Source organism: Scyliorhinus canicula, chromosome 18 (assembly GCF_902713615.1).
Source record: "Scyliorhinus canicula chromosome 18, sScyCan1.1, whole genome shotgun sequence".
Classification (NCBI taxonomy): Eukaryota; Metazoa; Chordata; class Chondrichthyes; order Carcharhiniformes; family Scyliorhinidae; genus Scyliorhinus; species Scyliorhinus canicula.
The window spans coordinates 19,534,762-19,606,850 of record NC_052163.1 but is presented as its reverse complement, the minus strand read 5'-3'; the positions used below and the strand labels follow the sequence as shown (position 1 = coordinate 19,606,850).

Sequence of the window (72,089 nt, the reverse complement as noted above, 5' to 3'; positions counted from 1 at the left end):
TGAGGTGCGAAATCCACACTTTCCTCCTTGAGAAATTGTCCTCTTTGGCTGACTCGTTTGCTGCTGAAACTTATATGCTAACTATGGCTTACCTTGCAGACATCTTTTAATTCTAAATGAACTGAACCTCAAATTGCAAGGGAAGGATGATGATTGCTTTCGGCACTGTGAAGAAATTGAAGCTTTCCAAAAGTCATTGAAAGTTTGGCAATTGCGAGTGCAAAGCCAAAATTACTACAAGTTCCCCACACTGCTACGACACATCGAAGAAAACAGCATTAATAAGGAAACTGTAAATGGACTGGCAAGCCTTATTCAGTTGCATCTTGCTGTGCTGATGAACAATTTTGGTCGCTGCTTTCCAGAGGAGAAATTTAAGATATTGAGACAGAGAGGTGGGTGAAAAACCCCTTTGCGTTTGAGACCCCAGAAAAAGTTGTTAACTTGCAGCTGACTCCAAATGAAGAAACTGAACATCTGCACCTCAGCTGTGACAGCACGTTAAAAGCACGACACAAGTCATTGATGCTGTCAGCATTCTGGAGTAGTGTCTCCGAGGAGTATCCAGAACTGAGTAAAACAAGCATTTTGTTGCTTTTGCCCTTCACAATGACCGACATGGGCAAGGTTGGATTTTCTGTCCTCACAAAGATAAAGACAGCACAAAGGAACTGGCTTAATCCTGCACCCAATATGCGCATTGCCCTCTCCTCCTGTGAACCTGATTGGAGTGAGATCGTGAGGACCAAGCAGGCTCATCTCTTGCATTAAAGGTAAGAGAAAATGGTGGGTTGCGAATGCCGGCCACGTGAGTCACAAAGGCCGGCCGGTGTGTGTCGCAAATGTCGGCCGGCGAGGGTCACAAAGGTCGGCCGGCATTGAACCCGAAGGTTGGCCGGTTGGTAAAACAGGGCTCCCGGAAAGAAAGTTTGAAAAACATTGCCCCGGAATTTATGTGCTATGGCTTAATAAAACATTGGGTCCCTGTGGGCCATGAATGACATCCAATTTCACTTCTCAGAGGATTTGAAAAGGAAATCAACATGAGGAGAGCTGCACACACACAAGACTGTTCTCCCCTTTAAGGAACTATTTGGATTATTATCTTTCTCCACATATGCTGCCTGAGCTGCTGAGTATTTCCAGCATTTTCTGTTTGTGTTTTCAATTAATATGGAGTCTTTTCACCCAGTAAAATGTCTCAATGTGCTTTACTGCAACCTGTTCCTGCAATCCTATCATTCGCCGTTCCCTCAAGCTAAATTTGATCTCTCGGCTCTTGTGAACACTTTTGTAGACAATCATGAGTGTGGTGAATAGGAGCCCATATCGAGCCTCCACTGTATTGGCACAGGAGACCCCCATCTTCAATTACTTTTATTTTTAACAGGAGGACCACAGGGGATGGGCTTGCTCAGGGGGCTGGGCATCACAGGTTGCGGGTCGTTCCTTTGCTGGGGGTGGGTGAGGGGCATAGCGTCTGGGGGGCCGACAAGCCATCTCCCAATATTGTGTGTGCCTATGAGAGGAGAAACTACTGCTGCTGTCCATCTGTCCTGTCAAACACTTCCAGGACAGAGCCCTGTTTGTTGTTATATGCTGAAGGTCACTTTAACTCCTTCTGACTGTGAGCAGCCTCTGGCTGCACACCTGAAGGCTGTTGCTAATAAGGAATTGGCCTTGTGCGCTATGTGAGCACTTCACAACTCTGAAGTGCGTTCTCGTGGGTACATATGCCATGTCTCAGATGAGCGTTATTGCCGAGCGTTCCAATCAAACTGTGAGGCCTAGACACTTTACCTGAACCCTTGAGTCATCAGCACCACAGAGGTAGCAGTCAACAATCAAACATTCTATGGTTGGGCTTCTGCACTAGGGATACCCCCTTGACTAGATGGCGAGTATGTGGATTAGGGGAAGGCACCGGAGTACGGTCTCCACAATGTTTCCGGCAGGGGTCTTGGATCAAGGGGCTCCTGTTGTGGCCAGAGTTGGGGGAGTGAGGGGGGGGGGGGGGGTTGAGTGTGCAGAGCAGGGTTCTCCGGAACATCTGACTTGGTGGATGGTACTCTGAGAGAAGGTGGGAGATGTAAGGATGGGGGAAACATGGGGGAATTTGAGGGTCCCGGGGTCGAAGCCCGAAATGATTGTCGGTCTCTCCTTCACCAATTCCTTACAGAGACCAGAGACAGTAGCAGCCCAGTTCATTCCCGGGCTCGAGTAGGACTTGTGCGGAATATCCCAACCAACCAACCAACAGCCAACAAATGCATCCGTGAATTCACAGATGGCCTGTATGCTTGGGCATCTGACTATATCAACTTTGAGCTGGACCAAGCCCATCAAGATATCCGGGCAGAAGAATTCTGGGATACCCCATGTCCGGGGATAATAGATGACACGCATGTTGCCTTGCCCACACCGGCACATCAGGAAATGCCCTTCATTAACAGGAAGGGGTTCCACTCACTGAATGTGGGACCACCACTTCTGGATCATGCATGTGGTTGCACGCTTCCCAGGGAGCATGCATGACAGCTACATCCTGGGCCACTCGGAGATTACCGGCGTCTTCGAGGACCACCCCAGGATGATGGGTTAGCTCTTTGGGGATAAAGGTCCTGACTAATGATGCCAGTGCAGAGGGCGGAGGTTGATGGAAGACCCGATATAATGAGCCCCATGCTGCCACCCTTTCTGCCATTGAGCGGTGCATCCGGCAACTCAAACTGCTCAAATTCCAATGCCTGCATTGCTCTGGTAGTGCACTGTAGTACACCCCCCAGAGGGACTCCCGCTTTGGGGTGGTCTGTTGTATCCTCCTCAACCTGGCGCAGCAATGTGGCGACATGCTGGAGGAGGGGAGGAGGAGGAAGAGGAGGAGGAGGGACATGCGACATAGTCTGAGGAGGATGGAGAGGGGCTGGACCAGGAAGGGCTGAGGGTGAGCCCAGGGAGGACCCATGGGAGCAGCCGGAGGATGGAGGACAGGCGGCGAGGGTCCGGCATGCCCGGAGGGCAAGGGAGGCTCCCACCCTCACCTACTCCTCGCAGCACAAGGCTTTGTCTGTTAGCTCTCCCCTACTCCCCCATTCACCCCCTCCGCCCATTAACTACCTCCACTGTTGCCCCCATCCCCACCCCCGGACAACCCTGTTCCACCCCCCCCCCCCAGGGTCTGTGTAACATCACTCCAGGGTGATGGGCTTGGGTCGGTACTGTCAGCGGATCAATATACAAAGCAGGAGAGTGATGGTAACCCACTGTGTGGTAAACTCTGGTGCTCCTTAGACCATGCTGTCTTTCTGCTGGCAGTACATGCACACCCATAACTTCAACAGGGTCTACATTGTGGCTCCTGATCTAGGCCACTGTGCCTGGGGGCAGGGGGTGGGGGAACTGGATGACAGAGTCTACGCATGTATCAGGTGTGACATATTTAATGCTGAACATTTGAAACATCCATTGCCCCAGATGCTGACAGTGCCCACAACCCCTGCAGTGCCCGCTAAGTGATCCTCAATTTTCTTAACCTTCTGTGCTCTGCTGATATGTCTAGATGTGTCCCCAGGATGCACATCAGAGGTGGAGGCAGCCTACTGCTTTTCACGCCCTCTAGCCTTTGATGGCTTAGGCGCACGAACTCTGGAGGACCTGGAGTCAGAGGGCTCTGGCTGACTTACTGGTGTCTCTGGCATCAGCTTGCCAACCTGTTCTGCTCGCTGATCTTGAGACGTGCCGGTGTCAGGTGTGGTGGATTTGGGCGAGGTGGAGTCCACCGTTGTCTCTCTGGTGGCAGGCAACGGGTCGGCCTTCAGCGCCCCGTCCCCCCTGGGGGTCTTCATTGGACGGAGGGGCAACAGGAATGAGCTCCAGAGGCCTCTGCATTATCCGGCTCTGCCACTCCTGGTGCCTCCCCATAGTGTCGATACCCTTGGCGATGCTCCTCAGTGACTGAGCCACGCTCTGGTGTGCCTAGGCCACGTCCAACCTATGTCTGCAGTGCCTCGGCAATGTCCACGTGTATCCGGAACACATCCCTCAGCGACTGGGATGGGATGTCGAGGCCTTCAGCCATGGTCATCGCATGGACACCACCACTTATGTCACTGACGTCGTGCTCCAGGCTTTCCACTGCGGTCACCACCCTAGCAATGTTGGCCTCAGCACCAGGTAGTGCTGGCGCCATCTCCTGCGCACATAGCCTTTGGGGCTCCTCTAATTGGCTGTGCAGCCGCTGTAGTGTCGCTGACATGTCCACCTGAATCTCCTGACCATCCCCTAGTGTCTGCATCAGCTCTGGGATAACCTTGTCCAGAGGCTCGGCATCCGACTGGGACTCAGCTGAGTTATGGTATTCAGCAGATCCCCGACTGCTGACTCCCTTCAATATTCCTGCCTCCACCTGATGTGTATCAGCAACTGTGTGGTGCTCACCAGATTGTGCCCTAGAAGCCTGCCCATTAATGTGGGCCATCGAGGTGTATGTCGCTGCGCTGATGGAAGGTGAGGGTGATAGCTGTGATGTTTCGATGGTAATCCCCTCGAAGCTCACGTCCGAGGTATTCTCTTGCATTGTTGGGGCAACCCACACCATTTGGGGGTGAGTCCGGATGGCCATGCCCTATCAGGTGGAGATTCTGCGGGAGAAGGGGTATGTGGTCAGTGAGAGAGAAGGATCATTTGGCTGACATGAACAACTCACCTCAGACAAGTCACCAAGTCACAGCAGAATTCTGTAATTAATTAATGAACCTTTAATTATCTGTCCAATGAGGTTGATCCATTATTGTCAGATTGTCTTTGACATATATTTGAACATAACTACGTAAGAAATAGGATAGCAGAAATAGACCATTCGGCCCCTCGAACCTGGTTCTCATGCAGTACAATCTTGACTGAACTTTTCCCTCAATCAGTTTCTTGCCTTGACTCACTGAGAGATCTAAAGGGTGGGATTCTCCGTTGCCCGACACCGTTATCGGCGATCGGGCAGAAAATCCCTTTTGACGCCGAAATCGGGGGGCCGCGTCCGTTTTCGGATGCTCCGCCCCCCCCCCAAAACGGCAGAGTATGCTGCACGCTATTAGGACCGCCTCAGGACGTCACCTGAAAGCCCTCCCCCGATGCTCTTCCACTGATGGACCAAATTCCTGACGGTGCGGGACACATGTGCTCTGAGTTTTCGTCAACCTCGTCCAGCACCGCCACAGTCGGGTGGGGGGGGGGGGGGGGGGGGGGGGGCCGTTCTGATGGCCGGGGGTCTTCGGCGGGGGGGGCATACAGAGGGAGGGGGTACTATCTGGCAGGTCGGGTACGCATGCAGCCAGCGCTATGTTGTACGGCGCGACAGCTGCAGGTCATTGCCGTGCGCATGCACGACCACGGACCTGGCCATTCTCCGGACGTTTATGTCGCAGGGGCAGGAGGTTTACCTGGCTCCGCTGTTAACTCATCACCACTCCCGGAATTGGTGAGAATTCGGCGCCGATTCTGGCGTCATAAGATGCCACTGTTTCAGCGCCGGCATCGGCACTTAGCTGCAAAATCGGAGAATCCAGCCATTAATCTTTCAATATCAATCATAAAAATACTCAGCAATGCAATATCCACAGTTCCCTGGGTAGAGAATTCCAAAGATTCACAACCCTCTGAGTGACAAAGAGCTGGATTCTCTGACTTTGAGGCTATGTGCGGAGGAAGTGTCTAGTTTTACGATGAAAACGTCGGCGCCACCCCCACACCGATGCTCCACCCGGTCGGGAGCTAGCAGCCGCGTCACGTAAAACCCCGGCGTTACTAACATAAGCGGCCAGAGAATTGCAGGGTCCAAGGCCATAATACCATTAGTTCATGATCTGCACATTTAAAGAAGATACCAATAGTTACACAGGCCTAGGTAGTTAAGCCCCCCGTCCACTTTAAATGACCCTTGTCAGGTTTCTGCGAAGCAGTGGGTTAGGACAAGGGAGTTAAAATTGAGCCCATGAACTTCTCTTGTGAGAAGAATTGAGCAAATCGAGATTTTTCTTTTTTAAAGCTTGATTGGGCTCAGTATGGAGTTCATCTGTGCGTTCCTCAGACCGTCTTCAGTGGAAGTAATACAAAGAACAATCTTGGTATTGATCTTGGCAGCCCTTAGTTATTCCTGAATGACTAAAATAAAGAGTAAAATATAAAATTGCGGGTAAAGGGCATTAGCAGCTGTTACAGTACTGTTGTACCCATGCCTGTGTTGTTGAATTAACCTAAGACCTTCAGGTTTCAAGTGAAGTAACCGAGAGGTAAAATTGGAGTGAAAGAAAGAAGTTTTGGGATCCACTGAGACGCATTTAGTTATGATCTGGCTCCAATTCAACAATTTGTTTTTCATTCTTGGGCCTTCGGGAAGAGTTATAAGCACCAACTGACAATATGATGGGGTCATACAGTTTGTACAATTCGCAACTTCAGAGTACTTAGTTCTCAGAAGTCCGTCCTTGCTTTGGCCGTGACTTGCTGACATACAGTAAACATTTGTTTAGTGAGCTTGGATTCGAGCAGGAAACGGAGCAGACGACAGCGGGATGGATTTGTCAGCTTTGGCCTTGTGACCCGGGACCTAGGAACTTTAAACTCTCATCACGTGTGGGACAGCACCCCCCAAAATCAAAATAAGTCACTTCCTCCCACCTCCCAAATGTTTCCTTGCCGCCCATGACCGGCTGGTTGGCTAACATTATTGGGATCATTAGGGTGCGATAAGCACAGCACAGCTGACCTGTGACTTCAACCGCAGGACACTGGCTTGAAAGCTGGGATGCTTGTCAGTGACCTCCATCTTTCTCAGGTCACCATGCTGGCGAGTGTATTTAGCAAGTTCGTCACCGGTTTTTCGGAAGTGCCGTTAGCCTTCTTGCATTCTTGCTGGGAGAGACATTGCAATAATAATCAGACATCTGTGTTTTCCCTTGGGCCACGCAATATAGTTAGGCCCTGCTATTGCAAAGCATTTGAAACGTTCCATGAACAAGGGCAATAAAAAAAAGTCATCTAGTTGGCTGCTAGGAACATTATTAAAACCCCATTCCTTTGTGTGGTTTTATTCCAGTGTTAAAAATTAACAGTTGGTGGACATTTTAGACATGATTCAGCTAAGCAGTAGACATAGTCTGCGGGTGAATGTTTAACATACTCCACTTTCATGCATCTTTGTGGACAGGTTAGTCTGTTTTAACATTTGAGGAAAAGTGTGAATGAACTGTTCGATTCTCAGTTGCTTTCAGACTAAAGATTAGCCAAGTCACTTGCTTGGTGTTTATTTTTATAGCACCATTTTCCCATTGTCAACCTTTGGCTACATGTAGCTATCTTGAGAATCTCCCTGGTATCTCCCTGGCAAGTTATTTTATTGTTGAGACTACTGATTATTTTTCTTTCTTTTGCAGTTCAAAAGTAGATCCATTTGAACTTAATGCAACTTTTCTCTGAGGTGGGAGTGTCGCTTCAAATTCCACCATGGCCTCGCCCCTCCCTATTTCTGCAGCCTCACAATGTGCTGAGATATCAGTGTTCCTCCATTTCTAGGGTCTTGAGCGTCTCCGACTTTAATTGCTCTATCGTTGGCAGCTGTGCCTTGTACTGCAAGGGTCCTAAGCTCTGGAACTCCATCTCAAAACCACCGGATACCTAAACCTACCTCTTTGGTTAAACGTTTGGTCATTCGCCCCAATATCCTCTTTTATGGATCTGTGTCATATTTTGCTTTACAAAGTCTCTCTGCCATGCTTGGGATGTTTTATTAAGGTGAAGGCAGAATATAAACTGAAGTTTTTATTGTGAAACGGTTATCAAATACCAGAACAAAGAACAAAGAAAATTACAGCACAGGAACAGGCCCTTTGGCCCTCCCAGCCTGCGCCGATCCAGATCCTTTATCTAAACCTGTTGCCTATTTTCCAAGGATCTACTTCCCTCTGTTCCCCGCCGTTCATAGATCTGTCTAGATGATGCATCTTAAATGATGCTATCGTGCCCGCCTCTACCACCTCTGCTGGCAAAGCGTTCCAGGCACCCACCGCCCTCTGCATAAAAAAACTTTCCACGCACATCTCCCTTAAACTTCCCCTGAAAGGGCTGGTTTAGCTCACCAGGCTAAATCGCTGGCTTTTAAAGCAGACCAAGCAGGCCAGCAGCACGGTTCGATTCCCGTACCAGCCTCCCCGGACAGGCGCCGGAATGTGGCGACTAGGGGCTTTTCACAGTAACTTCATTGAAGCCTACTCGTGACAATAAGCGATTTTCATTTTTTTCCCTTTCACCTTGAAATCGTGACCCCTTGTAATTGACACCCCCACTCTTGGAAAAAGCTTGTTGCTATCCACCCTGTCCATACCTCTCATAATTTTGTAGACCTCCTTCAGGTCCCCCCCTCAACCTCCATCTTTCCAATGAAAACAATCCTAATCTACTCAACCTTTCTTCATAGCTAGCACCCTCCATACCAGGCAACATCATGGTGAACCTCCTCTGCACCTTCTCTAAAGCATCCACATCCTTCTGGTAATGTGACGACCAGAACTGCATGCCGTATTCCAAATGTGGTCTAACCAAAGTCCTATACAACTGTAACATGACCTGCTGACTCTTGTACTCAATACCCCGTCTGATGAAGGCAAGCATGCTGTATGCCTTCTTGACCACTCTATCGACCTGCGTTGCCACCTTCAGGGTACAATGAACCTGAACTCCCAGATGTTCCTGTACATCAATTTTCTCCAGGACCATTGACCGTATAGTCCGCTCTTGAATAGGATCTTCCAAAATGCATCACCTCGCATTTGCCTGGATTGAACTCCATCTGCCATTTCTCTGCCCAACGCTCCAATTATCTATATTTTGCTGTATTCTCTGACAATCCCCCTCGCTATCTGCAACTCCACCAATCTTAGTATCATCTGCAAACTTGCTAATCAGACCACCTATACCTTCGCCCAGATCATTTATGTATATCACAAACAACAGTGGTCTGAGCCCAGATCCCTGTGGAACACCACTAGTCACCTTTCTCCATTTTGAGACACTCGCTTCCACCACTACTCCCTGCCTCCTGTTGCCCAGCCAGTTCTTTATCCATCTAGCTAGTACACCCTGAACCCCATGCGACTTCACTTTTTCTATCAACCTGCCATGGGAAACTTTGTCAAACGCCTTACTGAAGTCCATGCATATGACATCTACAGCCCTTTCCTCATCAATTAACTTTGTCACTTCCTCAAAGAATTCTATTAGGTTTGTAAGACATGACCTTCCCTGCACATAACCATGCTGCCTATCACTGATAAGTCTATTTTCTTCCAAATGTGAATAGATCCTATCTCTCAGAACCTTCTCCAACAGTTTGCTTACCACTGACATCAAGCTGACAGGTCTATAATTCCCTGGATTATCCTTGCTCCCTTTCTTAAACAAAGGGACAACATTAGCAATTCTCCAGTCCTCCGGGACCTCACCCATGTTCAAGGATGCTGCAAAGATATCTGTTAAGGCCCCAACTATTTCGTCCCTCGCTTCCATCAGTAACCTGGGAGAGATCCCATCCGGTCCTGGGGACTTGTCCACCTTAATGCCTTTTAGAATACCCAAAACGTCCCCCTTCCTTATGCTGACTTGACCTAGCGTATTTAAACATCCATCACTAACCTCAACATTGGTCATGCAAAGTACTCATTAAGAATCTCACCATTTCCTCTGACTCCATGCATAAATTCCCTCTTTTGTCTTTGAATGGGCCAATCCTTTCTCTAGGTACCCTCTTGCTCCTTATATATGAATAAAAGACTTTGAGATTTTCCTGAACCCTGTTAGCCAAAGAATTCCATGACCCCTTTTAGCCCTCTTTTTTGTGAGTTTGAGATTTGTCCTACTTTCCCGATATTCCTCCAAAGCTTCATCAGTTTTAAGTCGCCTCGATCTTATGTATGCTTCCTTTCTCATCTTGGCTAGTCTCACAATTCCACCCGTCATCCATGATTCCCTAATCTTGCCATTTCTATCCCTCATTTTCACAGGGATATGTCTGTCCTGCACTCTAATCAACCTTTCCTGAAAAGACTACCACATTTCAAATGTGGATTCACCCTTAAACAGCTGTTCCCAATCCACATTCCCTAGCTCCTACCGAGTTTTGTTATATTTGGCCTTTCCCCAATTTAGCACTCTTCCTTTAGGACCACTCTCGTCTTTGTCCATGAGTATTCTAAAACTTACAGAATTGTGATCGCTATTCCAAAAGTACTCACCGACTGAAACTTCAAACCACCTGTCTGGGATCATTCCCCAATACCAGGTCCGGTATGGCCCCTTCCCGAGTTGGACTCTTTACATACTGCTCTAAAAAACTCTCCTGGATGCTCTTAACATATTCTGCCCCATCTACACCTCCAACACTACATGAGTCCCATTCAATGTTGGGGAAGTTAAAATCTCCCATCACGACCACCCTATTGCTCCTACATTTTTCTATAATCTGTCTACATATTTGTACCTCTACTTCACGCTCGCTATTGGGAGGCCTGTAGCAAAGTCCCAAAAATGTTATTGCACCCTTCCTATTTCTTAGGTCTACCCATATTGCCTCAGTACTCAAATCGTCCATAGTGCCCTCCTTAATCACAGCTGTGATATCATCTTTGACCAGTAATGTAACACCTCTACCCTTTTTACCTCACTCTCTATCCCTCCTGAAGCATCTATACCCTGGGATGTTTAGTTGCCAATCTTGACCTTCCCTCAACCAAGTCTCAGTAATACCAATAACATTATATTCCCAGGTACTAATCCAAGCCCTAAATTCATCTGCCTTACCTGCTACACTTCTCGTATTAAAACAAATGCACCTCAGACCACCTGTCCCTCTGCGTTCATCATCTCTTCCCTGTCTACTCTTCCCCTTAGTCACAATGAGTTTATTATCTCGTACCTTACTGGCTTTAGTTGCTGCCTCTTTACTGACCTCTAACTTCCTAATCTGGTTCCCATCCCCCTGCCACATTAGTTTAAAACCTCCCCAACAGTGTTAGCAAAAGCACCCCCTCAGACATTGGTTCCAGTCCTGCCCAGGTGTAGACTATCCGATTTGTAATGGTCCCACCACCCCCAGAACCGGTTCCAATGTCCCAAAAATCTGAACCCCTCCCTCCTGCACCATCTCTCAAGCCATGTATTCATTCTGACTATTCTTGAATTTCTACTCTGGCTATCACATGGCCCTGGTAGCAATCCTGAGATTACTACCTTTGAGATCCTACTTTTTAACTTATCTCCTAACTCCCTAAATTTTGATTGTAGGACCTCATCCCGTTTTTTACCGATATTGTTGGTGCGTATATGCACCACGACAACTGGCTGTTCACCCTCCTCCTTCAGTATGTCCTGCAGCCGATCTGAGACATCCCTGACCTGTGCACCCGGGAGGCAACATACCATTCGGGAGTCTCGTTTTCGACCACAGAAATGCCTGAATACTCCTCTTACGATCGAATCCCCTATGACTATAGCCCTGCCAGTCTTTTTCCCGCCCTTCTGTGCAGCAGAGCCAGCCACGGTGCCATGAGCCTGGCTACTACTGCCTTCCCCTGGTGAGTCATCTCCCCCAACAGTATCCAAAACGGTATACCTGTTTTGGAGGGAGATGACTGCAGGGGACACCTGCACTGCCTTCCTGCTCTTTCTCTGACTTTTGGTCACCCATTCCCTGTCTCCCTCACCAATCCTAATTTGCAGTGTGACTAACTCACTGAACGTGCTATCCACGACCTCCTCAGCATCGCGGCTGCTCCAAAGTGAGTCCATCTGCAGCTCCAGAGCCGTCATGCGGTCTAACAGGAGCCGCACCTGGACACACTTCCCGCACATGAAGGAGTCAGGGGCATCGGACGCGTCCCTGAACTCCCACATTGAGCACGAGGAGCATAACACGGGTCTGTGATCTCCTGCCATTTTTACACTTTACCTTAACTGATTACAAATATAATATCAAGTAATGAATAAATGAAAGGAATAAAGATTTTCCTTACCAATCACAATACTTACCAACACACGAAGAGTTAAATTTCTCCCGGCAACTGCTAATTGGAGCACATTCCTTACCAGCCAATCAGGTCACTGCTTTGCTGTGATACCACTGTTCAAATTTATCCCCAAAGACCCTGTGGCCGCTGTTTAAGCAGCTAGTTTAAATACTCACCGCTCGACTCTGTAGCTCCGCCCACTCCACCAGCTCGATTCCTGCCGAAAAGACTCGAATCCGCGAAGCAGCTAGTTTAAATACTCACCGCTCGACTTTTAGCTCCGCCCACTCCAACAGCTGAATTCTCACCGAAAAGAATACCACCTTCATTTTCCATTTCTGAAAATCACTGTGGAGGTAACTAAAATTGAAGAATGTGTACAGATGGTAGTGGATGTATGGGGGGTATGATAATAATATCATCTGCTCAACATCATCAGGCTTTTAATGTACCTGATATCCTGTCATGTTGGCAGAAGCAGGATTCAACATCCTAAGATCGCAAGAAAAATGTGACCCATTTGTAAAATATTGGCCCACTCTTTTAGCTTCTTCATGACTTATATCATTCTCCATTCATGGAAAAGGGTCAGCACTCTACCATTGCACGGCAGCATAGTGGTTCGCAAAGTTGCTTCACAGCTCCAGGGTCCCAAGTTCGATTCCTGGTTTGGGTCACAGTCTGTGCGGAGTCTGCACGTTCTCCCCGTGTCTGCGTGGGTTTCCTCCGGGTGCTCCGGTTTACTCCCACATCCAAAGATGTGCAGGGTTAGGTGGATGGGCCATGCTAAATTGCCCTTAGATTAGGTGGGGTTGCTGGGTTGCGGGGATAGGGTGGAGGTGTGGGCTTAAGTGGGGTGCTCTTTCCAAGGGCCGGTGCAGACTCAATGGGCCGAATGGCCTCCTTCTGCATTATAACTTCTATGATCTGTGATTGCTAGTTTCTGCCATTGACATTTTCTTTCAGGTCCGTGCATGAGCAGGACTGGCAATGGGCTTCAAATCCTCTTTATTTTTATACCCTCCACCTGATGTGCTGCATGGCAGACCACAGATAATGGGGAGCGCTAAAATGGTGGCTCAGCAATTGTGAGCATGATGGTCGCCATTGTGAAAGGGTATACGGTCTTCCCATGCAGCCAACTGGAACACATTTCCTCATGGATTGATGATACTCTGTGCAAAGGTGGGATTGTTTTTTTTGCCAAGGAAAATGGTGTCGTGCAGCGGGTGCAGTGATGGTAATTCTCAAGGGCAACACAGCGGAAGAATGTTATTTTAAAAATCATCATACTTGCTCAGCAATAGACATAATACTGTGCGTGTTGGTCGTGGGTGAATATTTAACATGCTCGGTGACCCCACTACATCTACCTTTGAAGAGCGATTAGCTTGTTTTAACAGGCTGGAGATGGGAATTCCAGGAAAAGTTAGCCATGGTATTTCAGCATCTTAGCAGGTCTGGCAGTACAGTAATAGATTTGAGTAAATACTGGATATTGTTTTCGTGCAGAAAAAAACCAGGCACTGTCAATCATTATTAAGCATAAAATTGTTAGGCCCAAAGGTAGAAGAGAATATATTGAAATGCAGTAAAGTGATACTACAGGATTTATTGATCTTCCCTTACTGAAATAATACATTGCCCAAGTTATCCATTCCAAGATCCTGTAAGATCTCCACCACATAGATGTTTGGAACAAGAAGTCACCTTCAGAGAACTTAAATGCTTAATAGTGTTGGCTCGGAACATGCCATGTACATTTCTGCCCAGAATATACCAGACATTTTTGTATGAAATTTCTTTAAAAGAAAACAAGTTCTTTTTTTTAATGTTCTGCTTTATTTGGGATTCCACTTTATATTCAGGAGAGCTGTGAAGGTATTTATTTTTCACTGAACTGAACAGCTCATACTAACTACAATAATGCAAGATTGTTCATGGCTGTCATAAAATATTGTAGTGTAGCTGTGTATTCCCTCAAGTGTGGATGATATTTAAGAGTGTTTTACAGTGTTGTACTGAAGGATTTTTGTTGTGCCTCTTTGGATGTGCTCAGTTAGTTGCTTTACAAAAGAGCCTAAAGGGTTTTACCTGATTTCACATTTTAAACTTTCAAAATGCCATTTTATTTTAATTTACCTTGGTTCTATCCAACACTAGAATTTGATACAGCCAATATTGTAATTTATTTTTGAGACAATAGTTAGTAATGTCTTGCATATGGCTAGGCTTACAAAATTAGTCCTGTGTCTCAATGGCATTCTCCATCAGGATTTGTAAAGTGTTAATATTATCCCAACTGATTGATATTGTGACAATTAATTCCTCTATCAACTCATGTAGTTCATGGTTGGCAGAACCAGTACATCTGATTGAATAGATTATACACTCCTGATATATGATAGCCTTAATAAGGAAAAGGGGGAGTCCACACCATGTAACATGAAGAAACATAGGGGTCGATTCTCCAATATGGAGCCCAAGTATTTGCGCCGTCGTGAATGCCATCGAGTTTCACGATGGAGCGAACCGTGCCCGGGTACGACTGATTCTGGCCCCCACAGGAGAACACGCCGCTCCAGCCTCCATTCCCAGCGCCAAATGTCGCCGCGACAACCCGAGCATGCGCAATGGGGCTGCGCCAACCTGCGCATGCGCGGGTGCATTCTTTAGTGCGCCGGCCCCGCTAAACATGGCGTCGGTGTTCAGGGCCCGGCCGTGCCAGAAAGTAGGCCCGGGGAGGGGGAGAGGCCGGCCCGCCGATCGGTGGGCTCCGATCGCGGGCCAGACCCCATCGGAGGCCCCCCGCCGATGAAGGAGCCCCCTCTCAACCCCCCCACAGGCCGCCCCTCCGACCGTCGTGCAGAGTTCCCGCCGGCAGCCACCAGGGGTGAACGGCACCGGCGGGACTCTGTCGGATCCGCGTGGTCGCTTGGTCAATCCGGGCCGGAGAATCGGCAGCCCCGCCGATTCCAGCGGCCCGTGGCCGCCACCGCGCCAAACGCGCCGGCGCAAATAGTGCTGATTCTCCGCACCTCAGAGAATCGCTTGCCGGTGTCGGGGCGTCGTGGCACGGTTGCGGCAAATCTCCGGCCCGGCGTGGGGCGCAGAGAATAGCCCCCATAGTTTTAATTACAACGCGATATGACCCGACTGGGTTCCTGTTCTGGTCGGTGACTTACTGGCTGATTTTTTAAAGAAAGGTTAGTAGAGATCCCCTGCCCTTAGTGGGGCAGCTCATACTGTGCAAAGACCACGGGGAAGATGATCATTCCCACTCCGTCGGTCCCGTACGGGCTATTACAGTAGCAATACCAATACCTACATTCGAATGGGACTCCCAAGTCTCGCCTGATGCAGGCTCAACAGTAACAAATTGCTGCCAAGCAATAAGCCTTTGATTTGCTGATTTATCCTGAAATTTTGCAAAATGATTGCAAAGATCATCCGAAAAGATCTCGAGATTTGGATGACTGTGTTGCTTATTGCCAGTTGCACCCTGAAAAAGGGTATCATGAGAGAGAGAGAGGGACAAAGCAGCAGCAAATGTTAGAGCAGGAACAAGTAACAGTGAAAGAACCAAGGGATTAAAGAAATAAAATTAGTTCTGCAACACAATGAGAGATCAAAACCAAGAATGAAGGAAATAGATGGAAAAAAAAACAAAGATAAAAGAGAAAATTACTTGGGGCGGGATTCTCCCCTAACCGGCGTGAACCACTCCGGCGTCAGGCCGCCCGAAAGGTGCGGAATCCTCCGCACCTTCAGGGGCTAGGCCGGCGCCAGCGGGGTTGGCGCTGTGCCAGCCAGTGCCAAAGGGCTTGGCGCCGTGCCAACCGGCGCCGAAGGTCCTCCACTGGCGCGAGTTGGCGCATGCGCGGGAGCGCCAGCGTGTGCTCGCGTCATCCCAGCAAATGCGCAGGGGGGTTCTTCTCTGTGCCGGCTATGGCGACCGTTACACCGGCCGGCGCGGAGGGAAAGAGTACTCCCACGGCACAGGCCCGCCTGCGGATCGGTGGGCCCCGATCGTGGGCCAGGCCACCGTGGGGGCCCCCCTCCTCGGAGCCAGATCCCACCGTGACCCCCCCGAGGACTCCGCAGGCTGCCCGCAGAGCCAGGTCCCGCTGGTACGGACCTGATGTATTTTACACCAGCAGGACCTCCACCAAAAAAACGGTGCTGGAGAATCTGTCGGGGCAGCATTCACCCCCCACCCCCCCCCCCCCCCCCCCCCCCGCCCCCCGGGCAATTCTCCGGCCCGGAGAAATCAATCTTTTTCGTTGGGCTGAATTCTCCGCCTCACGACGCCGGAATGTGAATTATGATCGGGTGGAGAATCGCGTGAAATCGAAACATCAAGGTCTGGATTCACCGATTTTGTGGCTAAGTGCTGTCGTCGGCGAGGAAATTGTGGTGTTTTGCGATGCCAAAATTGGTGCCGAACCCTCACCGATTCCGGGTCCAGTGAGGGGTAAGCAGCGACGCCAAGTAAAACTCCAGGCTCCCGTGTCAAAAATGGCTGAGGAATGGCCAGGTCCGTGGCCCCGCATGCGCACCCAACCTGCCAGATAGTGTTGGCTGAACCTCCCCACGCCACACCTGCACCGGCCCCCACCAGTCCCCCAGCCCTCGTTGAAGCCCCCAGGCCAGCGGCACGCCCCCCCCCCCCCCCCAATGTGGTAGCTGGACACAGTCCGTAGCCGCCACGTGAGGTCCAGAAAAACTAAGAGCACAAGTGAACTGCTCCGTCGGGATGTCGGTCCCGGGGGCGGAGCATCGGGGGAGGGCCTTTAGGTAGTGTCCTGAAGTCGTCCCACCGGCTCCCTCAAGGGAACAGGGCACCCCGTCTCTCATCAATGCCGTTGTGAAGCCTGGCGAGGCCAGTGTCGCCAAAGCGAAGAGCAAGTGTGTGCGCTGCCATACCTGTGTGTTGAGTGGGAGTGAGTGGCGAGGAAGCATTTAAAAGCATCTCCCCCTTATCTGTGGGAGACGCTAAGTCTGGGAAATCAGACAGCGAGACAGTCAAGAATGGCGGGAAGCTCGTGGGGACTCATTTCCGGCAACTAAGTGCCGTTAAATATGGGCTGCGGTCTCACCAACAGGGCCATTGAGAAATACCCGGTCAATCGCTCTAAAAATGGCAATTAGAAATATTTTTGTTGTATCTCACCCTTAATAGTCTCTGAAACGGAGAATTCCAGCCATTGTTTCATGGCATGTGAACATTGCTGGCAAGGCTAGAATTTGTTGCCCACCCCTAATTGCCCTTGAATTTAGTGGTCTGCCAGGCCATTTCAGAGGGCAGAAAAGCACATATCGAGGGATCTGGCGTCGCCCGTCGGCCAAAAGAGGCAAAGATGGCAGGACATTAGTGAACCAGAACAGCTTTAGCGACAATCAATGATAATTTCATGGTAATAATAATAATCGCTTATTGTCACAAGTAGGCTTTAATGAAGTTCTTGTGAAAAGCCCCGAGTCGCCACGTTCCGGCGCCTGTTCGGGGAGGCCGGTACGGGAATTGAACCCCTGCTGCTGGTCTTGTTCTGCTTTACAAGCCAGCTGTTTAGCCCAGTGTGCTAAACCAGCCCATTACTGATCACCAGTATTGAGACTAGCTTTATTTTTGAATTTTAAGTCCGCCAGCAGCTTTGGTGAGATTTAATACAGTTCTGAATATCTCAGTTCTGGATCTAGGGCAAGCAAAAGGTTGAATGTGCAATAAACAAAAACTTTCACTGATGGGTGATCTCCAATCTGAGTAAATGCTTGGCAAATTGTAGATAACGAATGATCCAGAACATGAGGGATGGTTCGTAAACTGATTCTGTATGGCAGTCCAACAGCAGAATATCTGATGAGCAAGATTTTGATTCCACTCAATCATAGTGAACTCCCCAGTGATATGATTCGATATTTCAGAAGGAGAGATTCACCAGTGGCAGGCAAACTCAACCTGTGCTACTGCTCGAAGTACAGCAGGACCAGCTCCCAGTACTGGTATGCTGCCTTTACTGCTGATCCAGTAATTGACTCTCCAACTCACAAAAGTACTTTGTTCGCTATGGGTTTGTTCCCACATTTTTGATTTTGAATTGGCGACTGATGCTTCATTTGAATGATCCAAGTATACCCAATCAGAATTGTTAGTTCTAGCAATTCAAATAGTTGCAATATCTGCCATATTTGCTATGATAAGTTATACCACCCAAAGTTGGCAGGCATTAAACACCATGTGCATTTAGTATCATTCTGCTCCTGATTTTAAGTGGCCATACTATCACCATTTGCAAATGGCAATTGGGCAGTGTAAACACACATTTAAACATTGTACCACTGTGGCACTTCACTTCTCCCTGGAAGAACCATACAGCACTGGTTGCCCAGAAGAGCAATCACTATATTGCTAAATATTAGACTGATGTTGGCCAGAACAATTTTATAATCATAATAGTTTGGAAGTTCAGCGAGATTTATTGAAATTTCATACTTTGTATATTGGTTTCAGTTTTTCTCCTTGCTGTGTTTGTACAGACAGCCATGTGCTTATATTGAGTATAATAATGACCAGAAGTTCGACTTGGAGGGATTTTGCTTGTGTTGGCTCAGTTCTGACTAACTGCAGACAGACTGTTGGAGTTAATTACATTAAATGGTGAGAACATTATTTGACCCCACCAGTAGAGTACCAGATGGTATCCATTGTACTTTCTTCAGTCCTAGTTTAATGGCAGCCTGATATCTGAGCATGCCTGGGCTGTTTTTGGCAGGGGAAGCAGAGGGCAGATGTGAGTGGGTGGCTTGTCAGCTGAAGCTTCCAGTTTTGTTAACTTTGTTCCTTTTCTTCCAAATTTTATATTTTTAAAAATAGTGTCATTGAAAATCAAGGTCCCTGCAATGTTAGATATGGTGGTATTTCCTTTTCAGTAGACAACATGAAGGTGGTGTTGTCTAAGGTGAAGAACCAAGACTGCAGTTGGATTGGAACAGAAGAGAGAATGTTAAGATGCGTCAAGGTGATGGACAATATTCATCTCCTTTATTGAGGTAGAGAGTATGTATTCTATATACCCTGTTGGAGGACAAGGCATCAGATGATTCCTCAAAACCAGCGCATCCACAATCTGAAATAAACTGAAGGTCAATCGTATAGGTCTTTCGGGAAGAATGTTCAACAGCTTGCTGCTGGTTTCAAGGGTAATTGTTTTAACATTCTCTGGTTAACCAATTGATGTCTGCAATGGCCCATTTGGAAACTGTGCTTGAAATACACAAAGGGCCAAGGTTTTCCTCGCAGGTAGGGACAGATTCAGACTCCAGTCTGCTCTTGCATGCCACCAATAACAATGGGAGATTTGCAGCTCTGTCAGCTCTGGAATGGTGGACAATGAAAATGGTGGACAATAGGGAGAATATAAAACTAAAATGAAAGCTGAGGGACCGATACCGCTTTAAGGAAAGAAAATCTTTCTTTTGACAGTACGGGAAAAGAAGGATTGTGGCTTTCGTGCCTTGGTGACAACTGATTGGAACCAGCAGGAGTACCTCAAACAGAACCTACAAATATATACTGAACAGCTCCTGCTAACTGTGATGACTTAAAGGTGCTTTTCTGCTGGCTTGTAAGCTGGAAATTCCTAAACACACAGCTGAGCAGCTCAAAGGTGTTGGTGGAAATGTAAGTTCACCATAATCATTATCAAAGGTCTCCTCTGCTGTCCAGTTCCAAGGGTGTAATCTTCCTATAAAAGGATATATTTGAACAGAACAATGGCAGCAGACCTGCATCTCTGTCAGCATCTGTGGTTTTTGGACTAGTCACTGTTTACGTACTGGAACTTTGGTCGACTGACTTTGTTATTCATGAAAACCACATGTCTTTCTTTCAATGCTCTTTTTTAATTGAAGAAAAATAGTCAAGAGTCGCTGCTATAAATTAGGTGCTCGCAGCAATAGTGCTTGCTCATTATCTAAAAAAATGAGTGGCCAAATAAAATCCATCATTGATATAAAATGAACTTGTGTTCACGCCGACTCGATAGCAGGACCTACATTTAACCTTCACACTGCTGCGGCCTTCGCAAATGAGTTGTATTACTCTATTTGGATTGCATCTGCATTATATTTATCACTAGAGTCATGAGGCCTTTCTCATGACTGGGACATTGTAGTAACTCTTTGCCCCCGTGGCACTCCTCATTGAAGAGCAGAGGAGTTCATCCTGCTGCCCTGGTGATATTTAACCCTCAACCATGCGCACTGGTCAGAAAAATGGGAAGGCAACTTAAATGGAGAGAGACTTCAGGGTGCTCCGTTGCAGAGGGAGCTGGGGGTCCTCGTTCATGAGTCACAAAAAACTAGCATACAGGTACAGCAGATAATAAAGAAAGCTAATGGAATGTTGGCATGTATACTAAAGGTATAGAGCATAAAGCTAAGGAAATGTGGTTGCAACTATCCAAGGCATTGGTGAGATCGCACCTGGTATATTGTGCACAGTTTTGGCCCCCATATTTGAGGAAAGATGTAGTGGCATTGGAGGCAGTTCAGGGGAGGTTCACTAGGTTGATTCCAGAGATGAGGGGTTTGTCGTATGAAGAGAGTTTGAACAGTTTAGGCCTATACTCTCTAGAGTTTAGAAGAATGAGGGGAGTCAAATTATATATACAAGATGATAAAAGTTTTGGATAAAGGAGCGGATGCTTACTCTTTTGGCGTATGGTAGAACGATAGGCCATAGTCTTATGATAAGAGGTAGCAAATTTTCTACACCTCCCAGAGGGTTATGAATCTGTAGAATTTGCTCCCCCAAGTGCAGTGGAGGCTGGGACAGTGAGTAAATTTAAGAAGGAGTTAGACAGATTTTGAATTGGTAAATGGTTGAAAGGTCATGGAGAACGGGCAGGACGGTTGAGTTCAGGCCAGGATGAGATCAGCCATGATCGAATTGTGGAGCAGACACGATGGGCCAAATGGCCTAACTGTGCTCCTACATCTTATGAACCAGAATCACTAAAACAGATGATCCTGTCATTATTTAATTGTCCGTGAGACCTTACAAGTTGGCTGTTAACTTATTCTGTATGATAACAGTGACGATACTTCAGGATGTTGATTTGCTTACTTTGGGATGACCTGCAATTGTCCAAGAAGCTATATAATATTCTTTTTAATTCTGTTGACAAACATTTTGAAAAATACATACAGTCTGATGAAAATTGCCCAGCCAGCATGCTCCGGTTAATGCACCACTTAATCCAATTACAATCTGCGGAAGAAGACACCTATTATGTACCATGAGGACAGTTAAATTCCCTTCAGATGTATTTCTGAAAGTTGCCTTGAGAGCAGGGACGTTGAAATGAGATTGCAATGTAATATCTAGCCGATATTAAACAGCACTGGGGAATATACAAAGAATAGTTATGAATCCCTGGAAGTTAGTAGTAAAGAAATAATTTAATCAAAGGATTTACAGGAAGAACATAAGCCATGAGAGTGAAGTTCAAGCAGTGCATGTTCATTATATGATCACTGAGTTTATGTTGCTGTAAATTCCCTTGCATCTGTTACTCGTTATTATCTATGCCAGGCTATGTATTTTCATATTTTCTTATAAAAGATATTTTAGTGCTACTGAGATCCATTTCTTTGATTTGCAGATTTTCGGATGTTGTTAAATTTGAAAGTAATGTCATGCGACATGTGACAAAGAACATTACCATTCCACTGTTGTGTGATCTGTAGGTATGTTGGATGATGTGACAGGAGCTGTATCATTGCCAACTTCTCTTTCTAAGCAGATTACAGCATTTTTACTACCTCTGGTGTATTTTATCCTGGCTCTTCCCGTTGGAATCCTTGGGGTTATGATGTTTCTACTTGCTGCCTGAAGAGGCTTGCCTGAGTTATGGTCTGAGTTATTTCCATGAACAAGATAAATTGTGAAGATTATAAAGTATAGCGTTCAGAACCTTGATCGCGAGAGATTGGCTGAGACAGTGAGCTCCCATTTTGAGGAATCGTGTGCCAGCATTCAGTCCATTCATCATACAGTAGGCAAAGTTTTGCAGCAGGTGGTAATTCCTGCTGCCATGATCCAGACAGGTGGGGAGCTGAAGACGTGGTGCAGTGCAATACAATCCCATTTCCATTGGAATCCCATTGTGTGTACTTTTATGTAGACTGCGCTTAATGTCGCCAACAATATTTCAATATTGAAATGAGGACTAAATGAGTGGACAGCAGACCGTGTGTGACAAAGAGTTATGATGGGATGACATTGTGAGTTCAGCCTGCCACCTTGGAGTTGGCCAAAGGGGGATGCACCACCAGTAAAGATGCAACGCGCTTTATTTGAAGAAACCTTTTTGCCAGTGGTGTTTTATGCTGCGTTTTTTAAATGATTTCTCTCGCGTTATATTTCTTGGTGGATTTTTTTTTTGTTTTTGCTTTTATTTTGGCACCAGAACAAGTTGGAAATATTTACGCGGAATTAAAAACAGAAAAGATTTCTGAAAGATCTCTATTGCCAGGCGTTCTGTCGAACAGGAAAGTAGTAAAAGAAGAGTGAATGCAAAATGGGGAAACATAATCCATGCATTTAATCCAATTGAGAGAGTTAGACATCATTTAACAGCATTCTCACTTAACAAGCACAGAGCCACTTGACAAGCCAAATAAATCATATAGAATCGTAGGGTGGTTGCAGCAGAATGGAGGCTATCTGGCCTGTCATGTCCGTGCCAACTCTCTATTAGCAGTACTCACCTGTCTTTTCCCCATTGTCTTGCAATTTGTTTCTCTTCAACTAATTATCCAATTTCCTTTGGAAAGCCAAGATTGGATCTGCCTCCACTACGCACTCCTCTTAGGCCGTGCATTCCAGGTCCTGTGCAGTCACTAAATCAAACATTTTTCACGAGTTACCTCTGGATACTTTTGCAAGTCATCTCAAACCAGTGTCCTTTGGTTCTTGACCGATGGGAATCGTGTCTCCCTCCCTCTATTCTGTCCAGACGAGCCATGACTTTGAAAACCTCCATCAAATCTGTCAACCTTCTCGGAGGACAGCAGCCCCGCTTGGCCAGTCTATCCCCATAACTGAAATCTCATCCTCGGAACCATTCTCTTTTCTGCTCCTTTTTATGCCTTCACATTATTCCTAAAGTTTGGCACCTAGAATTGGACACAATACTCTGGTTGAAGCTGAACCAGTGTTTTATAGAGGTCCATTGTTCTTCCTTTTGTCCTCGATGACTTTTGTATAAAGCCCAGGATCCCCTATGCCTTATTAATCACTTTCTCAACCTGCACTGCCACTTCCAATCATTTTGACACACACACTTCCAGGTACCACTGCCCCTTCACGCTCGTTGAAATTGTATGAGTGTTACTTTATATTGGCTCTGCTCATTCATCTGACCAAAACAAATCACCTCACACTTCTCTGTATTCAACTTCATCTGCCATGTGTCCACTCATTCCACCAGCCAGTGTCCTGTTGATGGCTATCACTTTCCTCTTCACGTCTCACAATAGTTCCAAGATTTTTGGCACCTGCAATTTTTGGAATTCTGCCCTGCACACCCCGGGCGGGATTCTCCCCTACCCGGCGTGACGGGTGGTCCCGGTGTAGGGGAGTGGCGCCAACCACTCCGGGGTCGGGCCTCCCCAAAGGTGGAGAATTCTCCGCACCTTTGAGGGCTAGCCCCGCGCCGGAGCGGTTGGCACCAGAAGACTGGCGCAAAACACCGGCGCCCCCGGCAGCGGGGCTGGCCGAAAGGCTTTCGCCGGTCGGCGCATGCGCCGGCGGTGAAGTCAGCGGCCAACTGCCGCTGACCTGGGAAGTGGCGGTGGCGGGTGGGGTGACGTCACCACCGGCGCATGCACGATGTGGGTTTTTCTTCCGCTTCCGCCATGATGGAGGCCGTGGCAGAGAAAGAGTGCACCCAGGGCACTGGCCCGGAGTCTGAGCGGGGGGCCCCGATCGCGGGCCTGGTCACCGTGGGGGCACCCCTGGGGTCTGATCGCCCCCTGCCCCGCCCAGGACCCCGGGGGCCCGCTCGCACCGCCGATGCCGTTACCACCACCAAAGGTGGTTCAAACCTCGGCGGTGGGAGAGGCCTCCCAGCGGCGGGACTTCGGCCCACTGCGGGCCGGAGAATCGCCGCAGGGCCCTCGCCGATCGGAGTGCCGTGATTCCCGCCACCGCCACTTCCCGGGTGGCGGGATTTTCGGCGGTCCCAGGCGATTCTCCGACCCTGCTGGGGGTCGGAGAATTTCGCTCCCCAAGTCTAGACGATTAATATAGATAAAAGAAAGCAGGCATCCTAATCCCAACCCTTAGTTACCTCACTGTGGGCGAAATTCTCCGCCCCCCACGACGGGTGGGAGAATAGCGGGAGGGCCTTCCCGACATTTTTGCCGCCCTCCCGCTATTCTCCCCTCCCCCCGCCGAAGTCCCGACCCGAATCGCTGCCGCCGTTTTTTTACGGCCGGCAGCGATTCTCAGCTGTTAGATGGGCCGAAGTCCCAGCCCTTTCCGCCGTTTTTATGAACGGCAAACACACCTGGTCTTGCCGTTCGTAAAAACGGCGTCACAAACTCGCTATTAATAACCATGGCACCGATTGGCACGGCCGTACCACGGCCGTGCCAAGGGTGCCATGGGCCCGCGATCAGTGGGCACCGATCGCGGGCAGCGGGCCCGATGCCCGCGCACTACTTGTCCTTCCGCCGCCCCGCAGTATCCATTCGCGGGGCGGCTGAGGGGCAACCCGGCCCGCGCATGCGCGGGTTTCGCGCAAAAACGCGATGACGTCACCCGCGCATGCGCGGGTTGGCGTCTTCCAAACTGCGCATGCGCGGCTGACGTCATATGACGCGTCAGCCGGCGCTAACTCCGGCAATCGGGCTTAATGATTTTCGTTAAGCCCGTCTTGCCGGAGCCTACGGCGTCGGGCTGCTAGCCCCGACCGGGGACCAGAATCGGTCCCCGGTCGGGAAGGGGCGCGCTGCCGTAAAACCTGCCCGGGTTTTACGGCAGCTTTACGATTTCTCCCGTTTTGGGAGAATCGCGCCCTGTATTTCTATCTCTAGTTTGAGAAGCAAGCGTTCACGCCCATGCTTCATTTCTTGTCAATTGATCAATTTCATATCCATGCTTCCACTGTTTCTTTAATGTCATGTACTTCAACATTGACAACAGACCTATTATCAAATGCTCGAGTGTTATAGACCATCTGTGCATCCCTGCTGATGGGCCCCAGGATCTTGTTTTTTGAATTAATACACATCAACCTCATCACAACACATCAACCTCATCGCAACACATCATTGCTCTCTTGCCTTTTGTGTTGTTTAATTATAAAACACTATTAGTTAATTCGTTAAACACTATTTGCCCTTAATAAATCCATTATCTCGTTAATTGATCCACATTTGTTCAAATTCTAGTTTTGGCAGGGATCATCACTTCTAAATGCTTTTCTACCACCATATTAAACCAGTAGTTGCTGGGTTTATCTTTATACCCTTTATTGAACAATAGTGTAGCATTGCCAATTATTTTGCACCAATCCTGTACCTTTGGCGGACTGGCAGACTGTGACCATCACAATTTTCATCCTTAATTACTGCAGTATCCTTGGATTCACGTCATTTGGTTCTTGTGACTTATCAGTGGGCAGGAATTAGTGTTTCGTTTCAAAGTTCCTCAGTTGTGTCTTTCCCCAACATACAGGAGTCATTAATAGCCTCTATGTGTCCACCTTAAACAGCTGATGATTGCTCCACTTCTGTTGCTAATCATTTACTCTGACCGTTGCATTGTGATTCACCCAGTGGCCCCTCCTCAAGCCAAATAACAACATTATCTGGAGGGGGAGGGGAGGGGGGAGGGAGGGAGGAGAGGTGTTAGCGTCTCATAGTTAAAAACTGCAGTAACAGAAAAGAAAAGGAACTGAAAACAGGGAATAAATGCCTGTGTGAGTGGAAAGGGGAGCTGACAAAGGAGCTGTATGGCAAAAGTGGCTTCATCTTTCCCCCTCCTCCCTTCATATTTTTGCACAGAAGGATATCATGGTGGCTTCCTTTAAGAGAATCTTGGGCTTTTTTTTCCTGATTCCTACTCCTTCGTTCAGATATTTCCCATGTTTTCTGTGGCATTTATGTCATGCAAGTATAGAAATATTCTTCAGATGTTGCAGGCTGGAGAAGCACATACAGTGTAATAGACATGCATCTAACCTACAAGCCGCCAAGTCTCTCAGTAGGTGTCCATGCATAATGTACCTAGGCTGTGCTGCAAAACCCCTTTGAAAGTGTAAATAGGTGCAGACTTTCAACAGTAAATTGTAGTTTGTGTGTTGTAGAATTAATAATAATAATAATCTTTATTGTCACAAGTAGGCTTACATTAACACTGCAATGAAGTTACTGTGAAAAGCTCCGAGTCGCCACATTCAGGCGCCTGTTCGGGTACACGGAGGGAGAATTCAGAATGTCCAATTCACCCAACAGCTTGTCTTTCGGGACTTGTGGGAGGAAACCGGAGCACCCAGAGGAAACCCACGCAGACACGGGGAGAACGTGCAGACTCCGCGCAGACAGTGACCCAAGTCGGGAATCAAACCTGGGACCTTGGCGCTGTGCTACCCACTGTGCTACCGTGCTGCCCTGGTGTGCAATAGTCAATAATGTTGCACCCCTGCTTAAAAAATGAGCGAGGGACAAACCAGGCAACTATTTAGTCCCATGTTAGTGGTAAGGAAACTTCTGGAAATATCAATCCAGGACAAAATTAATTGATGCTTGATTAGTTAATAAATAAAAACCAACATGAATCTATCAGGGACAAATAGAGTTGGACTAACTTGATTAACTCCTTGATAACATATCAGAGAGGTATGATGAAGGTATTGTAGTTGATGCCATGAAAATGGATTTTCAAAAGGTGTTTGATAAAACTTTCAACGAGTAGATTGTTTGCAATATTGAAGCTAGTGGAATTAAAAGGACATTGGTTCCAAGGGTAAAAACTGGCTCAGGAGCAATGTACCAGTGAAGAGTTTTTTTCACACTGGACTAGAGGAATGTATATAGTGATCTCTCCCAAGGAGTTAACCACGGTGTTCTGTCCAATATTTATCCTTCAATCAACATCACGAAAATAGCCAATATCACTTTGCTGTTTTGTGGCACTTTGCACAAATTGGCTAACGTGTTTGCTGCACTCCAATACGCCTATTTCTATTGTGGAAATGTCACTGGAAGAATAATCTAGAAGCCCAGGCTGATTGTTTTGGTTCAAATTCCACCATGGCAGCTGATGGAACTTAAATTCAATTAATACATAAAGCTAGCCTGTGCAATGGTGACCATGACAACTATTTTCAATCATTATAAAAACCCACCTGGTTCACTCATGAAATCTACTATCCTTATCTTATATGGCTGATATGTGTCTTCAAACCCGTTGACTCTTAAATGCTATCTGAAAAGACTGAGCAAGTCATTCAGTTTCAAGGTCAATTAGGGATGGGGCTACAAAAAATGGGGCAGCACGGTGGCATTGTGGATAGCACAATTGCTTCACAGCTCCAGGGTCCCAGGTTCGATTCCAGCTTGGGTCACTGTCTGTGCGGAGTCTGCACATCCTCCCCGTGTCTGCGTGGGTTTCCTCCGGGTGCTTCGGTTTCCTCCCACAGTCCAAAGATGTGCAGGTTAGGTGGATTGGCCATGATAAATTGCCCTTAGTGTCCAAAATTGCCCTTGGTTGGGTGGGGTTACTGGGTTGTGGTGATAGGGTGGAGGTGTTGACCTTGGGTGGGGTGCTCTTTCCAGGAGCTGGTGCAGACTTGATGGGCCGAATGGCCTCCTTCTGCACTGTAGATTCTATGAAATTCTATGAAATGCTGGCCTAGGGATGGGGTAACAAATGCTGGCCTTGCCAGCGATGCCCATAGCCCATGATCGAATTTTTAAAATATATATACTCTGGGCACGGCAAAATGCTTTAGAGGATATTACAAATTTTTAAATTGTATTTTTAAATTTTAAAAATGTACATAACAGATTTTAAGATGGCTGACAACATATCATGTGACTTCAGCATTATTGCTCCAGACAGACCTGAAACAGGAGCAAATATCAAATCAAAGTATGGACAATCCCAGCGACTTGTCACGTTCACAAGCCCCTATGTTAAAGTTGAGCTGTCATCAGAACAAGACTAACCCAGTAGCTGACTTCACCCCGGGTCATGGAGTTATCAAAGCACCCTGGAAATGCAGTATATTAATGAATGCTCTGATGCATTATCAATTATGCAAAGACAAGAGTAGGTTGTAATCGAGGCTTTATTACAGTGAGATGTGTGGCCTCCTACAGCAGCTGACAAAATGGCTGCTGTACGGGGAGCACACATATTTATACTCTGCCTACTGGGCGGAGCCAGCAGGCAGGGATCTACCCCCGTAACTGTAGTACAGAGGCCTTACCATAAAGCACCTATAACAACATCCTCGATATACAATATATACATCAGCGGTGACTGCCACATGCTCAGAGGTGGGTGCGGTGGGGGGGGGGGCAGTCCTTGTCAGGCAGTTGCCTTCTTCAGATGGAGGGAGACAGCGGACGAAGGAGAAGACGAGGTGACGAATTCCAAAACAGCAACTGAGCAGAATGTTGCTGCCTCAAGTTACAAACATCAACACAGTCTGTGGCATCCATCCAATGGTCCTCTGCAATTAGTAAACTGCTCTCAACTGTCATGGGTTCTTCTTTTCATTATATCTAAACAGTCACTTCTCAATAAACAGTTTAAGAATCAATTAAGAGTTTTCTAATGCCTATTTTGGGCAATGTGTGACTCACAAACCTTAAAACTTACAAATGGTACAATTTTAAAAAAGCAGAATGGCTTGGGAGTAAACATTGACAATTCTTTGACGGTAGATGGACAAATCGCAAAGCATGTGAAGAAAGCATTATCAAGGGTGACATAGAATATAAAAGCAGGAAAGTGATGCTAAAAATTTACAAAACTCCGTTTATACCCCAAATGGAATATTGTGGTCAGTTTTGGGCACCATGGGCGGGATTCTCTCAGCCTGGGGCCGGGCCGGAGAATCCCTGCGACTGGCGCGAATCGTGCCATGCAAAGCGGAGAACCGGTACCATTGGCGCCAGCGTGGTTGGCATGCCACCGGTCAGGGGCCGCTCTATGCAGCCCCCCAGCCGATTATCAGCCCGGGATGGGCCAAACAGCCGTCGTAAAAAAGCCGAGTCCCGCCGGCATCATCCACATCTGCTCTCAGCCGGTGGGAACTCGGCGTGGAAGTGTCAGGGGGGGGTCGCCTGTAGGGGGGGAAGGGCGATCCAACCCGGGAGTGGCCTCTGTTGTGGCAGGCCCGCGATCAGATCCCACCAATCGGCAGGCCGGCCTCTCTGGCTGGGGGGGCCTCCTTTCTTCCGTGACAGCCCCTGTAGCCCTGTGTCATGTTGCGCGGGGCCGGTGCGGAGAAGGGAGCCACTGCGCATGCGCGCGTTGGCGCTGGTGCCACTGTGCATGCACGGCTCCCTTGGCACCCAGTTGACGCCGGGATCAACAGCTGGAAACGCGACGGCATTTCAACAGCGTCAACACTTAGCCTCAGGATCACAGAACCTTGCCCCACGTTTTGGGGGGAAATGTCAAGGACTTTGGAGTATGGTGCAGAGGTGATTTGCTGGATGGAATTCTCCCAAAAGGTGACAAAGGCCGGAATTCTCCGGCCGTTCGCTGGTGGCAGGATTCTCTGGTCCCGCCGGCAGTACCCTCTTACCAGTGGGTTTCCCGACAGAGTGGGGTGGCTTCAATGGGAATTCTTATTTTCAGCAATGGGAACAGAGAATCGCCACCAGCGAATAGCGCACTGCCTCCGGTGGCTGAGAAATAGGAGGTTGAGAATCCCACCCAAGTCGGCTTGGAAATCGGTGCGAATTATGCCGGCTACTCTGGAGCGATTCCCATGAAGAACCTCCCGGACTTAGTCAGTTTCTTCGGGGTTGGGGGGGACGTGATTTCCACCGGCACTAAGAGGGGCAAGCCTAGCTTCACTGAGGTCGGAGGCCCCCCCACAATTATCCTTGCTGGTCAGGTTTGGTACTGGCAGAGTGCCAGGGTGCAATGCCCCCTGCCATGTCCCCGACCGATTCCCGCTGGCTACACGCTGCGCCAGCGGGGCGAGGGGTATATACCAGAAACTGGCCGAATCCAGCTTCTGTGTATGCCTAGAAGGCTGAACGCTTTGATCTGCATTGACTACATTCAAATTCATGATCCATTTCCTGGTGAAAGCTTTCTGATTGACAGAGCAAGGTCATTTCAAAGGGGAGATTCAGATTGTTTGTTTTTATAGCTCTGCAGGGATCCATTCATTTTTCTATACCGGGAGAAAGATGCATTCAACATTAATCTCGCCTTTCTGGATGAGATCCTGATGACCCCAACTAAAGCGGGTCGGGAGCAATAGAAACTGTTCAATGCCTGCCGCAAATCCCATTTCTGACCTCTTCCAGAATTTTCCCGATATAGCGGGACTTGGGCTGAGCGCAACGCAGCCGGAGAATCGCCCCCAATGATTTAAATATGCGGAGGCGTGAACCATAATATGCAACGAGCCAGGAACATCGTGCACTGTTGGCGCGTGGTTCAAATCCTGTTTCAGGACTCTCCCACTATTCTCTCAATATAACGGGACTGTGCCTGGCGAAATAGGGTCGGAGAATCTCCCCCACTGAAACAGCACCAGAGACTAAGGGCGGGATTCTCCGCCGGTGTGATTCTCCGTTTTGCCGGCAGCCCGGGGGTCCTGACGGCGTGCGGAGGCCCCACAATGGGAAACCCCATTGACCAGTCGGCATAACAGAGAATCCCGCCGGCGGGTCGGGGCAGAAATGCGGCACGGCGGGGCGGAGAATCCAGCCCTAAATACTTCAGTTAACGTAGTGTGACTGGAGAAACGATGGGTTGTTCTGCTTAGGTGAAAGAGATTTTAGGGAGTGTGGGGGAGGGGGGGTAGATTTGATAGAAGTGCAAAAAAAATTGAGTTATCATGGAGGATAAATAAGCAGAAGTGCCAGTAATCAAGATTGCAGATTGATGTCAATTAGCAAATGAATCCGAGGCGACAAGGGGGAAAGGGAAAGTTGTGCAGTGAACTATTATTTGTTGTCTGAAAGAATGGTGGAAACTGATAATCCAACTCCTATTTGGGGGCTGGTTTAGCTCACCAGGCTAAATTGCTGGCTTTTAAAGCAGACCAAGCAGGCCAGCAGCACGGTTCGATTCCCGTACCAGCCTCCCCGGACAGGCGCCGGAATGTGGCGACTAGGGGCTTTTCACAGTAACTTCATTGAAGCCTACTCGTGACAATAAGCGATTTTCATTTCATTTGGGCCGTTCTTTTTAAATGCTGAAAATTTGAAAAGAAAGCGCAGAAGTTATGGGGAAAGAGCAGGGGAATGGGGTTAATTGGATAGTCCTTTGACAATAGCCAGTGTGGACATGATAGGCCAAAGACCTTCCCCTATACTGTATTAATCTATGATTCTATGATGCAACAATAATGTTTTATGACTGTCCCTAACATCAGCCTGTAAATGCGTAATGCTTACTATTCCAATATTTACTCTCCTTAGAGTATTTTTCCAATCAGCTTTATTGAATCAGCTTCCACCATCCTTTTTTAGCAGTGCAATTAAACTATCCCATCACCTTGAGCCGAAATGTTCCATGTCACAGACTGTCGCAAGACTCTTATTTTGGCAATAACTGATTCTTAATGAAAATGAAACCGAGTCAATCGGAGTAGCTCAATAAAAGATGTACCGAGAAAAGATTTCACTTTTGCAAAGTTAGTCTTGAATGAAATGGTAAAGGGGACTGCTGGGCACCTAGATCAGTAATGGGAAACCTGTGGCCTGGGTACCGAGTGCCCCCCATGAGACATTTTGTTGCTCTTTGCCCGTGCACAGGTTTGCCACATTCCGTTGATTTTCACCTGCGTTATTTTTATGCCGACTGGTATGACTGAAGCAACATATATGTAAAGCAAGGGCAAGTGAAGTGAGGTGTGTGCTGATTGTGCACAACATTAACTATGAGAGCCGTGCGCTGCTACTGTGTCCAAAGTGTAAATATTTCTTTTGTTGTTACGATTTCATAGAACTCCTACAGTGCACAAGGAGGTCATTAGGCCCATCAAGTCCGAACCTACCCCTGGACAGAGCACCCTTCATAGGCCCATTTTCCCACCCTCCCCCCATAACCCAGTAACCCCACTTAACCTATTGGAATTAAGGGCAATTTAACGTGGTCAATCCGCCTAACCTGCGCATCTTTGGACTGTGCGAGGAAACCGGGGCACACGAAGGAAATCCACGCAGACACAGGAAGAAAGTGCAAACTCACAAACAGTCGCCTAGTGTGTCATTCTGCCACCCTACTGTGTCACCGTGCCGCCCTACTGTGTCACCGTGCCACCCTACTGTGTCACCGTGCCACCCTACTGTGTCACCGTGCCACCCTACTGTGTCACCGTGCCACCCTACTGTGTCACCGTGCCACCCTACTGTGTCACCGTGCCGCCCTACTGTGTCACCGTGCCGCCCTACTGTGTCACCGTGCCACCCTACTGTGTCACCGTGCCACCCTACTGTGTCACCGTGCCACCCTACTGTGTCACCGTGCCACCCTACTGTGTCACCGTGCCACCCTACTGTGTCACCGTGCCACCCTACTGTGTCACCGTGCCATCCTACTGTGTCACCGTGCCGCCCTACTGTGTCACCGTGCCACCCTACTGTGTCACCGTGCCGCCCTACTGTGTCACCATGCCACCCTACTGTGTCACCGTGCCACCCTACTGTGTCACCGTGCCACCCTACTGTGTCACTGTGCCACCCTACTGTGTCACCGTGCCACCCTACTGTGTCACCGTGCCGCCCTACTGTGTCACTGTGCCACCCTACTGTGTCACTGTGCCATCCTACTGTGTCACCGTGCCACCCTACTGTGTCATTGTGCCACCCTGCCTGTTCTATTCATATATAAATAATTAAGCATTTTCTAAAACTTGTTATTAAATATTCGCTGTGTATTAAATGTATTTAATCTTATTCATGGAGTCATGGTTCGTGAACAAGCTTGTTTTCAATCTGAAATGAAAGAGGACCACTATAATAATAATAATCATCTTTATTGTCACAAGTAGGCTTACATTAACACTGCAATGAAGTTACTGTGAAAAGCCCCTAGTCGCCACATTCCGGCACCTGTTCGGGTACGCGGGGGAGAATTCAGAGACAGCATGTCTTTCAGGACTTGTTGTAGGAAACCAGAGCACCCGGAGGAAACCGACACAGACACAAGGAGGACGCGCAGACTTCGCACATACAGTGACCCAAGCCGGGGATTGAACCTGGGATGTTGGTGCTGTGAAGCAACAGTGCTAACCACTGTGCTACCATGCTGTCCGTCACTGACCTAGACTGTTTCATTTTCCTTCAAAATATTCCATGTACTGGAACAGTAACTACGCTTCTAAAGTACTTCATTGGCTGTAAACCACTTATTGTTCATTTTGATATTGGTTTGTGGCATTGCTCGCAAGCTGAGCAATTTTCATTCTTGAGGACACAGCAATCAGGCAGCTCCTTGGGAACGTGGCCATTTAAAAGAAGAGTCAGTCACATTGCAGTGGTTCAGTGTCACAAATAGGCCAGACCAGGCAAAGTTTGCAGATTTCCTTCTCTGAAGGTCACGACCAGCTACGGTTCTTGCTGCAATCTGGTAGTGTCATGGTCGCTCCGCCTGATATTGCTCTTAATTTCAAATTACTTTTAAGAATCGAGTTCCCCATCTTCTGAGGTGGGATTTGAATTCAAGTCTCCAGATCATCAGTCCAACAAAATGACACCATGCTACCGTAACCAATGTTGGAACAGGCTGTGTCGGTATTGTTCAAATCCTGAGCATTTGACCTCAAATATGCCTTAATGTTGTCAGGTACAGATTATGATAAAAACGGTCATATCTGCAGCAGTATTAATCTTCCCAAAGCAGCGAATTTATAATACTGGTCCCAACAATGTTCGGCCAAGTCACTGCCAATGGCACGTAACTAGCACTTCCCAAAGAGTTTAATGAGCCTACAAGTCTATACTATACAGTCGTTCTCAACTTGGAATCTTTACATCCTGAAAGATTAATTCAGAAGTTGCAAATCGTGAAAAATATCTTCAGGGATTTATGTCAGGGCAATCCGTAATTTTCAGAGGCACCATCAGTCAAAATTGCAATTAAAATAATTTTCTGCTAATGTTGTAATTTTTCAATCACTGAGCAAAGTTTGGTATTGTGCATTTACTGCAATGTCATTTTGCCAAAAGGGGTTTAGTCTCTCTGCTTCGTATTATTTAGTTGATGAATGATTCATTTAGCAATATGCTATTATCCTTTTGAACTGGCTAAAGCAGGACTAACCTGCAATTTAAATAAGTTGGAATATTGACTGTAATCACGCTCTAGTTTGGATACCTTTTGAAGAATAAGTGCCAGTGGGATTGTATGGACAACGGCATTGGAAGGTTGGAATTCTTTGTTCTCATTTAGGTGGGAGACAGTAGTGGCCAAAAAATGACCCCCCCCCCCCCCCTTCCCAACCCCGCATTGAATTTTGGACAATCAGTGATGGCAGTCCATGCAGATATTACAGAGTTTGGCGCAGGACTAAATAACTTGTCCTAGCTCCAACTTCAAGATCGCACCCTTTATTGCACATTGCATTTTGTCCACCATTCTGTGAATGAGATTACTAACTCATGTCAATGAACTGTCAATGAAGGCAAATTAGGGACAGTTTTCAGGCTGTAGGCCTAAACGTACTGTATGAGCTGGATTGAAACTGTTCAAACACATTTGAAAGGGGACCTTCATAGTCAGTAGACAAGAGGGTCTTTCATCCCCTCAATGTAGGCTGAATTTGAAGCTGCTCCCAACGGTGCATATAGCAATATTTGCAATTTGTTTCTTAGTTCGGCAAAATGGATTTATTGAGCACTAACAATCGGCTTTTGAAAAATATAACAATAAACTATTCGATATAGCGTTCAAGTGTGATAAGTGTAATTACAATTTTGAATGAGGGGACATTGTAATTTTCCAGATTCTGCTTGTATAAATTACTTTAATTTATACAAGCAGATTTAATATTATCTCGCATACCAAGGTATCTTAGCTCTCCGACAGTTTCAATTTGCTTTGTGCACATGTTTTTAGATTAAAAAGGTTGATGTCTGCATCACTAAAATGGAAACAACAATTTAATGCAAAGATTCAGCTTGCTCCTTCACATCCCAAGCTACAAGATAGAGAAAAATACCTGTTTTGCCACTTGCAAATATAATGACGTTAGTGCATATAATTCCATAATGTGTTTCCATTGATATATGTTGGCTTGGGGCTTTGCAGTGAGCAGCAAAGTAACAATGCCCATTGTTCAACTCATTGACTGCTGCCTTTGAATGAGAGGTTTATTCTTATCTGGCATCTAATTCAGCACATCACCCTCGTGATGTACCGTCAATTACCACGAGACGGGAATGGTGAAACAATCGAGGCTTTATTGCACAAGATGTTGTGCCTCCTGCAGCTGGAACCAGAATGGGAGTAGCGTAGGAGAGCTTACACTTTTATATGCCGCCTGCTGGGAGGAGCCAGCAGGTAGGGATTTACCGTAGTACCTTTAATACACAGGCAGTGCCGTGATACATACAATATATTACAAGTGGTGTTTACCACATTCACCCCCTGTTTAAAAAAGAGTCCAGCGGGGTTGAAGAACAACATTACAGATTAAGTCTGTCAGAGGCTTTGGCCCTCCTCTGCGATCGCCTCAGTCCTGGTGGTGATGTGGGCACTGGCGTGGTCACCTGCGACTCCGGGTATGTGTTGTCCTCTCCTTCGTCACCTCTGAGTAGATCCAGTGGGAGGACGGATCCTGCTGGGGTGGGGGCTGCAGTGAGGTGCGCTGGAGGGAGGGTGGGTGGCGCAGGGGTGAATGAGGCAACCGGGGAGGGAGGGGAGGAACGGTGTCAGGTCAGGGGTCGTGGGTGGGGACCCAGCAAGTGCCAGGTCCCGGAGGGAGATTGAGTTCTGGCGCCCGTCGGGGTGTGCCACATAAGCGTACTGCGGGTTGGCATGGAGGAGGTGGACTTTCTCGACCAAGAGATCCGATTTATGGCTCTGCACATGCTTCCGGAGGAGGACGGGTCCAGGAACTGTCAGCCATGTTGGGAGCGAGACCCCAAAGGTGGACTTCCTGGGGAAGACAAACACACATTCGTGAGGGGTCTCATTAGTGGCGGTGCAGAGGAGCGACCGGATGGAGTGGAGCGCGTCGGGGAGGACCTCCTGCCAGTGGGAGACCAGGAGATATTTAGACCGCAGGGGCCAGCAGGACGGCCTTCCAGACTGTCCCATTCTCCCTCTCCACGTACCCGTTTCCCCGGGGGTTGTAGCTGGTCGTCCTGCTCGAGGCAATGCCCTTGCTGAGCAGGAACTGACGCAGCTCATCGCTCATGAAAGAGGATCCCTGGTCGCTATGGATGTAGGTGGGAAAACCGAACAGAGTGAAGATGCTGCGCAGGGCTTTAATGACCGTGGCAGAAGTCATGTCGGGGCATGGGATGGCGAAGGGGAACCGGGAGTACTCATCAATTACGTTGAGGAAGTACATGTTGCGGTCGGTGGAGGGGAGGGGCCCTTTGAAGTCCATGCTGAGGCGCTCAAAGGGGCAGGAGGCCTTCACCAGGTGCGCTCTATCTGGCTGATAGAAGTGCGGCTTGCACTCTGTGCAAACTTGGCAGTCTCTGGTTACGGTCCTGACCTCCTCAATGGAGTAGGGCAGGTTGTGGGCCTTGACAAAATGGAACAACCGGGTGACCTCGGGGTGGCAGAAGTCATAGTGGAGAGCCCGGAGTCGGTCCACTTGTGCGCTGGCACATGTACCGTGGGATAGGGCATCAGGGGGCTCATTGAGCTTCCCCAGGCGATACAAGATCTGATAGTTATAGGTGGCGAGCTCGATCCTCCACCTCAAGATTTTGTCATTTTTGATCTTGCCCCACTGCGTATTATTAAACATGAAGGGAACCGACTGTTGGTCAGTGAGGGGAGTGAATCTCCTGCCGGCCAGGTAATGCCTCTAATGTCGCACAACTTCCACAATGGCTTGGGCCTCCTTTTCGACAGTGGAGTGCCAAATTTCAGAGGCATGGAGGGTGCGGGAAAAGAAAGCCACGGGTCTGCCTGCCTGGTTGAGGGTGGTGGCCAGAGCTACATCTGATGCATCGTTCTCCACCTAAAAGGGGAGGGTCTTGTCGACCGTGTGCATCATGACCTTGGCGATGTCCACCTTGATGTGGTTGAAGGCCTGGCGAGCCTCAGCAGCAGGGGAAAAACTGTGGACTTGATAAGTGGGCTGGCCTTTTCCGCATAATTTGGGTCCCACTGGGCGTAATATGAGAAAAACCCCAGGCATCGTTTCAGGGCCTTGGGGCAGTGGGGGAGAGGGAATTCGAGGAGGGGGCGCATACGGTCGGGGTCAGGCCCTAGGACTCCATTTTCCACTATGTAGCCAAGGGTGGCTAAGCGGTTGGTGTGGAATACGCATTTCCCCTTATTGTAGGTGAGGTTAAGGAGTTTGGCGGTATGGAAAATTTTTTTGAGGTTTGCGACATGGTCCTGCTGATCGTGGCCACAGATGGTGATGTTATCTGGGTACGAGAAGATGGTCCGCAGCCCGTACCGGTCAACCATTTGGTCCATCTCTCGCTGGAAGACCGAGACCCCATTGGTGATGCTGAAGGGAACTCTGAGGAAATGATAGAGGCGGACATCTGCTTCGAACGCAGTGTATTGGCTGTCCTCCGGGCGGATGGGGAGCTGGTGGTAGGTGGGCTTCAAGTCTACTGTAGAGAAGACTCGATACTGCGCAATCTGATTGACCATGTCAGATATGCGTGGGAGCGGGTACGCATCGAGCTGCGTGTACCGGTTGACGGTCTGGCTGTAGTCAATGACCATCCTGTGCTTCTCCCCAGTCTTCACTACCATCACTTGAGCTCCCAGGGGCCATTGCTGGCCTCAATGATCCGTTCCCGCAGGAGCCGTTGGATCTCCGACCTGATAAAGGTCCTGTCCTGGGCACTATACCGTCAGCTCCTCGTGGTGAAGGGTTTGCAGCCCAGGGTGAGGTTCGCAAACAGTGAGGGTGGATCGACCTTAAGGGTCATGAGGCAGCAGACAGTGAGGGAGGGGGGGGGGGGGGCAGGGGTCCGCCGAATTTTAAAGTAAGGCTTTGGAGGTGGCATTGGAAATCAAGGGCTTGTAACAGGGCAGCGCAGAGTTGGGGGAGGACGTAGAGCCTGAAGTTGCTGAACTCTACGTCCTGAACGGTGAGGGTCGCGACACAGTACCCCTGGATTTCAACGGAATCGCATCCAGAGGCCAGGGAGATTTTCTGGATTACGGGCTGTACCGTGAGGGAGCAGTGCCTTACTGTAGCCGGGGGGATGAAACTCTCTGTGCTCCCGGAGTCAAAGAGGCAGGTCGTCTCGTGCCCGTTGATCTTTACCGTCGTCGTAGCGGTCGCGAGGTTGTGGGGCCGAGACTGATCCAGGGTGATGGAGGCGAGCTGCGGAAGATACTGAGAGGTCCCAGGCTGATCAGCGGTGGCAGAGGTATCAGTAGGCAGCGAACGGCCAGACAAGCAAGGGTCCTGAGGCGAGGTCCAAAATGGCGCCGAAGATGGCGGCGCTCACGGGGCGCACATGGCAGGCCGCATCAAAGATGGCGGTGCCCACGGGCCGCACGTGGCTTGCGGTGGAGAAGATGGTGCCGCCCCTGGACTGTGGGGGGTGTAGCAATGCAAGGCCTGGAAACAGGGACGTCCGACCGGGCCTGGCAAACGGAAACAAAGTGTCCCTTCTTCCCACACCCGTTGCAGGTCGTGCTCCGCGCCGGGCAGCGCTGCCTGGGGTGTTTACTCTGGCCACAGAAATAACACTTGGGCCTCCTGGAGTTGGCTGGCTGCTGCACGGCACAGGCTTGCGGTGAGCTGGAGTCGACAGCTGGCGGGACCCATGATGCCCACGAGGGTGCTGGTTGGTCGAGGGTGTAGGCCTCCAGGTTATGGGAGGCCACTTCTCGTGAATTGGCAAGCTGCCTAGTCTCTGCAAGATTGAGCTTACCCCCTTCCAATAATCGCTGGCGAATGTACGTAGACTTCATGCCTGTGACGTAAGCGTCTCTGATTAATAGTTCAGTGTGTTGGACTGCCGAAACTGCCTGGCAGTCACAGTTCCTACCTAGGATCTGTAGGGCCCGCAAGAAATTGTCCAGAGTCTCCCCCGGGATTTGCCGTCTCGTGGCCAGGAGGTGCCTGGCGTACACTTGATTCACCGACTTAACGTAATGTCCTTTCAGTAGCGTCATCGATTCTGTGTAGGTGGGCGCATCCCGGATGAAGGGAAAAATTTCAGGGCTCACCCGTGAGTAGAGGACTTGGAGCTTCTGTGGGTCCGAGAGTTCTTCAGTGGCTGCTCTGAGGTTGCCTTCAAAGCAGGCCAGCCAGTAGTCGAAGGTGGACGTGGCGTTGGCTGCATGAGGGCTCAGCTGCAGGCAATCAGGCTTGATTAGGAAGTCCATCTTTTAAAATCTTGTGCAATAAATTGATGTACCGTCAATTACCACGAGACGAGAATGGTGAAACACGCGAGGCTTTATTGCACAAGATGTTGTGCCTCCTGCAGCTGGAACCAGAATGGAGCAGTGCAGGAGAGCATACACTTTTATACGCTGCCTGCTGGGAGGAGCCAGCAGGCAGGGATTTACCGTAGTACCTTTAATACACAGGCAGTGCCGTAATACATACAATACATCACTGGTGGTGTTTACCACACCTCGACAGGGCATTAGTAGCATCTGTGAGTAGGGTAGGAAACAGCTAGATTTGGGGTGGGCAAACTATGGCCTGCGGGCCGCATGCGGCCCTCCAAAGGTCTTTATGCGGCCCACCAAGATCAAGTCATAAAAAAATAAAATAAATTTTTTTTTTTAATTTTAAGGTTAATGGTGGGGGGGGGCTGTTGGGTTACTGTATAGGGTGGATACATTGACTTGAGTAGGGTGATCATTGCTCGGCACAACATGTGTTTCATGTGAAGTTTCTACTTTAAAATATTAATTAATAAAAATTAATTGCTTTTTTTTCTTTAAACTGAGTTACTTTGTTTTTCAAATAAATGTGTTTCATGTAAAGTTTCTACTTTAAAATATTAATTAATAAAAAATAATTGCTTTTTTTTTCTTTAAAAATCTTTTATTTTGGCTATTTTAAATATTAATTATTTTACTTAATATACTATGCGGCCCTTTAAAATTGTGAATTTCTGAATGTGGCCCTTGCACAGAAAAGTTTGCCCACCCCTGAGCTAAACTATTCAACCAATCAGATAGAGAGGTTGGTGGCATGGGCATTTCATCATGAAGGAGAATGGTGACCCCAGCACCTTCCTGCCTCCAGTCCAAATAAGTCTCGGCGGGAAAACCTGTGAATGGCCTTTCCACCCTGCCATCAATTGAGGGTATGAGACCCTTAAGTGGGTATGCCCACCTAAGGGCCTGATACCATCACCGGCATTAACCCAGTGGCAGGTGGGAGAGTACGCAATGCAGAGAGCATGACTAGAAAATCCATGCGAGTTTGCTTACGGATTCACAGGAGTGAGGGTGGGGCTCCCTTGTCCAAAGGCACTCGGTGTCTGATTGATGGACACAGCATCTACTGAGAGTCTCTAAAGAGAGGTATATGCAGTGAAATCACACGCTTGAGTGATTGGATTGCACTTTGTGCTTGGAATGCACTTACATCTCTTTGATGTGGTCAATGTTTACAAACATTGGGGTCTCACCACTTCGGCCACTGAAGCGTGGAGGGATATGAATGGATCAACGCTGCAGATAGTTGGTAGAAGCTGTAAAACACAGACCGCTACTAGAAAGGTATGAATGGATTGCAGCTAGTCAATCTGTGGGAACTAGACCCAGGCACAGCTGCTCTCCTTCGAGGAATGGTCATGTGGAGCTGCAAGGTAAGTATTACAGCTAGAATGGATTTTTGTGTGGTTGGTTAAAAGAGACCATGGGCTAAGAATAAATCCTGTCAGCCTTCTTCAATTTCCCACTATCGTCGTCAGGCATTATTGTTACTCAGTCAGGCCTTCCCAATAATAAACAATACCGATTTCTTTGGCACAGAAAATAAAATTGTTTTAAGTTAGCATTCATTCATTTCAGCTCGAGTGCGATGTAATGCATGGCAGCTGCCTGGCTGCCTGTCTGAGTAGAGATATCCTCTACTGAGTTTGAAAAGATGGATGCCAGCCAACCTGAGTTTGCGGCAGTTCACCAGTGTGACTAAGAAAGAGCATTGGGTTGCATGTTTGCGTTAATGTTATGGCAGCCTGCACATATTATGTTCCAATGCCCTTTGTGGGCAGCAAACCTAAAGTTACCAATTTTTTCTTTCTTCCCTGAAGACTTTCAAACTGATGCCTCCCTCTTGGAGATGGTCAACATACTTTGACCCTTCCTCTTCCCACACAATAATTCGCATCAAAACACGACTTCATATCACAGAAAATAATTTCCAGAGCTCCTAAATTTGGAATATCAAATCACTCACTGGGAAAGGTACTAACCGGCACATGCATGCTGGGCTGATGATGCAGCATTATTAACGTTTGAATCATTCCTCTCTCCAGTCTGCAACTAAAGAAGGTTGTAACATGTTATTGAAACAACCTTGGCAGAAGGATATGAACTGAAGTCATTTTTAAAGGGACACCTGCTGAGTCAAAAGTATCTTGGGCTGGATTCTCCGTCAGCGGGATCCTCCATTTTGCCGGCAGCGCAGTCCCGCCTGCGTGGTCGGGTCCACAGTGGGAAACCCTATTGGCTGCCGGGACAAAGAAACTCACCACCCCCGGGAGGGGGGGGGGGGGGGCGCCACTCCAGAAAACGGGACGGAGAAACCTGCCCCTCATTTTTGTCACAATTAACACTATTTTTGCATTTCAGATGAATAAACATTGGCTTGCAAACATGCTCCCCACTGGTCTCCAAAATCCAGATTTATTTTTTCAGTTGCACAGATTTCAAAACTTAAAATTTCCTGTACTAGTGTTACTATTCCAGGAGGAGTTTGAACGAAAATGGGAGTTTTCTTTACGCCGTTGTTATTTGATGCACAGTTCAACAGCGCACATTGGGGTGGAACCTCCATTGCCTGACGCAAGTATCGGGATTCCCAATTGGGCGGACAATGGCGGGTCGCCCCAAAAAATGGGATTGACGCCGGGCGCCAGACCCGTCACAATGCTCCGCTGCCTCGCTGCCCAGCAAACTGCCCACTTCACGCTGGTGGCAGCATGAAATCCACGATTAGCATGAACTTGAACCTGATTGCCGGGCGAGAATCCTGAATCTCCAACCGCCCCAGCACGCCCCCCCCCCCCCCCCCCCCCACACACACACACACACCCACCCCCACCCGTTGTGGTCCATCCCTCACAGCCGGGAGTCACGTGGACGTGATTTGGTGCAAATATTTACAAGCGGGCCCAGGTGCCATGGGCGTTGAGGGGGAGCAAGAAGGCGAGCAAACACCTGAAACTTTTCAGGCTTGCCTGGACCTCAGGGAGTGGCGGGGAATTACTTGGTGGAAAGTGCACGTACTCGGGGTGTCACCCTCGGGATCAGAGTGTGCTGGCTGAGACCCCCCATTGCTACATAAATTCATTTAAAGCCACACCCTAGCTGCAGCTTACAGGCTCCTGGCTGTTGAGACTGCTGACAGTATCTTGCAAATGTTCTGAGGACTTCTCATCATGTGGCAACCCACCCAGCTGCTCCTCTGCAAAGCCTCATGTCCCAGCATTATCAGGAAGGGGATGGGTGAGGTCATGCTCAATCGCCGGCCCATCAGGTGTTGCCACTCAGTGCAAGCCTTAGAAGCAGAGCCCCCACACAGCAGAGGAAGCAGGGGATTAGCAGATCCTAAACCAAACAAAGACAGTCACTATTGGAATCCTCCCTGGCACACAAACCCTCTCAGACCCTCTCAGATGTCTCCAAGCCCTGCCTGTCCTTCGCGCCCCTGATCCCATCCATGGCGAGGATGCAACCCGCCCAAAATCACATGCCGGGTGCCACTCACTGATGGGGACAGGGATACAGTGCAGGCGACATCATCTTGAATGAACCGGGGGAGGGACAACATGTTGAGGGTGGCACAGCTGCATAGGTCAGGGTGACCATGTAACTTGGGTAGCATTGGATGGTTAGGGGAATCCTCATCGAGTAGTGGGGCATGGAATGTACTGCCTGTGGAAATAGTTGATTCGGAAACATTAGGGATCTTCAAGCGGCTATTGGATAGGTACATGGGTTACGGTAGAATGATGGGGTGTAGATTAATTTGTTCTTGATCTAGAACAAAAGTTCAGCACAACATTGTGGGCCGAAGGGCCTGTTCTGTGCTGTGTTTTTCTATGTTCTATGCTGACCCCTCCACCTGCAGAGATGGGCGGGGGGGGGGGGGGGGGGGGGGATTCTCTGACCCCCGGGGCCGAGTCGGATAATCACCGGGCCGGGCACGATTCACGCCATTCACACCATTGGTGCTGGCGCAGTTGGCGTGGCGCCGGTCATAGGCAGCTCTACGCCCCCCCCCACCCCGGCAATTCTCCGCCCGGGATGGGCCGAGTGGCCGCCAAGAAAGCCCGGATCCCACTGGCGCTGTTCACCTGTGGTCTTACTCGGCTCAACCTCGGCGTCCATCCTGCGGGGGGTGGCCTGGTGGGGGTGGAGGGGGGATCCGACCCTGGCGGGGGGCCTCCACCGTGGCCTGGCCCGCGATCGGGGTCTACCAATCAGCAGGCCCGCCTCTCCTGGTGGGGGCCTCTTTTGCTCCGCTCCGGCCCCTGTAGCCCTACGCCATGTTGCATCGGGGCCGGCGCGGTGAAGGAAGCCAGTGCTCGAATTTGCGCCGGTCGCAGAGCGTATTCGTGAGTTTGCTCGGCCGGAGCGCGCATTCGCAGACCCGCAGCGCCTGTTTGATACTGGTTTCGGCAGCTGGAGGTACATGTCCAGTGCCATGCTGGCCCCCTGGTAGGGCTCAGGATCGTTGCTCCTGACTGCCTGTTGACGCCGACGTAAAACGCGACGGTGTTTACGATGGCGTCAACACAGGATCAGAGAATCCTGCCCAAGGTGTTTTGAGAGCCTGGATGGGGGGGGAGGGGGGGGGGGGCAACAATTATGTCTGATGGGGACCCTGCAAGACTGAAGACATGGGGCGAAATTCTCCGACCCCCAAATTCTCCGGCCCCTGGGGCCGCCGAAAATCCCGCCCCCGCCGTGGCAGAGATTCTCCGCTACCCGGGAATTGGCGGGGGCGGGAATCACGCCACTCCGATCTGCGAGGCCCCTGCGGCAATTCTCTGGCCCGGACGGGCCGAAGTCCCGCCGCTGGGAGGCCTCTCCCGCCGCCGAGGTTGAACCACCTCTGGTGGCGGCGGGATCGGCTCTGCGACGGGGCCTCCGAGGTCCTGGGGGGGGGGGGGGGGGGGGGGGGGGGGCGCGGGGCGATCGGACCCCGGGGGGTGCCCCCACGGTGGCCAGGCCCGCGATCCACTCAGACTCCGGGCCAGTGCCCTGGGTGCACTCTTTCTCCTCCGCCGCCGCCACGGCCTCCACCATGGCGGAAGCGGAAGAGAAACCCACATCGCGCATGCGCCGGTGGTGACGTCAGTGGCAGCTGACCGCGGACGTCACCGCCGGCACATGTGCCGACCGGCGAAAGCCTTTCGTCCAGCCCCGCTGCCGGGCGGCGGGTCTGGAAGGCCGCTGGCACCGTTTTTTTTGCGCCAGTCTTCTGGTGCCAACCGCTCTGGCGGGGGGCTAGCCCCCAAAGGTGGGGAATTCTCCCCACCTTTGGGGAGGCCTGACCTTGGAGTGGTTGGTGCCACTCCCCTACGCCAGGACCCCCCGTCACGCCGGGTAGGGGAGAATCCCGCCCATGGAGCGAGATCTTGGGAAGGACTGATCTTTAGGAGAGGGGTGACCCAATTGCAGTAGTGACATCTGCATTGCATTAGACTCTCATTTGTTTGGCGCATGCTCCCCCGAACTCCATTCCAGCCACTGCCCTCTCCTTGACTTTTCCTCAGGGAAGGTCTGGACCCGAATATCTTGGATGCTCCCTCCAGTCGTCTGCCATTCCTGCCAATTAGGCTCGCTTTATTCTTGGGGACACAGAAAGGACATACTGAGACACTGGAACGTGTGGGTTATGGGGGGTTTGTAGCTGGTGGCCTGTGTGTTCAAGGCTCCTGGCCAAAGAGGAAAATACATGTATTGGGGGTTCGTGGAGGGTGGGTTGTGATGAAGATGCAGGCAAGTGGAGTGTTGCCGGCCTCGAGGGAATTGGGGGTAGACATGAGGAGTGGTGAGCACTACTGCGTCACGGTGCCAAGGACTCGGGTTTGGTCCTGGCTCCAGGTCACTGTCTGTGTGGAATTTGCACAGTCTCCCCGTGTCTGCGTGAGTCTCACCCCAATATACCAAAGAAGTGCAGGGTAGGTGTATTGGCCACGCTAAATTACCCCTTCATTTAAAAAAATGTTTCAAAAATAAGTGAGGAACAGGAGTGATGCCAGGGGCACACAGGTGTTTACTTACCCAAAGGAGTTTGTTCATCTTCTTACTGCATTGCATGCCCGTTGTCACGGTGAGACTGCCAGCACTCGCAGCCTCTGCCGCCCCATTCAGAATTGCAGGCCTGAGTCTCCAGCCCACGCTGGGGAAGAGGGTGTCCCTCCTCCCCACAATGGCGTCCAGCATTCAGTCAATACCAGCATCCGGGAGCCTTGGTGCTGGTCTTTGTGCAGCCATTTTGTTGTCTGGAATAACAGTCTGTGCAGAGTGGAGCGCTTAAGAGCTGCTCCAGCTTTAAAGGCTCTGAATGCGAACCCTGACCCCAGTGGATCAGACGCCTGGGCCCGGGGCTCGGGCAGGCTGCACATGGGCTGCTCATTGATCCATTGACATGACATGAATGCTCCTCTCCGGTGCTCCTCACGCAACGTGCAGTTACCACGATTCTCCACCGACAGTAGCACTTAGTCTCCAGAACGGAGAGTCCAAGCCATTGTTTTAAAATTCATGTGAGTTCCTTTCTGAGCAGTAACATAGATGCGTGATTGTCGAAAGGTTAAGTGTTCATTTCATTTTTTCTAATTGTCTAATTCTTTTAATATGCATTTGTTTGGCAGTCAACTGAATAAACAGCAGAACAAATGTTTACTTCGCAGATTAATGTTCTTATTTATGGAGCAGTCAAACATGTTAAGTTAATTATATTTGTAAAGGAACTGTTTATTGGAACCAGCCACAGCATCCCATGATCATCTTACGCTGGGATACTTTACAGTTATGATGACAGATATGGGCAGATATGGAATTTGGAAACAAAATGTGTTTGGTCCTTCAAAAGGTGTCAGATACTTTATGTCAGCCCAAGACTGACGATAATAATACCAAGGCTTAGAGCTGTATAAAACATAGGATAATATTGCAATGATATATCAGAACACACCCGTTTACTCCAGCACACAAAATTGAAAAAGTAGAATGATCATCTCTAACATTGACTACTTCAACCCCACTGAGAATGTTTCATGTATGCATATTTTCTTCTTGTGGATTTGAGAGGAAAACAGGTCTCCTTCGAGCAAATCTATCTCCTGATGGCTCATCTTTGCACATTTTAAATCAGCAGCATAAACACATTTAATGGTTTAAACCTGCTCATGACTGATCAGTTTCTCCTCTTATTGTGTGTCATCTCCTCATGACCCGTCTTGCATCTGTTCAGATTACCACCAAGGCGAGTGCGCCTCCTGATGGCCTTGGAGTAGAATGCAACTCTCTGGAGGGCTAACTTTCCACTGGAGTCCCACCCCTTTCTTGGCACTACTTCAGGGAGCAATCGTGGAAAATTGCGCAGGAAGCTGTTCACCAACTGCCCGTTGGAGATTTGTGTAGGATGTGACGGCAGGTGTTGAACGTGCTTTCCCAAGTATGCATGTGAGTATTCAGATGACACGTTAAGGATGTTAAATGCTTTTCCAAGTGATTCCATCATGCAGCGATGCTGTGAAGGGGGATTTAAAATTTACCCCCCTGCCCCTCTGCAGGAGTCCAATCAATTGCAGTCCAATCAATTGCAGTCCAATCAATTGCATCTGCCCAAGAAAAGTCCTTTTTAAAAAAAAATGACTTTGAGCTGTCCCAGAAGCAGCCCGCCAATCTTCTGCTCCAGGACCTGAGGCTGCAGCATTGATTCTTCAATCATCTTCTCAGAGACAAGCTGCCGAACTTACATAGAACATAGAACAGTACAGCACAGAACAGGCCCTTCGGCCCTCAATGTTGTGCCGAGCCATGATCACCCTACTCAAACCCACATATCCACCCTATACCCGTAACCCAACAACCCCCCCCTTAACCTTACTTTTATTAGGACACTACGGGCAATTTAGCATGGCCAATCCACCTAACCCGCACATCTTTGGACTGTGGGAGGAAACCGGAGCACCCGGAGGAAACCCACGCACACAGGGGGAGGACGTGCAGACTCCACACAGACAGTGACCCAGCCGGGAATCGAACCTGGGACCCTGGAGCTGTGAAGCATTTATGCTAACCACCATGCTACCCTGCTGCCCAGAAGCAGCCCAGGAACTTGATCAGGAATCCATCGAGTCAGAAAGCTGTCCAAGTGATTGGAACAATGCTGACCTTCAAGTTTTCTACATGTAGGCAACAGTTCAGTGGGGTGGACAATAGTCCCTCCTTGACTAAATTACAATGGGGCTACCCTGCAAGAGGGCGGCTTGAGAGTCTATGCTATTTCTTCAATTTCCAGCAATTCTGCTCCAAAATTGGTTTCCTGGATGCAGAACAGGGTGGTGACTATCTGATTTGTTTAAACAACCCATTCTCTCGGAATTTGCATTTGAAGGTGGTTCCTTATAGACGCAGATTTCATTCCAATACCTATACATAATGATAAGGGCAGCACGGTAGCATAGTGGTTCGCACAGTTTCTTCACAGCTCCAGATTCCCAGGTTCGATTCCCGGCTTGGGTCACTGTCTGTGTGGAGTCTGCATGTTCTCCCAGTGTCTGCGTGGATTTCCTCCGGGTGCTCCGGTTTCCTCCCACAGTCCAAAGATGTGCAGTTTAGGTGGATTGGCCATGCTAAATTGCCCTAGTGTCCAAAAAGGTTAGGTTGGGTTACGGGAATAAAGTGGATAGGGTGGAGATGTGGGGCTTGGGTGGGGTGCTCTTTCCAGGGCCTGGGTGCAGACCTGATGGGCTGTATGGCCTCCTTCTGCACTGTAAATTCTAAGACATTCCATGAAATTCTATGAAATAACATGGAAATGCAATCACTAGGAATTAGATTTCACATTGACTATAAAAAATTTCATGAAATTACTGAATATTCGATTTTTGAAATATTTTGCAACTGTTATTCTGTGTGTTTGGTGGACGAGGTGTTGGGGTGGGGGCAGTGATGGGGGGTGGGGTTGGGGAGGTGGTGTTCTCTGAACTTTCTTTAATTGGCCCTGTGCAAGGTTATTATTATGACTTTGATTTGTCAAACTTGGCTCAATGGTGCCCGTCTTGCCTCTCTGTCAGCAAGTTGTGTGTTGAGACTCGACTCCAGAGAGACTGCAAAATCTAGGTTAACAATTCAGTGCATTGCTGAGGTAGTGCTAGCCTGTCAGTGGTACCGTCTTTTGGAAGAGACCCTGGGCGGGATTCTCTGTTCCCCAACGCTAATTTCGTAATCGGCGATCGGGCGGAGATCCCTTTTTACGATTGAATCGGGGGCGGCGCCTGTTTTCGCATTCTCTGCCCCCTCCAAAATGTCGACATCAAGGAGCATGGTAGCATAGCATGCCGTTGGGACGCCCTCAGGACTGTGAAGGTCCTCCCCCGATTCTCTAACCCCGATGAACCGAGTTCCCAACTGTCATAATATGCACCCATGCACATCATGAGGTAAAAACACGAGTGACAGACACCCAGGTTAGCCAATCAATATACAGAACAGAACACAACCAATCACAAGACGGGACACCAGAGTGGGGCTTCCATCTATAAAACACACGAGGCATCAGCACTCTGCTTCTTTCCACTGGTGATAGCTATAGTGATAGTCAGGGTGTACAAATCATTCAACACCTCCTACATGTGGATCAGAGATAGCCTGGTCTAGATAGTTAGCTTTAGTTACTTAGGGTAGTAGAGAGTCAACCTACAGGCAGCTGTGTGTTTTGTTACTAGAGTTCAATAAATCTCATATTGAACCAATGCCTTCGTTTGATGTATACTTGATCAGTTAATTGCATCGTGTGCTATCCGTGTTACCCCAGGGTGAACAACATGACACCAACCACACGGGGGTCATGTGGTCTCAGCGGTTGGGATCCCGGTGAGGCGGCTGCGGATTGTGTCCAGTGCCGCCACAGTCAGGCGGGAGCCATGCTGCTGGCCGGCAGGGCTTCGGCAAGGGCTGGGGGGGACTGGTCGGGGATGGCCAGAGGGTGGTCAGGGCGTGTCCAGCGGAGCACTATCTGGCAGGTCAGGTCCACGCATGGCCGGTGCCATGTTGTACGGCGTGACTGCTGCAGGTTGTTGCTGCGTACATACGCGGCCACAGACCCGGCAATTTTCCGGATGTTTTTGTCATGGAGTCCGGATGTTTTATGTGGCGTGGCTGCTGTCCCCTCACCGGTCGGAGGATCGGTGCTGGGGCGCCGCCGATTGTTTTGATGTAAAACACCAAGGATCCTCCGGACATAGCCTGAAAATCAGGGAAACCAGCCATCCGTTTTTCTCCTCAAGTTAATGTAAACAATCCCATGGCACAATCAAAGAAGAACAGGGGAGCTGTTCCACTGTCTAACTGTCCAACAGTTATCCCTCAAGCAACATTTATAAGAGATTTTCTGGTCATTTATTTCATGGTTGTCTGTGGGATATTTCTGTATATAAATTTTTCTTTTTAAAAAAATTTTAGATCACCCAATTCATTTTTTCCAATTAAGGGGCAATTTAGCATGGCCAATCCACCTATTCTGCACATCTTTAGGTTGTGGGGGCGAAACCCACGCAGACACGGGGAGAATGTGCAAACTCCACACGGACAGTGACCCAGAGCCGGGATCGAATCTGGGACCTTGGCGCAGTGAGGAAGCGAGGCAGCATGCTGTATATAAATTGATTACTGTACTCCCCTACATTATACAACAGTAACTGCACTTTGAACGTATTGTTAACCATGAAACACTTTAGGACATTTTGAGGGCATGAAAGACATTGGGTATACACAAGTTTACTTTCTTTCTGCATGTAACTCATGACCTTCAGTATGCAATAGAGAGCCATTATATCCACCTGGAAATGAACAAGACAGCAGAGGAAATAAGTGGATTTGATGATGATGATGATGGGCATTTTCAGGTTTTGCTTAAATGTATTTGCAATTATAATCCACAGGATTTGACCCGTAATTAATATTTAATAACTTTAGGAATAGTAGAGCTGTGGAGATATAGCTGGATGTTAAAGAATGTCTCTGACGGTATAACAATGCTTTTTAGTACAAAAGCGCTTTCTTTCTTTAGATTTCTTTACGTCAAAGGGCCGTGCTGCAATAGGGATGGTTAGCCAATGTGGGACTTTTGTGTGTTTAAATTTGTGTCTGGCTGCAGAGTGTGGCTATTTGAAGTCCGTGAAGCAATACAGAGAGGTGTAAACTTTCAACTGATCCATTAATTTATGAATAACTAGCTCATGAGACATATAGCTGATATGAATAGTTATTGAGTAGAGACTTCAGGGGCGGAATTCTCCGCAAGGCCCGACGCTGTCGTGAAACCCGGGGAGGTTCACGACGGCGTCGGAAGCCTCTCCCGGCCCCTTATTCTCCCCTCCCCGGGGGGATAGGAGGGCCGTACCGGGAAACTCGGCTGCCGGGCCTTGTCCCTGGCTTCAAGGCCCGACGCGCCAAGAATGGCGCCGCGGCGGCGCCTAATGATGTCAGCCGCGCATGCGCGGGTTGGACAGCTCAAACCCGCGCATGCACGATTGCCGCCTTTCCCCTCAGCCGCCCCGCAAGACGTGGCGGCTTGATCTTGCGGGGCGGCGGAGGGGAAAGAGTGCGTCTCTTTGAGACGCAGGCCCGACGATCGGTGGGCACCAATCGTGGGCCCGTCCCCTCCCGAGCATGGTGTGGTGCTCGATCCCCGATCCGCCCCCCACAGGCCCCACACTTACCTGGCGCGCCATGTTCACGACGGCAGCGACCAGGTGTGGTTGCCGCTGTCGTGAACAGGTCGGGAACGGCAGGCCGCTCGGCCCATCTGGGCAGGAGAATCGCGGGCCGCCGTGAAAAACAGCGGCCCGCGTTTCTCCGAGCGGCGTGTCGCAAAACCGGACACGCCATTTTGATAGGGGTGGGAGAATAGTAGAAGGTGCGGGAGCAAACCTCCCGCTATTCTCCCACCCATCGTGGTTGCGGAGAATCGCGCCCCTGTTCTTTGTAGTGCTGCCTTCAATGACAGTTATGACATAAAAATGAACCCTTCTCAGCAGGCTACTCTTCAATTGAAACAAAATCCCTTCAGTTATCTGCTGTCCTTGTCACTCCAGGACTGTCCAAGGATAGTTGTCAGGTTAATTCTTCAGTTAGTTGACCAACTTCTTGCTTTCTCTTTTGATCTTATACAGTCACAATACCTGCTAGATGTTCATAATAGTGTTAAATGATGATAGATCAAAATATATTGCACAGATGCAGCTCCGATCTTCACTGGTTTCAATATTTAAATGGATAATGCATAGTGCTGGTTCCAAGTCTCGGTAATTTGGACCTTGATAAGATTAGTGTGAATGGACAGTTGTGAGCTAAGTTACTCAACTTGCATGCACATTATTTTTTTCAATGTGGTAAGATTGTTCTACGAGATGTAGAAGTAACAATTATGTTTGTGTTGCACTTATTTTGTACAGGCAAATAAACAAGATTCACCGTTTTTTGAGGTGTTAATGGTGATCAAATTGCTTGAGCTTTTCTCTTTTATCTCTGACAAAGCCATAACATGAGTACAACCCTGCCTGAAAGATGGTGAGGTTTTCTTTCTGCCACTTCTATTGTTCGTCAGCGGGAGGACATGCTGAGAGTTGTTATAATTTTATAATATCAGTTCTTGCCCAGACATTTTCACACCTCGGTGTTAAAATGGATTTAACACTCATCTTGTCGATGTGTTTATTGGCATTTGTTTTATAAGCTTAACCTTCTTCACTCCATGGAATGTTTTCCAAGCGTGCATTTAAATCCTAGTGTTCAATTTCCTTTTAACCTTTAACAATCCAATTATTTAAACATCTATATTGTTAAAAGAGAGCAATTTATTAAAGATTGGAAGGCGAGATAGGCCATGTAGCCAAATTATCAATTGTTGCAAGTGGCTAATGATACAGATCTAGTTTTTAGTTGGTTTGAGGCATCCTTCCGCATATCATTTCACACTAGGATGATAGCACAGTGTAATGCTGCTGGACCAGTAATATAGGGACATGAGTTCAAATCCTACCAGGGCCGCTCGGGTAATTTAAATGTAATATAATCTGAAATAAAGTGCTAACCTCATTAATGTTAATCAAGAAACCATTAGAAGAAATCTGCTATCCTAATCCGATCTGGCCTACACGTGACTCCAGGATGTAGGAAACCATTCTATTGTATCAACAGCTACAGAGAACAATCAATGTTGATGCATCTATACCACATGGAGCGCAGTGGTTCAAGAAGGCAGTTCAAGGGCAATTACCATTGGACAATGAGTGCTGGCCTTGCCAGCGACTCTCGGTCCCCCGGGATGTGGGTGTCACTGGCTGGGCCAGCATGCATTGCCCACCCCTAATGGCCCTTGAGAAGATGATGAAGAGCTGTCTTCTTGAACTGCTGCAGTCCATGTGATGTAGGTACACGCTCAACCAGAATGACAGGGAGTGGGATAGCTTGATCTTGGTTTCGGACAATGATCGGCACAACATTGAGGGCCGAAGGGCCTGTTCTGTGCTGTACTGTTCTTTTTTTTTAAAGAGATTGATGCGGAGGGAGTGTATGGTGAAAATGTAGTTGTGATGAAAGAAAGGTGGTGGTAAGAATGCAGAGAGGAATGAAAAACAGCTGGCCAGAGGAATGAAAAAGAGGTGCGATGCATTGGCCGGGAATCGAACCCGGGCCTCCCGCGTGGCAGGCGAGAATTCTACCACTGAACCACCAATGCAAAGTACTGTGCTGTACTGTTCTATCTATCTATCTATCTATCGCGTTGTGAGGGAGGGAGTTCCAGGATTTTGGCCCAGCGACAGTGAAGAAACAGCGATATAATTCAATGACAGGCTGGTGTGTGGCTTGGAGGGGAACTTGCAGACGGTGCTATTCCCATGTGTCTGCTGCCCTTGTGCTTCAAGATGATAGTGTATGTGAGTTTGGAAGGTGCTGCTAAGATGCCTTGGTGAGCTCATGCAGTGTATCATGTAGATGGTACAAACGATTGCCACAGTTTGCCACTGGTGAGTGGTGCAAGCTTTGTGTAAGGGCTGCTAATTTAGCAGGATGCTTTGATCTCGATGATATTGAGTTTCTCGAGTGTTGTTGGAGCTGCACACATCCAGGCAAGTGGAGAATATTCCATCACACTCCTGACTTTTGCCTTGGTGGGCAGACTTTGGGGAACCAGGAAGTGAGTTACTCACCACAGGAGTCCTAGACTCTGACCTGCTCCTGCAGCCACGGTATTTATATGGCTAGTCCAATTTGGTTTCTGGTAAATAGTAACTCCCAGGGTGTTGATAATGGGGGAAATTTAGTGATGGTAATGCCATTGAATGTCAAGGGGGTAACATTCTTTCTTGTTGGAAATGGTCATTGCCTGGCAATTATGTGGCTTGAAAGTTAGTTGCCACTTATCAGCCCAAGCCTGTATATCGTTCAGGTCATACAGCATTGAGATATGGACTGCTTCAGTATCTGCGGAGCCGTAAAAGATGCTTAAGATTGTACAATTATCAGCTAACATCTGCACTTCTGGGGTGAGATTCTCCGACCCCCGGCTGGGTCGGAGAATCGCCCGGGGGCGGCGTGAATCCCGCCCCCGCCGGCTGCCGAATTCTCTCGTGCCGGGGTTTTGGCGGGGGTGGGAATCGCGGCGTGCCAGTCGGCCGCTGCTGGCAGCGGCCCCCCCCCCCCCGGCGATTCTCCGGCCCACGATGGGCCGAGTGGCCGCCCGTTTTCGGCGAGTCCCGCCGGCGTAAATCACAACAGGTCCTTACCGGCAGAACCTGGCTCTAAGGGCGGCCTGCAGAGTCCTTGGGGGGGGGGGGGGGGGGGGGGTGTGGAGGGATCTGGCCCCGGTGACATGGCCTGGGATCGGGGCACACCGATTGGCGGGCGGGCCAGTGCCGTGGGGGCACTCTTTCCCTCTGCACCAGCCGCTGTCAACCTCCGCCATGGCCGATGCGGAGAAGTAGCACACGCTGGCGCTACCACGCATGCGCCAACGCGTGGCGGTTGGTGCAAGCCCTTCGGCGCCAGTTGGCGTGGCTCCAAGCCCTTCCATGCCAGCTGGCACAGCACTAAACACTCCAGCGGCGGCCTAGCCCCTGAGGATGTGGAGGATTCTGCACCTTTGGGGCGGCCCGATGCCGGTGTGGTTCACGCCACCCCTGGGTGCCAGAGTGGCCCGCCCTGCCGGTTTACGGAGAATCCCGCCCCTGACCTTTTGATGGAAAGAATGTTATCGATGAAGAAGCTGAAGATGGTTAGGCCTAAGTTATTACCCAAAGGAACTCCTGCGGTGGTGTTCTTGAACTGAGATGATTGACTTCCAACAGCCATCACTGTCTTCATTTGTGTAGATATGACTCCAACCAGTGGAGTGTATTCCTCCTGATTCCCATCGACTCCAGCTTTGCTAGGGCTCCTTGATGCGACACTTGGTCAAATGCTGCCTCAATATCAAAGGCAGTCACCCTCAGCTGATTCTGGCATTCACCTCTTTTGTCCATGTTTGAACCAAGGCTGCAATGAAGTCAGGAACTGAGTGATCCTGGGAGAACACACTGAGCATTATTGTGTAGGATATTGCGAAGCAAGTGCTGCTTGCTGGCACTGTTGATGACCCTTCCATTACTTTACTGATCATCGAGAGTAGAATGATAGAGCGGTAATTTGCTGGGTTGGATTTGCCTTGCTTTCTGTATATCAGATGTACCTAGAAATTTTCCACATTCCACAATGCGAGTGTTGTAGCTGCACTGGAACAGCTTGGCTAGAGGCGTGGCAAGTTCTGGAGTGCATAGTACTATTGCCAGAATGTTGTCAGAGCCCATAGCCTTTGCAGTATCTTGTGTCATCAACCATTTCTTCATATCATGTGGATTGAATCAAATTGACTGAAGACTGTCATCTGTGATGCAGGGACCTCCAGAGCAGGCCAACCTGGATAATCTAGTCAGCAATCCTGGCTGAAGATTGTTGCGAGTGCTTCAACCTTATCTTTCGCACTGATGTGCTGGGCTCCTCCATCTTTGAGGATGGGGAAATTTGTGGAGACTCCTCCCTCAGTGAGTTGTTTAATTGTCCAAAACCATTCACTGTTGGATGTGGAGGGACTGTTGATCTTAGATCTGATCCGTTGATTGTGGAATTGCTTAGCTCTGTCTATCACTTGCTGCTTATGCTGTTTGGCACACAATTAGTCCTGTGTCGTAGCTTCACCAGGTTGGCATATCATTTTTCGGTATGTCTGGTACTGATCCTGACATGCCCTCCCATACTATAGATTGAACAAGGCTTGATCCCCTGGCTTGGTAGTAATGGTACAGTGGGTGGCTATGCCGGGCCATGAGGTTACAGATTGTGGCCGAGTATAATTCTGCTGCTGCTGTTGATCATAACCTAATGGATGTCCAATCTTAAATTGCTAGATCTGTTTGATGCCTACCCCATTTAGCATGGTGTTAGTGCCACACAACATGATGGAGAGTATTCTCAATGTGAAATTGGCACTTTGTAACCACAAGGACTGTGCAATGGCCACTCTTCCTGATACTGTCATGGACAGATGCATCTCTGGCAGGCAGATTGGTGTGGATGAGGTCAAGTATGTTTTTCCCTCTCGTTGGTTCCCTCACCATCTGCTGCAGACCCAGTCTAGCAGCTATGCCCTTTAGAACTCAGCCAGTTTGGTGTGGTTTTTCTACCGAGCCACTCTTGATAGTGGACATTGAATTCCCCCATCCAAAGTGTATTTTTCAACCTTTGTCGCCCTCATTGCTTCCTCTAAGTGGTGTTCAATATGGACGAGCACTGATACATCAGCTAAGGGAGAGAGGCAGTACATGGTAATCAGCATAAATTTTCCTTGCCCATGTTTGACTAGATGCCAAGAAACTTCCTGGAGGTCCAGAGTCAATGTTGAGGCAACAGCCTTCTGACCCTGTTTCCCACTGTGCCTCCATCTCTGCTGGGTCTGTCCTGCCATTCCTGTCCTGCTGTTGCTTGACTGGTCTGTGAAACAGCTCTCTCATTTTTAGCACAGGAGCCCAGATGGAGGACTTTGCAGAGTTGACAGGGCTGAGTTTGCTGTTGCCATTTCTGGTGCCCAGGTTGACTATCCTGGGTTGGGTGATCTGTTTGGTTTAATTCCTTTTTATTGACTTATTTGATTTGATACAACTGACTTTCTAGGCAATTTCAGAGAGCATTTAAGAGTCCACCTCATTGCTCAGATGAAGTAAAAACGACCGATTTCCTTCCCTAAAGGAATCCAAAGAATCACTACAGTGCAGAAGAAGCCCATTCAGCCCAGCAGCACTGCACTCACTCTCTGAAAGAATGCTCTACCTCAGCACATTCCCCTGCCCTATCCCCATAACCCCATGCATTGATCATGGCCAATCCACCTAGCCTGCACAGCCTTGGACTGTGGGCTGGAACCGGAAGACCCGGAGGAAACCCGTGCAGACACAGGGAGAATGCGCAAACTCCACACAGGTAGTCACCCAAGGTTGGAATCGAACCAGGTCTATGCTGCTGTGAGGCAGCAGTGCTAACCACTGTGTCACCATCCTGACATGAATGAACCAGATGGGCTTTTACAACAAGCAACAATGGTTTGATGATCATCATTAGACTTTTAATTCCAGCTTTTTATTGAATTCAAATTTAATCATCTGCCAAGGTAGGATTTGAACACTGGTCCCACAGCATTACCCTGGGTCTTTGAATTACTGGTCCAATGACCAATACGACTAAACTAAAACATTCTTGGGCTTTTCATTCCCATTATAGGATTACATCATCAACCACATATATGTAGCTATACATATATGTTTACAAGTGCAATTTTAATTAAAGAGATGATGACTAATACCAAACGGGGGAGATTCTTAACTTGGGTGCAATCAGTAATTCAATGACTGGCACATTCTCAGGCATGTCGTACTTGACTAAAGGAGTTAAGTAAGGAAACTTTGCACTGAAATGTGGTTATAGTATTGTATTTCTTATGCTGACATTTTAAAAGTTCACCCTTTACCTTGGAGGGTCCCGTTGCAAGCATTTTCTCTGCAGTTTTCAAATGTAACCACAATTATGTTGAAAATGCATTAATTATAGTAGCGTCTCAAATAAAAGACATATTTTGTTTCTCAGCATGTTTTAAAGTTTTCGGTTTTACTTCTGTGTAATTAGGTATTGTAAACAGACTGGGATATGGACTTATGAAAGCACGTGCCTCTGAAACTTCATGTCATATTGTAGGTTAACATTTGACGGTTCGTCAAGATTGTCACCTCTGTATCATAAGGTCAAACACTAGTTGGCGTGTGCCCATTCTGCAGTTGACAGCCTGGTTGAACAGCATCCCATGGCTGATCCTGTCATCCTTGACCAGGGCCATTATACCTGAGTTGTTGGTGTCTGGAATAATATTTGACTGTAATCCTGGGATCCTGGCAAAAACTTCTCCAGAGAATTTCTCTTCCTATCTTGTTTTTCCTTCAGGAATAGAGAAATAAACCACGCTGGAAAGGGGCCATTGCTGTGTAGGATACGGTTGCCTAGTAGCAATGATACTGAGATAGCAATCTGAAGGTCATGAGTTCACAACTTGTCACAGAGTGATTTGAAGTTGAATTGTGTTCAATAAATCTGGTAATTGCTGGGTGTTACCGGGAAAAGAATTAACCATGAAAGTTGTTGCTGGATTGTTGTAAAAACCCGAATCGTTCACTAGCATGAACCTGACATCCCCAACTAATTTTGTCTACATTTGATTCTAGCCCCATACTAAATGGTTGACTCTTTGGGCAACTAGGGATGGGTAATAAATTCGTCTTTGCCAATTTTCCCATGAATACACAACGTTAGTTAGATGGACTATAAGACGAAACAGAAAAAACATGCCCCGGCTCTCAGCTCCTTATTCATATTCTCTGCTAATTGTTGATCAGTTGCCTCTTGAATTTGTAGCTACTCAAAGCAATTTTAACCTAGCCTAGTGGTTGGGAATCTTTCATTATTCCGCTGTATGTAAATCCCATTGGGTAAACTTGAGGGTATACCCAATTGTTTAGCAGGATTTTGCTGTGAGCTCAATCCATTAGAGAACATCGAGGGCTGTTACTTTTTTTCTTTTTTTAATAAATTTAGAATACTCAATTCATTTTTTTCCAATTAAGGGGCAATTTAGCGTGGCCAATCCACCTATCTTGCACATAGAACATAGAACATAGAACAGTACAGCACAGAACAGGCCCTTCGGCCCTCGATGTTGTGCCGAGCAATGATCACCCTACTCAAACCCACGTATCCGCCCTATACCCGTAACCCAACAACCCCCCCCTTAACCTTACTTTTTAGGACACTGCGGGCAATTTAGCATGGCCAATCCACCTAACCCACACATCTTTGGACTGTGGGAGGAAACCGGAGCACCCGGAGGAAACCCACGCACACACGGGGAGGACGTGCAGACTCCGCACAGACAGCAACCCGGAGCCAGGATCGAACTGGGACCTCGGCGCTTTGAGGCCGCAGTGCTAACCCACTGCGCCACCGTGCTGCCTTATCGAGGGCTGTTTCTATCAGTTTTCTCAGACTTGATCATAGGCTTTCAGTTTATTACCTGTTATCCGTTTTCTGAGATTAGTTGGACACTATCAACGTTTTATTGGTTATGGCATTGGGTTCTCAATCCAGAGGTCAGGAGTTCAAATTTAACAAGTTGTGAAAGTAGAAAAGCTGGTAATGTTTTTGGGAGTGTTATCAGAAAAAAAGTGACAGTTCACAAATGCCCTTCAGGGAAGGGAAGGTGCCACCCCTGCCAGGAGTAGTGTATATATGTGAGTGTATACATGGTGAGTTTGAATAATGCCAGGGCAATTCAGGTTGAGCAATAAATACAGTTAAGATAGTGCTGTTGACATCCTAAGAATAAACACGGTAAAAAAAAGGTTAGTAGTTAAGATGCAATGAGGTTGAAAAAGGGAGAAAAAATGCTTTCCAAAAAGGAGGAAAGGACAGATCGCCTTGGATCAGAATTATGTAACCTCTTGACGTTCATTGCAGAGCACCATTGGAAAAGTTTGCTCCCAGCTGGGTTATTACCGGTCCAGGGACAAAACAATGCTGGAGCAGGAAGCAACATTAAGCAAAATGCCAACATTTTAATAAGGATAGTATTCATCTGACGGACAATTTTTTTATTCGAGGAGTAGCCATGCCACATATGTAGGTTAAAGAATGTCCTTTAGAGAAGGAAATCTTCAGTTTTTACCCAGTCTGGCCCACAGATGGGCAGCACGGTAGCATAGTGGTTAGCACTATGGCATCACAGCGCCAGCGTCCCAGGTTCAATTCCCAGCTTGGGTCACTGTCTGTGCGGAATCTGCACGTTCTCCACGTTTCTGCGTGGGTTTTCTCCGGGTGCTCCGGTTTATAAGAACATGAGAACATAAGAACTAGGAGCAGGAGTAGGCCATCTGGCCCCTCGAGCCTGCTTCGCCATTCAATGAGATCATGGCTGATCTTTTGCGGACTCAGCTCCACTTTCTGGCCCGATAACCATAACCCTTAATCCCTTTATTCTTCAAAAAACTATCTATCTTTACCTTAAAAACATGTAATGAAAGAGCCTCTACTGCTTCACTGCGCAAGGAATTCCATACATTCACAACCCTTTGGGTGAAGAAGTTCCTCCTAAACTCAGTCCTAAATCTACTTCCCCTTATTTTGAGGCTATGTCCCCTAGTTCTGCTTTCACCCGCCATTGGAAACAACCTGCCCGCATCTATCCTATCTATTCCCTTCATAATTTTAAATGTTTCTATAAGATCCCCCCTCATCCTTCTAAATTCCAACGAGTACAGTCCCAGTCTACTCAACCTCTCCTCATAATCCAACCCCTTCAGCTCTGGGATTAACCTAGTGAATCTCCTCTGCACACCCTCCAGTGCCAGTATGTCCTTTCTCAAGTAAGGAGACTAAAATTGAACACAATACTCCAGGTGTGGCCTCACTAACACCGTATACAATTGCAACATAACCTCCCTAGTCTTAAACTCCATCCCTCTAGCAATGAAGGACAAAATTCCATTTGCCTTCTTAATTACCTGTTGCACCTGTAAACCAACTTTCTGTGACTCATGCACTAGCACACCCAGGTCTCTCTGCACAGCGGCATGCTTTAATATTTTATCGTTTAAATAATAATCCCGTTTGCTGTTATTCCTACCAAAATGGATAACCTCACATTTGTCAACATTGTATTCCAACTGCCAGACCCTAGCCCATTCACTTAAACTATCCAAATCCCTCTGCAGACTTCCAGTATCCTCTGCACTTTTCGCTTTACCACTCACCTTAGTGTCATCTGCAAACTTGGACACATTGCCCTTGGTCTCCAACTCCAAATCATCTATGTAAATTGTGAACAATTGTGGGCCCAACACGGATCCCTGAGGGACACCACTAGCTACTGATTGCCAACCAGAGAAACACCCATTAATCCCCACTCTTTGCTTTCTATTAATTAACCAATCCTCTATCTATGCTACTACTTTACCCTTAATGCCATGCATCTTTATCTTATGCAGCAACCTTTTGTGTGGCACCTTGTCAAAGGCTTTCTGGAAATCCAGATATACCACATCCATTGGCTCCCCATTATCTACTGCACTGGTAATGTCCTCAAAAAATTCCACTAAATTAGTTAGGCATGACCTGCCCTTTATGAACCCATGCTGCGTCTGCCCAATGGGACAATTTCTATCCAGTTTCCTCCCACAAGTCCCAAAAGACGTGCTGTTAGAGAATTTGGACATTCTGAATTCTCCCTCTGTGTACCCGAACAGGCATCAGAATGTGGCATCTAGGGGCTTTTCACAGTAACTTCATTGTAGTGTTAATATAAGCCTACTTGTGACAATAAAGATTATTATTAATTAACAATGCACTTGATTCTTAACTGAAATGACCTACAAATGGGATGGCGGTGGTATAGTGGTATTGTTGCTGGACTAGTAATCCAGAGACCCAAGTGTTGGAAGACGTCATTGACAGTTCTATCAAAAAGCATTTACTCACCAATAACCAGTTTGCTGATTCTTAGTTTGTGCTTAACTAGGACCACTGGACTTTGGGCCTAATTTCAAACATGGACACAAGAGCTGAATTCCAGAGGGAAGGCGAGAGTGGCTGCTCTTGAATGAATGTGGCATCAAGGAGCCTTCGTAAAATTGAAGTCAATGGTGATCAGGAGGAAATCCCTAAATATCAACAATACATGTCAACTACAATATTTCTTTTTAAGTAGCGACAGGATAGTGTGAGAGTTTACATAGTCCCCAGTCAGATATTAAGAAGAGCGATCTCTTAATGAAATGTAAATACCAAGCCCACCTTATCTAATCATCACTTGTGAAACTGCAATGAAGTTTTTCTATGACTAGATTATCAGTGATACTAATCTGCAATTAACTGTTGTCGGTACTCTCATGTTATTTGTTAGTGTAAACATTTAGTTGCTATGGGAATAGGCTTTTGAGGTGAACGCAGATTGGTCAACATATTTGGCATCTCCATTCATTCAAGAAGAGGTAGGGCAGGGTTATGTTTGATGGCACGGTGGATTGGGAGGGGGGTGAAGAGGAGTAAGTGGTTGATATTAAGTAATATTTGGCTCTTACCATGCTAAGACCTCACAAAATGAATGACTTCTTCAGAGTCAGTGATTGTTGTTTATGTAAGTAAACCCAACAGTGCGCAACAGATTCACAGCCAACTATATCAGGTTGTTATTGGTTTGAGTTCTGCTTCTTTTATTGACCTGTAACCTGGAAGGCTGAAGTGGGCAGTCTCGGGAAAGCTGTTATACTATGATAGCATCTGAGAATCCCTTCGATCTGAAGTCACTTTACTAAAATGTCCTTGGACAAATGTTTTGTTCCTGCTACAATATTGGGCTGTATGTTGCTTTGCAGAAATGGTTCGGTTGAGGCCATGCTGGAGGTTAAAATGCAAAAATGCCGCATAGACGACTAAGCCTGCCTCGAGATGGCCTCCTCGAGATGGCCGCTTACGGTTCATCTACGGGAAGCAGGTTAATCATTTACAGTTTATAATGAAGCTGCCTGCTTTCACTTTCACAGCCATTCTGTTAACCACATGTGAGTGGGTTTTCCGGGCCTCGAGACACCTGACAAAGTAAAGGAGTCGAGAAGGGATGAAACCATGAGGTAAGTGCCTTTACAGCACTGCGCACAGCCATGCCACTGCATAGACCTGCTCCATCTAATGCCTATTGATGATCTTCAATGACGCAGCTTGACTCCAGTTTCCCTGAGGCTTTTATTCCTCATTTTCTCTCTTGAGGTCGGCACCTTCCTTTGAAAGCCCAGTAGTTGAGACTGGATTTGGTACTGGGGACAGGATGACAGAGGGTAAAAGACACTTAGGCCAAAAGCAGGGACCATCAAAAAGGCCCTGGTTGGAATGAATATTGCCTGTCTGCCAGACCATTCAAGTCAACACAGAAACTCATTATTGCTAAACGGAACTTTATGATTACCCAATTACAGTATTCATCACGTTAACACAAAAGGACAAAAGACCATGCTATGAGTAAGTAATTAACTTTGAGACAGTAGAGATCAACTTTGCAACAGGAAGAACGATAAACAAAGATGCCATCAGACTCCATAATTTGCTAATAGCTTGTCAGACATGAGTATTTCTGAGGGCAATGGATCTTGATTTAATCACCCTGGCTGAAACAGTTGTTCATTTCTAATAATGAGTTTAAGGCTTGCCGAGACAATAGAACTCAGGCCTGGTGCGCTTGTGTATCATGTCACAGCACCAACAGATCCTGAATAAAAGAAGGAACATCGGAAAACATCGTCAGCGACAACCTAGGAGTAACCATCATGGAGAAGGATCCCTGAGCTCAGAGCTCATAGAGAAGAAGACATCCACACCGAGTGACTGTAGCCAGGCCAGCCTCCTTCACTAGTTGCGGGTAACACCTAGAGCTCAGCTGTGAGACTGAGTCATATTCTATGTGATTGATTTTGAAGATTGTAATACCCAAATAAAATAGCGTTACAGTAGTGTGTGCTTTCCTGTGTCTGCTTAAGCCGATCGAATAGGGTCTCGGTCAACGATATCAACATGTGGAGGAAACACGCAGCCGACTATTTCCCTCAACCCAGGACAGTGTATTACCTCAGCAACATGCCTGCGCAGCAGTATGTTTTGCTTCTCTTCTTTTTAAGATCTTTATTGGGCACATTCCATTTATAAGCAAGACTTTTACAAAATAAATGAAGTCGTTACCGGACCACCCTCTCAGAGGTTAGTTACCAAGAGAAATGTGGGCTAAATTGCAAAGGATCTGAAACCCAATATGCATTACCCTTGATACATAATTTTCATTTTGACATCTAGAACTGTACCTTAAAGTGCTGTGGTTTGTCAGACTTCCAGACATTTTCAGCCTTATCAATGGGGGTTGTTTTTATCTAACCCTCTCAGGAAACTGGCATGAGATTGTGTGTGACGCTAGCTTTACACCTCATCTGATTTTACTCTCCATTGAATTCAATGGAGAATTAATATGGGTGAAAAACCAACATTCCAGCTGATTCTTTGGGAATTCTGTCAACGAGTTAAGTTAAGATTGCTGCCGCTGAGTTTGCTGTTGCTTAAGGATTGAGACTTGATCACAAAATGTGAGGCAGTTTCCAAAACCATTTCAATAATGAGAAATTTGGATTATTTAATGCTCGTCAGCTGAAAAAAATGACTCTCCCTTGATCCACCATTTTTCAGCGGTTTGTACGGAGGAACGGATCATTTTATGTTATCGTGTATTAATCTGCAGAATAATTTTGCAGCTGTTGTAAATTTGCCCCGCCTGCTAAGTGGCTGATATGGAAAAATTAATTTTACCTCTGTGCCCAAGAATATCTTTCATTCGCTTCTTGAAACAACAGAACTTTTTGACTTGTCAGGTGCGACATTCAGAATGTTTGTCAGGTCACGTTAATTATGTTTGTAAAAGTATGTTGGTATTGCCAAACTTTTGGATGTGTTCCAAACCCATCTGATTAGGTTGTTGGTGATGAAACATTTTTTGCCTGTAGGGTGTTTTATAAATGTCCAAATTTGATTTGCTGTCTTTCAGACTTAGTTGTATTTTATTGGTCACCAATAGTTACGATTTATGGGAAGGAGCTGGGGAAACACATTTCAGTTCATGAAGCTTTTGCAAATTATCTCAATGGATGTGGCTTTTGCTGATGGGTGTCCGAATGTCTGTAGATCTCTGTGTTAGGCCGAGTCACGTGTGCATCATTAGACCTGATAAAAAGCTCCACTAGGATGCAAAATTCTCCAATGCAATGTTTTTTGAACTGTACAAGAGTTGGTGGTGATCATAGAATCATAGGATCCCTATAGTGCCGAAGGAGGCCATTCGGTCCATCAAATCTACATAGACCTTCTGAAAGAGCACGCTACCTCGGCCCACTACCTCGCCCTATTCCCGTAACCCCACGTGAGCCTTTTCCTTTTGGACCCTAAGAGGAAATTTAGCACGGCCAATCCACCTAACCTTCACATCTTTGGACTGTAGGAGGAAACCAGAGCACCTGGAGGAAACCCACGCAGACGCGAGGAGAAAGTGCAAACTCCACACAGAATGTCAACCGAGGTCGGAATTGAACCCGGGTCCTGCTGCTGTGTGGCATCAATGCTAACCACTGTGCCAACATGCCGCCCTGATGGTGTGATACAGTTGACTTGGAGTCTGGATTGCTGTGGCAACATGCACTTTTACATGCATGTGATAGTCTGGAGCTATGGCTAGTGATTGTAGAGGCTCGAATGTTCTTTCCATCACATAGCTGACCAGGAATCTCTCCCACTCTTACCGCTTCTCATTGGCGTGTGCTGGAAGGTTTTGCACGATCACAATCAATCTGTTTTGCCCCATTATGAACACAACTTCCTTGGCCTTCAAGTCCTGCGGTGGGACTTGAAACTGGAGCTTCTGACTCAGAGTCCGCCAATGGCACCGAAGGACCTCCGCAAGAATTAGTACATCAGTATTATTTAGGAAAATCATGTCTGGTCAAGTTAACATTTATTTTTTTTAATATATTTTTTTCCTATACTTTTTTTCCGATACTTTTTTTAGTGTTTTGTATACTGCACCTCCTAAAGATATTAACATGTTATTGGTGAGGGAGAGGATAGATAAGCTGACGCAAGAGGCTCCTAAATGTTCACCAGCACATTTTCCATCCTCTGCTCTCCCAGTGTCCCTGTTGCTTACCCTGGGTCAGAAAACCCCTTTTGTATGAAATGTGAATGTCACTGTGGTAATCAATGGCAGCATATCAATGTGTTGACATGATGCTTTGCAGCACCAATGTGCTTTGGTTTTTAAATCTTCCATTTAGTTTCCTTCTCTTCTAATCGAACTTTTGGTGACCTCCGTTCCAGTCTCATCTCGTTTAATGGAAAACCTTTACTGTTCATGAAAATCATCAGGACATATTCGTCCCTTTGATCCATGCAACATTTTGTCTTCAATTGTTCTGTGTTTGATCACCTGTGTAGGTTCACTGATCTATGCTCACTGTGCTTGATTAGTTAAGTCTGGGTGACAGGGCAGCACGGTGGCCAAGTGGTTAGCACAACCGCCTCACGGCGCTGAGGTCCCAGGTTCGATCCCGGCTCTGGGTCACTGTCTGTGTGGAGTTTGCACATTCTCCCCGTGTCTGCGTGGGTTTCGCCCCCAAAACCCAAAAATGTGCAGAGTAGGTGGATTGGCCACGCTAAAATTGCCTCTTAATTGGAAAAAATAATTGGGTAATCTAAATTTATTAAAAGAAAAGTCTGGGTGAGAACCCTCAAAAAAGTAAACAAACTATAGGAAGTGGAGTAGAAATTTTAAAGCACTGTCATTAAAACCTGTTAAACACATATAAACCCATGTCATCCCTGCATAGATATGAGATATCAAATATGCAACACAACATGGTTGATGAGAACTTTCCTCAATGCGCTGCTTGATATTGTTATGGCTACTTCAAATTGTGACTGACTGAATTCTGCTGATAACCTCACCAGCTAACCAAAAATAATTGAACTGCTTAGAGGACATTTGTTCAAATAAAATGCAAGAAAAGGCACCGACCAAAGATGGCTTCCACCAGTCACTTGATACCCGGAATTGAAGTCAACCACTTTATGGAACGTTCCTATATAAATTGCATTGCAGGCCTGCCCTGACATGTTACATGGATTTTCACACCTGGGGAGGGGGTGGGAGTCAAGGGCCACTTTTGATAGGGAGACATTAAAAAATGGAAAATTCTGGACTTCTATCAGATGTAGCAAAAGACTGCCAAAAAAGCCATGATATGCACATTCACCCCGTGTTTGCATGGGTTTTGCCCCCACAACCCAAACATGTGCAAGGATTGAACATGCTAAATTGCCCCTAATTGGAAAAAATGAATTGGGTACACTAAATTTATTTTAAAAAGCCATGATATGGACCTCTTTCTCATAAGATCTGATTGATAACAACATCTAATTGCGTTGTGGCTATCTCTCATAGGGAAATGGGTCTGTTAGTATTGACTGGGCATGATTATTGGCTTTGGAAAATCTGTGGGCATGGAATGCGCTGAGACCACGATTGGATGACATTTACCTTTGGGTCCTGCCAACTCCGTGGCTCAGTTGGTAGAACTCACATCTTTGAGGTAAAAGACCGTGAGTTCAAAACCCGCTCTGGAAACTTAGAACAGTACAGCACAGAACAGGCCCTTCGGCCCTCAATGTTGTGCCGAGCAATGATCACCCTACTCAAACCCACGTATCCACCCATAACCCAACAACCCCCCCCCCCCTTAACCTTACTTTTTAGGACACTACGGGCAATTTAGCATGGCCAATCCACCTAACCCGCACATCTTTGGACTGTGGGAGGAAACCGGAGCACCCGGAGGAAACCCACGCACACACGGGGAGGACGTGCAGACTCCGCACAGACAGTGACCCAGCCGGGAATCGAACCTGGGACCCTGGAGCTGTGAAGCATTTATGCTAACCACTATGCTACCATGCTGCCCCATGCTACCATGCTGATTACCATGCAAAGAATTGAGGCTGGCACACAAGTTTAGTACTGAAGGAGTGCTGGTTGAGAGTTGGAGGTCCAATCCTTCAGCTGAGATAATTAAACTAATGCTCATCCTCCCTCTCAGTTGAACATAGAAAGCCCAATGACATGAGAAGGGTAGGTCTGTCTGGTGCCTTGGCCAATGCTAATCCATCAATTAACATTAATAACTCGATTTTCTGGTGATTGTCAGGTTGTTGACCGCAGGAGCTCACTTTGCACAAGTTGACAACATTACTACTTTACAATGGTGGCCAAACTTCAAAATAGTTCATTGGCTGTAAAGTTGACCTGAGATTGTAAAAGGTGCTGAATGAATGTGAATCTTTCTTTCTAAAAACTGTGGTGTCAAGTTAGGTTTCAATGGGACATAGGAAATGCATTGCTCCGTTCCCTAGGGAACTCCAGAGCTTTTCAATCAAGCATGATTCAATCCTACCAGGGATTTTGGAGCTTAATTTGTTAAAGATGCAATATAGATGCAAATTATTTTTGTTGAATTTGCTTGTATAATGTGCACAGTGCATCACGACCAATAACTTACAGTCTCTAACGTTTCGCTGATTGGGAGACAGGAAAAGTATACTTTTATTAATCATTTGGGTTCAGTATCACATTATTTTATTATCTGCTTTTTTAAGCTTGTACAATGGGCGGGTTTCTCTCAGCCCACGCTGGGCTGGAGAACAGGTGAGCAGGGCGCGAATCACATGAAACCGCCCCAATGGTGATCCGCCGATTCTCCGGAGAGCAGAGAATCGGTGCCATTGGCGCCGGCTTGGTCGGTGCGGTGCCGGTCAGGGCCACTCTACACGGTCCGTCCCCCCCCCACCCTGGTGATTCTCCGGCTGGGATGGGCCGAGCGGCCGCACAAAAAATCCGAGTCCCGCCGGCGCCAACCACATGCATGCATCCGGGGCCGGCCTTCTGGGCTGGGGGCCTCTTTTGCTCCGCGCTGGCCCCTGTAGCCCTCCGCCATGTTGCGTGAGGCCGGCACGGAGAAGGGAGCCACTGCTCATACGTGCATTGGCGCCAGTCGCACTGCGCATGCGCAGACCCGCGGCGCCCATCTGGCACCGGCATCGGCAGCTGGAGTGGCGTGGGTCGCTCCAGTGCCTTGCTGGCCCCATGTAGGGGTCAGAATCGCTGCTCCTGAGGGCATGTTGACGCTGTCATGAAACATGCCCTCAGAGAATCCTGCCCAGTGTGCTCCTGATCACTGATTCATAACTTTGCAAACAAATGAATGCTGATGCCAAAACCTACGGAAATTTTGTTATGATTGAAAAGGCACTGTCATTCTTTGGACATTTTTATAACTTGGAGCAACACATTTGTTTATCGTAACACTTCTTTTTCGTCAGTAAAAAATCATGCCAATGGCTGTGCTGTTAGTATGTGTAGAACATACAGTGCAGAAGGAGGCCATTTGGCCCATCGAGTATGCACCAACCCACTTAATCCCTCACTTCCACCCTATCCCCTTAACCCAAGAACCCCTCCTAACCTTTTTGGTTACTAAGGGAAATTTATCATGGCCAATCCACCTAACTTGCACGTCTTTGTACTGTGGGAGGAAACCGGAGCACCCGGAGGAAACCCACACAGACACAGGGAGAACGTGCAGGCTCCGCACAGACAGTGATCCAGCGGGGAATCGAATCTGGGACCCTGGCGCTATGAAGGCACAGTGCTATCCACTTGTGCTGCCTATGTGTTGGACTATTTGTTCTAAAGACTATGATTGGTCAGATGGAAGCCTCATCAATTCAACACTTTGTCATAATATACACACAAGTATATTATGGTGCATAGACAGACACTGACTGACACACTGAATGACCAATCAACACACAGAACACAGCAGCCAATCACCAGATAGAACACGGCCACTATAAAGCCAGAGGGCACTAGTTTTCCCGCTCTCTCGGGATGCAGCCTCTGAGACAGCCAGAGCCCGTGATCAGCAACACGAACATCCACCATGTGCGAGCAGGATAGTCTGGTCAGGTTAGCCTCAGGTCTCCAGTCAACTCAACATAGTGTCAACCCACAGTGCAAGTATGTTTAACAGCTTAAATAAAATAGAGCTGTACTTCTACAAGTGTTGGTAGCCTGTCTCTCTCACTGCTATGGTAAACGCAGTCCTCGCAGAACCAGCATACCCAACACATCACACTTTAGAATGTGGCCGATGCTATTCGTGTGAAGAGCTTGGAATGCTTTATTAGTTAATAGCTAAGCCAGAAATCCTCTAATTTTATCACCGATTGGATTTATTAAAATATTTTTATTGAAGTTTTCATTTTATACAATACGAAACAGACACATCTCTGTAGACCAGATACAGGCTTTCAAAAGCGCAACATTGCAAATAGCCCCCAAAATCCCAACTCCCACCACGCCCCCCCCCCCCCTCCCCGCCCCACACCCCCCTCATTTTGTTATTTTGAAATATTTTTATTGGAATACACAATTTGTAAAAGTGATTCTCATGTATTTACATGTGTATAGTTTTTTCTCCCTTTCCCTCTTCTCCCCTGTCAATTGACCCGGCCCTCCCGCTCCGCCCCCCTTCACCTTGTTTTCGGTGTTCATTTTATCACCTATTCTTGATAACTGTGTACTTATAAGTCATACAAGAACTCCTATTATAAGGATGGTGCCACATATAATTTCTCTTTTAATGAGAAAGTTGTAATCATTTTATGCCATACCGTGGGCTTTTGATATGTCAAAATTATTACAATAAAACAACAGTTTTCACCTATAATAAATAAATAAATATATAGCACCTTTAATTTGATAAAATACCCCAAGGCACTGCACAGGAGTGTTAAGCATGATAATCTAAAGTCAAGTCTCATGGGCGATCTGAGGACAGACGATCAAAAAATGTCATCAAAGTATGTTTTAAAAGCATCTTAAAGGAGGAGAGAGAGGCAGAGAAGTCTAGGAAGCAAATTACAGAGATTTAAGGGTACAGCAGCTGAAGGGGTATTCGCCGATGGCGGAACCAGGGAAGTCAGATTGAAGAAGGAAGAACTAGAGGAGTGCTGAGGTCATTGCTGTTCTCTATGTGTTCATAATTTCCTGAACAGAAGGTTGGAGCAATCCTTACCTGAATAGGACATTGATTTCCAGTAATGCTGTTCTATTACTTGTTGATGGGGCAATCTTACATTTGGAAGAGCTAATTGGGGATGGATTTTACAGGGGGTGTATTGTTCGCACTCCCTGTCCCCAGTAGAAAGGTCAGTGTGAATAAACTGACTTTAAACCCCTCTGTTCCTGCACCTCCTTAAGAGTTTCTCCCTTTATTTTTATACCGTCTCTGTTGTCTTCCTGCCAAAATAAGTCACCTTGCTTCTTTGCATTGAAATTCATCTGCCACTTCCCAATCCACCAACGTCTGACTTTTTGAAGTTCAAAACTATCCTCATCATAATTGACAATGTTTCCCATCTGGACGGCACAGTGGTTAGCACTGCTGCCTCACAGCACCAGGTACCCAGGTTCCATTCCGGCCTTGGGTCACTGTCTGGGTGGAGTTTACACTTCCTCCGGGTGCACTGATTTCCTCCCACAGTCCCAAAGATGTGCAGGTTAGATGGATCAGCCATGCTAGGTGTAGGTTAGGTGGGGTTATGGGGATCGGGCGGGGGAGTTGGCCTAGCTGGGCTGCTCTTTCAGAGGGTTGGCCGAATGGCCTCCTGCACTGTAGGTTCTATGTTTTCATATGATCTGCAAATTCTGAAATCATGCCACAGTCTAGGTCATTAACATGTATCAGGAAGAGCAAGAGTCCCAACACTGACCCCTTGGGATCTCCACTACAGATCTTCCTCCAGTCTGAAAAACAACCACTTATCACTACTCTCTGCTTTCTGTCACTCAGCCAATTTCTTATCCAAGTGCCTATGTTCCCTTTGAATCCATGAGCTAGAATTTTACACACAAGTCTGTTATGTGGCACTGTATCAAACGCCTTTTGAAAATTCAAGTACAC

At 47.8% G+C, this 72,089-nt stretch overlaps 1 non-coding gene across 1 annotated transcript; it reads right to left on the bottom strand.

Annotated features, from left to right (window-relative positions):
• Positions 1–53,531: 53,531 nt before the first annotated feature.
• trnag-gcc lies at positions 53,532–53,602 on the bottom strand. Its single transcript has one exon. It is a non-coding gene; the product is annotated as a tRNA-Gly (tRNA).
• Positions 53,603–72,089: the final 18,487 nt, after the last annotated feature.